The sequence below is a fragment of the Streptopelia decaocto genome, assembly GCF_964273445.1.
Source record: "Streptopelia decaocto genome assembly, chromosome: 1".
Taxonomy (NCBI): domain Eukaryota; kingdom Metazoa; phylum Chordata; class Aves; order Columbiformes; family Columbidae; genus Streptopelia; species Streptopelia decaocto.
The window spans coordinates 193156328-193215360 of NC_138663.1; the positions used below are offsets into that span (position 1 = coordinate 193156328).

The window sequence follows — 59033 nt, forward strand, 5'->3', positions numbered from 1 at the left end:
CAGGAGGTCACATTTCCCCTCGTGTGGACACATGTAATGTGGTTCCTCAGGACACACTTCAGTGAGAGACCCCTGAGAAATTTCCCCCTTGCCCTCCAGCATGCCTGCAGGGTGCCCTCAGGACACCTCGTCCCTTCTGCACCACAAACCCATGGTCATGAAGAAGGACCCACCGATGTCCCTGAAGGATTTCATCAGCATGCTCCAGACATGCCTACGTGTGCTTGGGCACGACCTGGCAGCTCACAAAATGCCTCCTTTTCTGATGGAGCTGGCTGGATAATTGTCTGTCCTTCTGGGTATGTCTGTCTCCCAAGACAGACCCAGACTTGTGTTTCCTTTAGACTGCAGGGTTCAATTGCACGTCTCTCCTTCAATCCCACATCTCAGTCAATCCCACATCTCTCATTCAATCCCACGTCCCCATCAATCCCACAGCTCTCCTTCCCAAGGCTGGCTGCCAGACGTCGAGGTAGGGGAGGAAGAAGAGACACTCCTAACTCCTGTGGTACACTGCACACAAGGACAGAGAGCATGTAAGACAGGTTCTGATTCAGCTGGTGGTTAAGATTGGCAGCTAGGAAAGTGTAACACTTTCTAAGTCATATTTGCAGCCTTTTATTCAGTGTTTAATATAAAATGCATAATCAGTCCTGGGACCAGAAACTCCAGATCCTCTTTCCCTTTCCCAGCTGAGTCCTCTCATCCTTAGGGAAATTTTTCCCACAAATTATCTCGCTGTCTCCCTGTGTCCTTTTGTCCTGCTGACTTCTGTTCTCCTCTGCCCAGCTGAATAAATTCTGTGGGAGAGGTGGAGTCCAACAGCCAACCTTCAGCCTGGTGATAATGGCATTGTGGGGGGAGTAGGAGACAGAGGTTTGAATCCTCTCAGGTCAAAAAAGAGTAAAAATCTCCAAATCTTGATGGAGTTTGGGAAAAGTTAAGGATGTTTCTACATTAGCATTTTAACTGGAGAGGGGAACACATTGCTGAAGGGAATCCCTTGATCATCTCCACTCTGGTGTTTTGGTTCACACGGCAGAATCAGCCTGGGTCTCACTGGGACTGAGCAAAACTGGAACACCCTGTCCTGGAGCACAGCCCCTGTGCCCCAGCTGCCCCAGCAGGCAGGCCACAGGGACCGGCCCAGAGCAAACCCTATTGACATGTATCTGGCATGACTGCTGGATCCTTGGCATCAGCTGTTTCTACAGCCTGCTCTTGCTGGGCTGCAGTAGTTGCTGAGGTCTGTAGCTGTAGCCTCTGTCTGTAAATATCATATTGGAATGTTGTGTGCTGTAATACGGTGTAATGTGTTATAAGGTAATGCAATGTAGACATAGCCAAAAGTTATTCTATAAGTTAAGCAGGCATGAAAAAAGAGAAGATCTTTGATGCAGGATTCTGCATTTTACATTAAATAATCAGCACCAGCAGCTGCTCTCAGAAGAAAGCAAGCTGCTCAGCTTTTTGTGGGAAAAGCTGTGGGAGTGTCTTCCATGCCAAAGGAGCGGCTTCTGGACTCCAAATCCAAAGGGATGGTCTAACCTCAGGAGAGAGAGGTGAGAGCACACCCCATCAACACAGCTCACAAGCCCTCCCTGGCTGCCCTGGGGTGTGGAACAGAAATGTAATGCTTACCAGAAAGTCCTGGATTTCAGAAATCTGGCCTGTAGGTTTTAGGGCTTATTGGAGAGTATTGAGGCAACATTTCCCATATATTCCTTCACTCTCTGGGATCTCAAAGGGAGCACAAGTTGTTTTATTCCTGAAGCCGGTCTGTGACTGCAACTCTGTCATAACACTTATCAAATGAGCAAAACAAAAAAAGAAAAATTAATTTAGCTGGTTTTAGTGATCTTGCTGTGATTTTTACATCAGCAGGCAGTGCCATTGCACTAGTGGGTAGTGCTGGAAGTGTACTGAGTGCTATAGAAAATAAAAAATATAGGCAAATCCAATTAAGCAGACCAACTAGAGATGTGCATAGCTAAAAGGACATGACCGATCTTGTTTTTTATGCCAACATTTGGTGTCTCTGAAGTTATAGACATGCATGTGCATTTTGCTGATTTACAGGCAAAATTCCTGTTCCCAGGATGTACAATAGGCTACATGACAACGCAACATGTCTTGACACAAGGAAGAGTGACCTCACCTGAGATTGCGGGTTGCGATTTGGAAATAGTGTTTCAACAGCAATTGCAATCCCTGATGGAACTGGAAACTCGGCACATTCTGATCTTGCCTGGAATTTCCTGGTAGCTTCACATAAATGCTATCGATCAGAATAATTTCTAGTAGATTATATCTCTTTTGAAATAATAGAAACTACTGCAAATGATTTACGATCACCCTAGCCTGACACTCTACCTGTAACAATAAAATACCTAGCAGTGAAATATCTTGTGGGATTTAGGCCTGATTATTTTACATATTTTCCGCAAGCTAGACATGTACAGAGTTGCTATAAGGTTGTTTGAATCCCATTTTTCTGTTGCCCAAACAAAGCTCTTTGTACGACTCAGGCCATCAGCCAGACTGCGTGGTGCAAACACCCGCAGAGCCACTGCATTCCCCTGCCAGTCCAAAGAGGTGAGTCCTATGGTGAATGTCTCCTGGTAGTGCCTGGTCCCATTTGGTTTTGAACCCCACAGCCTGTCGGTCACCAAGACCTGAAATGTGCCTCTCCATTTCCTCTGAAAGCCCAGCCTATGTGGGAAACGGCCTTTTCCTGCTTTTCACTCTTGCAAAAAGGCAGGCAGCACTATGAGGCAGAACAGCCCAACGCTCAGGTCTCCCATGCTGCCTTGACAAGCAAAGACATCCCAGTCCTTCACAGTGCTGTACCGGGAAGGGGCTGCACACAGCTGAGAAATCGAGCTGTTGTCGGCAGAGGGACTGCGAGCTCGGGGCTGCCACTGGGGTCAGACAGAGCAGCATGGGATGAAAGTGAGTCTGCCAAAAGGGCTGGGAGTTACTCTGGGGCTCTCTTGGAGGACATCCTGGCACAGCTGTGGACAGCCTGTGTGACACATCAGAGTATGTGCGACCCATCGGAGTGTGTGTGACTCTGCTGTGGAGCAGGGACACCAGAGGGTGCAGGACAGAGCTGTGGGCAAACGCATCCGTGGGCTGAGCCAAGAGAGGGGTCTGGTGAGCAAGTCCCAGCTAATGCAGCACCACATGCACTCAGAGTGTGGGGTTTGGGCATTGCCCCCTGAGGGTGCCCCAAATCCCTCCAACCTCTCTTTCTCCTTTTATGTAGTCAGATAAGAAAGTAATAGATTTACTCATTCGGAAGTCAGTTAATAGGGGAACCACTTAGCAGTAGGCACATTTTGATGCTGAGAAAGGATCTCAAGAGGGAGCACAACCTGTCAAAAATGTATTTCTTAACAAAAGAAATTATCTACTGACCCATTAAAATACACCAGCAAGCCACCAAGTACTTGCTTAGCTGGAACACTTGACTTTTAGCAGTAAGTACTGAGAGTATATGAGTAATGGAAACATTGCAAAAGACAGTGGTTTTCTTGGCCACCCTCCTTTCCCTGCCTGCAGCAAATCCCTTTATGGTGTACTTGAATAAAACAGAGAGCAGAGGCAGAAACATTCCTGACCCAAGGGGGTTCATTTTTCCTTCTCTTGGGTGCTGGTTGAAAGGGATATTTCTTGTCTCTGCTGGAGTCTGCGTAAACCTGAAAGCATACATTGCTTACGAACGATCTCAGTGGCATTTCTGAGGAGGTGCTGTGTGGCTCTTTGTCATTTCTTGGCATGATGGGTCTGTTTCTTCTGTGTCTATAAGATCCCTCCCCACAAATCTCTGCAATTGCTGAGACTTCTGAAATTATCAGTATGATGACAAGAAAGGTGGAGAGACATTGGTACCTAGAATATTAATTTCCCTGGGGCTCTGCCTCCCTTTGGAGCCATAAATCAAGGACTCCTTCCTTATATTAATTTAACAGCAATTACTGCTCTAGTCCTGAATTATATGGTCCCTTTGGCTTTATCCAAGTCCAGCTGATTCAGTCTAAGGTGTAGACTTGATAACCTCCTCAGCTGCTTTCCCTGGTTCTGTGCAGCTCAAAGGCACCTGCAGCTGCACAGAAATCCTGTAGATATCTTTCAGGGAACATCCTGGCGGTTCACAGTTTATCTTTTCCTTTCAAATCACCCAATAAAGCTGTCTCACTAAAGAGCCTGGAAGTCATCTTTCACTGTCTGACTCAGGGCAAGGGAACAGCCTTCTTTCTTTCTGGGGCTGTTCTGCACACCAGGGACTTCTTGGTCCTCAACAAAAAGAATTGCAGAAGTGAGACAAGTTCTCAGTTTTTCCAGCCTGTGGCAGCTGCTGACAACAAGACTGGGGAGAGTGACAGGGCTGAAGGACACTGTCCTTCAGGCAAGGAAAAAAGGCTATTAGGAAAGTCAGGATGTAAAGTTTTTAAGGATGTCAGGGAGAGCCTAAAATAGCAGACAGAAAATTCAGACTACTGGCAGAAGAGTTCCATGGATTTCATCACCAGCATCCTTTGTACCCCATGTTCAACAAGTTCTCCACCTCTTATTGCTCAAAGCCAGGGAAGAGCCAACATCATTATCCCTTTCTAACCTGCTAGAGACAAGGGCTATGAAATTCGATGAATAGAAAGCAACAACCACTTCACCTTTCCCACAGCTGTTCACAATTATTTATACTGTCATAAATTACTGATTCTTAATGAACTGTTGGTTCAGTCCCTAGCTGCTATCTCAAATTGTAGACCAAATTTATCAGTGAGAGTCACAAATCATAAGCACTGATCATTATCTAGCCCTTAAATATTAAAAGTCCATCTATTTATACTGAACATTTGTTTGTCACCTGTAGAAATGCAGCAGAAGAACATAGCAAAACTAGAAAAGTTTGAGCATGAAAAGGGTCACACTTACTGGCCTATTAATATTTTAGTCAACCGCAGAAGAATTGCTTCAGTAAAAAGTTGTAGGTTGGTTGGTTTGTTTGTTTGTTTGGGGTTCTGTTTGTTTGATGCCAGCAAGGTATCTAATATTTCCTCTGGTTTTATTTATGTGTTTATCAGGTTTTACATATCAAACACGCTACCTGAGACTTGTGCTACTAGCCTGGGGTTTGCATATGCCATAGAACTTGGAAGAGTCCTTCCAAGCAGCAATACTGTGCTGTAGTTCAGTCCCACCTCCCCCAGACCCAAGGGAAGCAGGACCTGGCTTTGACACGGAGCTGCCCTCGGCTCAACAGTGTTTTTGTGTATTTTGCTATTTGGTTTTGTGTCTGGTTGTTTCAGGTCAGCAGAATCATCCCGGCAAGCCAGCTGCACTGCCCACTCTGCTGGTAACATTTCCCTCCTAGGTACAACGTAGCGCATAGATCATCACTGGTTTCTTTTCAAGTTTGTGCAACGCCAATGAGTAGACATTTAATGCTGTTTGGTTTCCAGCATAGACACTGATGAATTATATCTGTCACTCAAAAAACACTATTCACAAAGAGAGGGAGTGGATCTGGGCAGATACTGCTACCTCACCTATTTTGTGTTTTTGAAGTGCGCGTGGCTTGTGATTTCAGGGTGCAAACTGTTACTTTACGTGGCAGGCTTCTGTGGACCTTCTCAGTACAGGTATAATCTGGGAATATACCTTTTTTCATTATATACTCAGTGGCCCTTGGGCAAACAGGTCTTCCTGAAACCTACTTCAGCTTCCTTTATTATTTCCTGTACAATGCACAGCCTCACAGTCTTGCATAATTTCTGTTGACTTTCCAACTCCACATTGTTGCCCATTGACTAACAGCAGTCAAGCTCGAGCATGCAGCTGCCTGCTTAATTTTCTGTCATGATAAGAGCTCTCCTGATGTTGTCTCTGCACAGGGGCACTAGTGCCAGCTTTGCATGTAGTTTTGTGTGCTTCAGTGCCCAAGAACTCTGCAGATGCTGCAGATTTTCCCCACTTAGCATCACCATCTTACCCTGTGACACTGTGCTCTTTTTTAATCTGCTCTACTTAATATAGATGGCCACCAAAAATCAGCAGATTTTGAGCATTCTCCAGATTATGTGCATAATCTCTTTGCAGAGTGCTAGATCATCTTCACCCCTCAGTGGCGATGGAGCCCTTGTTTTTGAATACCCACAAATACAGAAGTGCTGGGCTTTGACATGTGAAGAAGCCATCTGATGGGATGATTGACAGGCGCTGTTTGACAAATAGTTGAATTGCCAGGAAAAAAGTCTAAAATTGAGGAATGCAGAAAAACTAGGGGATGAAGAAAGAAACAGTGGGCATTTGAGAATTTGACTTGGCCTAATTTCCCAGGACATTGCCCAGATGCATCCCATAGAATTTCACAAGCCTGTTCCCAGGGTCACTGCTTCAGTGAGCAGCACTGGACTTGGGGATGCCACCTAAAGGGCCCAGGGGTTGCAGCTGACTGAGACCACCACATGGACACATGATCTCCAGGCCACCACTGTAATCCACCACAGATCTGTTGGTGCAACGTGTTGGTGTGGGCTTGACTGCAGCTTCTGGATGGAATGCTCCTTTGTAATAGCAACTACTTTTTTTTTTTTTAATATAACAGCATCTGATTTTAACTTCATTCCCTTAGTTCCTCATGACTGTACCTTCCCAAACCCAGTTCAACTCCTTTATCTCTGATTAGCTTAGCAAGAGGAAATGTTTCCCATTATATATTTGCATGCAATAAATGACTTTGTTAATATGATGCACACATAGGTGCAACCAGGTCATTACTGAATCATCCTATTCTTGTTTTCAGTCTCTTTCAGGACTTGCACTTGAGACCTCAGCAAACTCTGCTGGATTAGTCACGTAGTCAGTGATTTGAATATTGACAAAGGGAACAGTGAATGTACTTTATTCGGATTGGATTAAAACAATGCAACATGTGAATCCAGCCCACTTTCCTCAGAGGAGTCATACATAATTCTCAGATGCTGTCCACTCTCACCTCCATCCCCTTTGAGCTCCTGTCACTGAACACAATGACTCAGCAGAAATTTTAATTCCAAGGCTCCCCTCCCATGTCTTCCCCTTCCCTCTGTGGGGTGTATAGGATCAGTCCTCCCACTGTTGGCATCCAGCCTCTCTTCAGGCTTCACTGGCACTATCTTTTGTACTTTGCAGCCTTCATGGCTGCTTCATCAGTACTGCCTTTGGCAATTTTCTCTCCCCAGGCTCCAGCATTGCCACTCATTGCCTCTCATTGGCTTCTTCCCATTCTTATCTGTGAATAAGTAAACTAATGTGGGTTTCTTCTATGCTGTGTGTGCTCAAAGAGATACAGAAGAACAAAACATCCTCAGATAAGCATCAAAGATTAAAGTGTTCTTGGCAAACCTGAGAAAATATTCCCAAATCCTACTAGTGCATTTACAGACATGTAATATGCATGACAAAGGGTGGGAATTAGTCAAAAGAAAGGTCTGCCCCTAGCTCTGGCCTGTACCTGACATCCCTCTCCTTTGGGGAGAGATTATTTCTGAGGGACAGTGGAAAGCACCTTCCCAGAAGCTGTCATGACCCTCCTTTATAAACCCTCCTCTGCCTGTCTGTGCCTGGCCCTATGGTGCATCTTCATGACAGAGCTGTTGGTAAAATGGGACCCTCTCTGTGAAAAGATACCATGCCAGCTCTCTCATATGAGATTCTGCTACTCTCTCCCAAAACATTTTTTTGAGCAACAGGTAGAAAATACGGGTTTTACCCACCAACTCCGATCTATCTGTGAAAGGGTGTGAGCTTTTGTGCACCAGTAGAGCCAGGTTCTGTGGAGCTTGGGAGAATGGAGACCCATTTGCTGCAAGGCCAGCCTGGGCGAGCGAGTGGGGCCAGACGGGTGTCCCTGGGAGGGAATGGGCAGCAGCCCTGGGAAGGTGTCTCTGGAGCTGCAGGACTTGGACAAAGGATCTGGGAAGTTGAGGGAACCATACCAATCTGTTTGAGTTGGGGAGAAAAGGCAAACAGCCACTAACAAAATAAATTCTGGTTGCCACAGGGGGGTGAAACAAGGGAGCGAGAAGACACTGACACTTCAAAGTGTCACACTATTGTCTTTGTTGATTATTTTTTTTATAGCTGGATGAAATTGTGAAACCTGTTTAATCTCCTTGCCATTCTGCACAGCCAAGAATTCACCTACAGAAAAGACAGGGCCCACGCTATTTTGTGGAGTAACTTTGGAGAATAATTTTGAGGAACAGTCCGGTAGAAGACCAGTCTAACTAACAGAAGTAAACTAGGTGCTGTGTCCCTCTCCAGAAGCCTCCTGAATTGTTTGAGCTGGGCAGCGAACATAAAAAAAAGGTTGATGTCTTCTGCACTGGCTTATTTTTTTCAGTGGTCTTAAGCTTTGTCTGACAAAGAAGCTTTTGGAGAATGTAAAGAATATGGGATCAATGCCTATGGCCAGAGAAGAGTGAACTGCACCAACCAAGATCTTTGCATCCCTTACATTCAGTTGGGTTTTAAAAGCACATTGAGTGCTGTTTTCACTCTAAGACCAGCCTTGTGTGCTCTCACCTTCCTCCTACAGCAATTAACCACAGTGGTATTTTTATCAAATTAACTTTTTACTGCAAGAAAGCTGAAAGATGAGGAAGTAGCAAATAAAGTATTTATATCAAACAATAGAAGTTGTTCTTTGTAAATAAAATATTCCTTGAAAATGACACACGAACCCATTTTTCTGTGTGGGGAGGGAGAAGGCAGAGTGTACTGAACATGGGGGCTGTGTAAGCTTTAAGAATTCTGTGTTGTGTGGGAGACATGGAAGCTACAGCTTTACGGATTTGAGCTCCTAAGACCACATATTTGTATTAGCCAGACCTTGCCAACAATGCTTCAGGCACTGCTCTCTAAATGCAAATGCTTATTTTTTAATGACTGGGAGGGCAATTAAAGTGAATATAAAAATAATGGCTGGGTACCTATTTCAGACACTAATATGCGTGTAAAGATATCAAAGGAGACAAAATTATTTGCTCAAAGGCTAAACAAATATGGTATTTTTTGTCTCAGTATGACTAAAACAAGCATTTGAAAAGTAAATGCAGAGACAAACTGGTTACACATGCTGAGTCAAACTGGGAAGGTGCCTTTATTGCTGATGTTAGTGCAAAAATGTCAGGTGTAACACGTTTAGCTCAGCCTAAAAGAAATTAAAACTGTTTCCAAAGTGCAATCTGAGCCTATAGCTGCATTTCCAGTTGATTAACAGCAGTTGTGCATGACAAGTAGCAAGTAAGCTGCTAGGTGTTGAAAGAGCCTCATTCTAAGCAAAAATTATGAATAAGGAGGTTGCTACACATATGAATTAGCAAAAATCAAAATGCTTGTGAATAGCGCGTTATAAAAGTGATACTTTGAAGTAGTCAAAACTACACCCGACCATGAGGAATAGCAGAAGATTTTATCCAGTGTAACTAGATAATAAAATGGCAGCATAGTGTCTGCTAGGGCAAACTAATAGAGTGAGAAAATTAACCCAAAGTACACCCATTCAAGTATATGGGCATATATGTACCCAGGAAAGAATCTTGGAGTGACTATGAAAAAGCCAACTCATTGCTTTGAGGTCTCTGAAAAAAATGAAAACAAGTAAATAGGAATGACTAGAAAATGATGGAGAATGCAACAGAAGGCATTGCTTCGTGCATATATAAACTGTGCAGGTACTTGGACAGCTCTTGCAAAAAAAGACACAAAAAGTTGTGATGAGGGTAGTAAAGCCATATAACAGTTTCTGCATGGCACAGATTCAGCAAATTAGGCCTTTCAGCGCAGAATAAAAATAATTGAGCAATGTGGCAGAAGTTTATGCATTTATGGAGGAGATGAACAGGAAAAGACAATTAGCTATTGCTCCCAATGGTGAGGACTCAGGAATGTCCCACAAAATTATATAAGAGCAGTTTTTCAGTAAATTAAATGTGGTGTTGTTTGTTTGTTTGTTTGTTTTCACCAAACTTAATTAAGCTATTGAGTTAATTACTCCAGGATCTTATGGAGTTTGGGATATGTATGGGATAAATATTAAATATCTATATAATCTAGATACAGGTGATGTCAAGCATGGTTAGACAAAGCAGAGAATGAAGCAGGGGCTATTAAAAGTATAGATGCAGACAGAACCTCTGGAGGTGTCTGGAGGATGTTGAATTAACAGATGCCAAACCAGTTTTTTGAAAGCTGTAAAACATTACTGGAAGATGATGCCAAGATTTCTGCTGTCTTGAAATAAGCTAAAACCTGTTTCTGCATTGAGAAAGTAACAACAGTATTTATTTTCCTATTTTTCACAGTATCACAGTATGTTTGGGATTGGAAGGGACCTCAAAAGAGGAGGTTCCTGCTGGAGCAGGAACGCCTAGGTGAGGTCGCACAGGAACATGCCCAGGTGGGTTTTGAATGTCTCCAGAGAAGGAGACTCCACAACCCCCCTGGGCAGCCTGTTCCAGTGTCTGTCACCCTCACTGAGAAGAAGTTTCTTCTCAAATTTAAGTGGAACCTCTTGTGTTCCAGCTTGATCCCATTACCCCTTGTCCTATCATTGTTTGCCACCGAGAAGAGTCTGACTCCATCCTCATGGCACTCACCCTTTTTATATTTATAAACATTAATGAGGTCACCCCTCAGTCTCCTCTTCTCCAAACTAAAGAGACCCAGCTCCCTCAGCCTTTCCTCATAAGGGAGATGCTCCACTCCCTTAATCATCTTTGTTGCCCTATGCTGGACCCTCTCCAGCAGTTCCCTGTCCTTCTTGAACTGAGGGGAAGCTTTTTTTTTATGAAGCTTTTATTTTCACATTACTTCACAATCCACACAAACCAATGTTTTGAACATATACACACACTTTGTAACATTCACCACCTTCAATGCTACCAGAATAACCCTTCCTTGCAGCTGAACCCTTACAGACGCCAGAGTTGTTAATACTTGGCTCTTGCACCTACTGCCAACTAGCCAGGTGTGAAGCAAAGCAAGAAGCAGGCACCCTCGGTTTGTGCACTGTTAGAATTCCTTGCCAAGAGTCCCCTTTCCTTCCCAAATAAAGCACTACATACTTCCTCACACATACAAGCAAGCAAACAAAAATGAAGGAAAGTAAAGGTAGCACTCAGCTTTACCATAGGGTTTTTGGTCATAAATGAAAACTGCTGTGGCAGTACTGAGCAACACGAGCTGTGGATTTCTTTCAAGCATTTACGTTTACTACTATCAAACTTGGGTATTTTATAAAACATAGTTGATTTTTTCAGACATTTCTTTTTAGATTATTTAAAGATCTTAGATATCTGATTTCATTTGCTAAACCTCTGAAACCAAAACCACATTTGCTTTGCCAATTTTCAGATAAACACGCAAGTTCTAGTTCATTGTACTTGTTATCTATACAAATTGGTAGATCAAGCTTAAGTTTTATTTAAATCCCTACTGATTACAGCATTTCTACTTCCAGACATATCTCATAAAACCAAGCTCAGGACTAAGTGCAATATACAGGAGACATCTTTACTTCAATGTATGGAAAGAAACACATCATTTTTCAGCTGTACTTCATATACTTTGAAAAGTTTTTATTATTTCACAAGTCATATGGGAAGCATTTCACCACCTTTTAGCTTTCCTACACACCCTCTTTTACATAGCGTTCTTTTCTGGTAGGATTTTTGGTCACAGCGTTTTAAAAAGCAAAGACTCTTTACTGTGTTGCAATGAAGCATCATTTAATAGAAGTCATTCTTGATTGGATGTTTTGGGTGAAGTGCAGACTGTGTGAGCCTACCAGCAATACCTGGTATACTTCACAATCTAAGGGTAAGTGCTGCAGTGCTGGTCCAACTAATTCACACCTGACTGGCCATGGCCTCCATCCTCAGAAACTTTCCTTGAATATGAGATTTAAAGGATGTTAGAACTAGAAGAGGCCTTTTAATTTTTTTTTTTTTTTTAATTGTCAACAGAGCTCAAGCTCCAGAAAAATAACACCTGGTGACTTTTCACATGGGAAGTAACTCTGATTCACTCTCTATACTTTCTACTAGATCATTTTATCTCACAAAAAACAACTTTAGCCCCCTCCTTTGAGCAGTAGCAGTGAAATCAAGGTTGTGCACACTAGTAAGAGTGCCAGAAAGGTTTCTTACAGCTGTAAGAATGCCCACAATATTTCAAAACGGAAAACAACTGTCTTCTATCCTGCCCTTAGTTATCTGCTGCCAGCACTATCTCTACATCTGGCTACCAAGATCATTCAATCGTTAGTATCAAACTAAAAGTTAGTTTATCTGCTCCTTGTCTTCCAAACTGAAGCCACCTAAGGTCTCAGAGGTTTTTTTCTCCAGCCTTGTCTCACGCTACTGAAAACCTCTGGGAGCTGCATTTTGTCTGACCGTTGACCGAATTGGCCCACGGTGACGATTGCCTCGAGCACAGGGGTAGTTTTGGAGGGACCCACAGGACTGGATTTCCCCCAGGTACGTGTTTTGTACTGACGCTTGGGAATCCACCGCGGCGCGGGGCCGCACTTGCAGGTTACCGAGCCTGCCCTGCCCGATGCCCGTCCCGTGGCAGCGCTCTGGGCAAGGACGTCCCGGACGAACCGGAGGGCGCTGCCTCCCGGGGCAGCGGGGGCTTTGGAGCCCCGCTCCGTCCGCAGCAGCTCACGCCCCGCCGACACAGCGGAGCGGAGCCCAGCGCCGGCGGCCCCGGCTCAGCCCCTCGGTGGGGACGGACTCCCCAGCTCCGCCCCGGGTCCCCGCCGCCGCCTCCGCGGGCAGCCGGAGGAGCCCGGCGCGATCAGAGGAGGGCGGGGGGCGGGTTAAAAGCGGCGGCAGGTGAATGGGGAGGGACCTTGAGCTCTGGGGCGGCGAGGCTGGGACCGGCTCCTCCGCAGGCACCGCCGGACCCGGGAGCGGAGCGGAGCAGCGCAGCGAGGAGCAGAGCAGCGCGGCACGCCGTGCAGGTCGCGTTCCGGGTACCCCGCCGAGCCGTGCCAGGTGAGCGGCCTGAGCGGCTCCCGTGTGCTGGGGCGGTGGGACCGGCGTTAGGCTGTGCGCCTCCCGAGCGGGTCGGGATCGGGGAAGCGTGGTGGAAGGAAGCCCCGGGCTGGGAGCGTCGCCGGCGGGGTTGGGATCGGGGCAGCCGCAGGTAGCGGAGCGGGGCGCTGCGGGGCCGGAGTCGTCACGCCGTGGCCCTGTCCTTCGGTTGCCTGTCGGCGATGCAGCCGTGCTTGGGCTGGGACTGGCCGTCCTCAGCCCTGAGACTGGCCGAGGCTGCGGGGCTGAGGGTCGGGACGGGCGGCAGCCGGAGCGCCTCTGCAGCGCAGCCCCCTCCGGGGGGAGTCGTCGGGCCTCAAAGCCAAAACGGTGTCTGCTGACAGGAACCGATTGCAATCGGCCGTGGCGTTTCCCGCGGCAAAAGGCTCGCTGCGGGCTCCGTGTCCGCCCCACGGTCTTACCTCCCGACAGCTCAGCGGGAGCGAAGCTGTTTGCGGAGGGAGGGGTGGGCTGGGAGCTGCCTCAAAGCGTCCGGCTTGAAACCGCAAAGCGGGGATTTCGAGCGGTTCCCAATGCCTTGGTTCGCAGGGTGCGTGTCCCAGTAGGTTCACTCTGTGCCCACAGCCAATTTCAGTGTTTCTGTGATGGCAGATGAGCAGGGAGAAACGTGCTTTTTTGTGTTTGTTGTGGTTTGTTTTTTTCTCCCCCAAAAAACTTGCAGCACTGGTTCAAAACTCCTTTGTGAGCCCACACTCGGAGCCCAGGCTGTTCCTCCGACCAGGATAGACACTACAAATGTCTTCCTTCAGTCTTTATTAGCCCCTTGTGGAGGTTTCACTGACTTTATTTTAATGGCTATGCAACAGATATGAAGAAATTCTTAACAGAAAGGGTCCGGTATCTCGTCATAGCCTAGAGTTAAGGTCACAGGAAAAATTTGCATAGAATGCTGCCAGTTTCAGTAGAGACAAAGCATGAGAAGTCTAAGGAATTCCAGCCATCTTCTCAAAGCTGGGTGGTTTTTTTTTGGTTTTTTGGGGCTGTTTTTTTTGGCTTACCCGATTTCCCCTTTCTTCATCACAGTAAATCTGACCTCTCCCTCTTGCCTCAAGGCTTGTCTGTACAAGCTAGGCCCTTGTACCAAGGGTCTCTGTTGGGGCACGTTAGTGCTTTAGTTGTGTTGTAACTACACCAGGGTAGAGAAGTTATTATGATTTTTTTTTTTTTTAATCTGTTGTGTGAGAATTCTCAGATTTTGAGAACTTTGACCAGTGTGGTGTTGCAAGGTTCCGTACTCCCCCCACAGCACGCAGCCTGCACCAAGAGGAGATGGAGCTCTTATCCCCAGGCCAGTGGCTCTCCCATGCAGCAAAGTTGAGCCCCAGCCTTGAGAGATGATGGACCAGCAATGCAAGTTCCCACCTCTGGTTTCAAAGTGTTTTTTCCAATTCAGTGTTAGTTTCTAAATGGCTGCGATCAGTGAAAGCTGAGCCCTGAGACTGAATTCTGACTTCAGCAAAACTTATGTTTAACTTTCAAATGGGCAAAGAATGTGGATTTTCATTTTCAAGAGCAGGAGGAAAAAAGGAAAGCTGAAAGGGAGCTTCTCTGATGTTGCACCTCCTATTTATTCTGCTGGGTGTGATAGCATCTAGACAATCAACACACTCTTTAGCTGAGGGCTTTTTCCTCCCAGCTCTATGGCTCTGCTTGTCTCCTTTCTGGAAGAGACAGCAATGAATGTGGAAGGGCAGGCTCTGCAGTATCTTCTCCTTGGTTTGTGCTGTATATGCATACAGCCCTGACAGAGCTAGCTCAAGGCTTCTCAGCAGTGTGGGCAAAATCAAATGCTGTACTTCTGAGATGAAGGGCTTGCCAAGAAAGGGGCATGTCTGAGCTACAGCAGAAAGACTTGAAGGCTTGCTGGAGGCATCTAGGAGGAGTGAGGCAAAGAAAGCACCAACCCAGCCTTCTAGGGCTTGTGGCATTGGCAAACAAATCCTATGAAAACTAGGGAAGTCTCTACCATGTGTAGATGTGGCCTCAACTTGTGCAGTGATAATAATTTCTGTTGCTTTGGGAGATACACTTAGGGACAAAACACCGATGAGAGTCAACCACAGAAAGGGAAATATCTCAGGAAAGGGAAGGAAGGCATACAGGATGCACTGAGGAAATGTATTTGTAGATGTAACTTATTTCCTGCCCAAAGCCTTGTTGAGAAATGTGTTAAGCTATGCTTGTCCCATTATAAAAACACGGAAGGAGAGAGTTTAATAAGCTGTTTGAATCCGTAAACATATGGGTGACATTAATGAAAGTGACTTGCATTTGCCAAGGGCTCTTGAGTGAGTACTAGGAAGTCGTCTCATTTGCAGAAGGTCTAGAGCTGATTCTTCACCCTTTGAGAACTGACCATTTGGTGTGTTATGTCATCCTGCAGGTAAAAGGGCACAGAAAAGAAGATGGACTGGGGATCTCTGCAGAACGTTTTAGGAGGCGTAAATAAACACTCCACCAGCATCGGGAAGATATGGCTCACAGTCTTGTTCATCTTCCGTATCATGATCTTGGTTGTGGCTGCAGAGAGAGTCTGGGGGGATGAACAACAAGATTTTGTCTGCAACACACTTCAGCCTGGGTGCAGAAATGTTTGCTATGATCACTTTTTCCCAATCTCTCACATCAGACTCTGGGCCCTGCAGCTCATATTTGTTTCCACACCTGCGCTGCTGGTGGCCATGCACGTAGCTTACACCAGGCACGAGAAGAAAAGGCGGTTCAGAAACGGTGAGAAAATTGATATTGAAGAATTGAAAAATGAAAAGATTCACATTCGAGGTGCCCTGTGGTGGACATACACCAGCAGCATCTTCTTCCGGGTTGTCTTTGAAGCTGTCTTCATGTATGTATTCTATTACATGTATGATGGGTACCAGATGCCTCGCCTGGTGAAGTGTGATGCTTGGCCTTGCCCCAACACAGTGGATTGTTTTGTGTCTCGGCCCACTGAGAAAACCACATTTACTATTTTCATGCTTGCTGTGTCTGGGATCTGCATTACATTGAATCTGGCTGAGCTGTGTTACCTAGTGATGAAAATCTGCATGAAAGAATCCAAGAAAACACCAGTTTTAAAGTAATTAACTGGTTTCAGGATTTTCTAACTCCCCATTTCCCTCAAACTATCTTATGTGTCAGAAAAGAATCCGCGATATTTTCACACTCAAGGCAAAGGATAAAAAAGAAAGTTCATTCATGTTTTAGAGATGATAGCCTCCCTGGGAAGCTGCCACTGAGGCAGGTTTTAAAGATCATGAGCTAATTCAGTATTCCTGCATCTGCAAATAGAGAGAGCAGCCTTCTGGCAAAAGCTTTTCCAACACAGGGTCACTTTTCAAAAAGTGGGAGTGGAAAGGCCCAGAGAAGGCTCTAGTGCCCAAAGCAGAGCCAGGAATCACAAATGCACTGTGTTGTCCTCAGAGGCAAGTCAGTAATAAAGGGTTGCAGTCAAAAGTGGGGTGAAGGGTTTTTGCGGGGGAAGTTAAAGCTTGTGAAAGGGAAGAGAGGGAGGTGATTGTGTTTATAGCAGGTGTCTTATTCTCTCAAATATTCTGGAGAACAAGGAAATGGAATATGGGTACTCCATGGCAATGCACACTATCAGCTCTGCTGGGCACCAATAATGGCTTTTATTTTTTTGTCTCCTCACCTGCACCAAGGAGCGTCTCCTACAGGGTTGGGGGTGGTAAGTCTCAACTGCTTGTGAATATCATTAGGTCAGTGCTGCCTCCCTCCACTCACAGGGGCTGCAGCAGTGGGAGGAATGAAGTTTGTTTTTTCATTCTCTTGGTCAGGAGAAAAAAAGGATGGTCACCTTTGAGAAGGTGGGGGCAGAGTAACTGTCTTCCTTCTCTTGCTCTCCTCCAACACTTTGTGAAGAATCTCAATAAAGCAGATTTTATTTGACAGAGACTTTTACCACATGATTTTGCCTCCTTCAGCTTCGTACCTTTAAAGGTTTTTTTTCAGTAAAAGCCAAGAAAAATTGCCTTGTTTCATTCTGCTTGTTATCCGAAAGAAGTGCTTTGACACTTAACAGCATGATACGCAGTAAATTGCACCTACCAGTGCTCCTTCATCAGTCCCTTTTTTCTATCAAACCTGCACAGCTTTTCTTCAGGAAACCTCCCTATCTGAGGTACCTTTCAAGTGAGTCCATCAAACCACTCCCAGTCTCTCTGACATTCCACACTGAGGCTGAATCACCATTCCTCTTACAGTAGGTCTAGCTGGAATTACACATAGATTGCAGAGCTAAAATAGCAAAGGGACCTAATCAGAAACGAGGAGGAACTTGGTATTTTTTTTGAAGTTGGCATTGCTGAACTGTAAATTGTATATTACTAACATGAAGACCTAAGTGAGTCAGTGTGGTCTTGTCTCTCCAAAGTAGCCTCAAAACATGTTTTATGCCTCACAGGCAGCTGCACCAGCACATACCCTTACATACACAGTTTATCTCCCAAGTGCCTGCCCACTGAACCCACTTCTAGAAAACTGGCTATTTCCCCTCCTTAGCTTTAAGAACTGGCTTTTACCCAAAATGGATGGGTGCTATCTCAGCTTCTCTATTTGCATCCATCTCTTACTGCACATTTAAGTTTATCACTGCTGGAGTAAACAAAGCAACGTTAAGATGTGTGACCCCTCATGTGCACTGGAAGTGGAGCAGGAACAGGCTTCCATTGCTTGTGAGCTACATCAAGTGTTACCACTTGACTGCAGATGGAAAGCTGTCATCTAAGAGGGGACCAAGAAAAACAAAAACACCATCCTCAGAAGCATGAACAAAAAGATGAAAAGTCATTAATACTGAGCTGAATTGGAAACTTGGACTGTGAAAACATCCTTAATTCAGCTCTAAAGAACAAAGCTTGGCACATATCAGGTTTGTGCTTGGTAAAGTTCCTGCATTGTTCTGTGTACAAGTATGAATAGAACAAACTATCTACACTCCCAGTGCTCTAGTATTACATTTCTTTTGTAACAACAGGATTTTTTTTTTTCTGAAATTATAAATAAAGCACTCATGTGGTGTCTGTTTTCTGTATTACTTGTATGTGCCGTGTATTACCTAATGCGTCTAATGAGAATCTGTCTACCATAGTGGAAAAACATATGTACCAACACTACATTTAATGACTACTGTAAGGATTTTAGACTTCTGCTGCAGGTTGTTTTTTCATTTGGTTATGTTCCTGTTACCCTGCAGTCTTCATGAACTAGAAGTGGAAGGTCACTTATGTGACCCCTACTAGAAATCAAATGTGCTGCCTAGGCCAGCCTTGTTCTAGCAGAACTGCAGCCAGAAAAAGTTGGTGATAAATAATTCAACCATCTCCATAGGAAAGAAAGTTTGTTTTTCCAGCCTGGTTTTGAGTTTAACTGGAACTTGGAATGAGATACACCAAAACTGGTAACACTAACACTAGGAGGTTATCTTCAACTATCAGTTTGGCAATCAGATCATTACACAGGGAAAAAAAATATAGAAATAGGGAAAGTGTCTGGAAGGGGCCAAAAGGGAGTTTTTATCCAGAACTGCAGCATCAGGTGATAATAGCTCTCCCAGGACATATTTACTAAGATTTCTGTGTATATTAAATTTTACTAAATAGCTGCTTTGTAGGGAAAAAAAGTTCAGATACTTCATAGGAACATAGGAAGTGCACCTATTGACCTACAAATGGATTTCCTACAGATTAAAATCTAATGCTGTGCTGGAATTGTGTGTGTTCTTTCCTGAAACACACTAGAAGTATCTACATTTTTGGCACTTAGAATCATTTTGGTTGGAAGAGCCCCTCAAGATCATAGAATCCAACTGTTAACCTAACACTGGCACTAAACCATCTCCCTGAGAATATCATCTATGCATCTTTTAAACACCCCCAGGGATGGTGACTCAACCACTTCCCTGAGCAGCCTGTTTCAGTGCTTCACAACCCTTTCTATGAAGAAATCTTCCGTAATATCCAATCTAAACCTCCCCTGGCACAACTTGAGGCCATTCCCTTGTGTCCTATCACTTGCTACTTGGAAGAAGAGACCAACACCCTCCATGCTACAACCTTCTGTCAGATAGTTGTAGACAGTGATAAGGTCTCCCCTCAGCCTCCTTTTCTCCAGGCTGAACAGCCCCAGTTCCCTCAGCTGTTCCTTGTAAGATTTGTGCTCCAGACCTCTCACCAGCTTTGTTGCCCTTCTCTGAACTCTCTCCAGCACCTCAATGTCTTTCCTGTAGTGAGGGGCCCAAAACTGAAAACAGGATTCGAGGTGCAGCCTCACCAGTGCTGAGTACAAGGGGACGATCGCTGCCCTGGTCCTGCTGGCCACACTATTCCTGATACAAGCCAGGATGCTGTTGGCCTTCTTGGCTACCTGGGCACACTGCTGGCTCATGTTCATCCAGCTGTCAATCAACACCCCCAGATCCTTTTCCACCAGGCACTTTCCAGCCACTCTTCCCGAGCCTGTAGCGCTGCCTGGGGTTATTGTGACCCAAGTGCAGGACCTGGCTCTTGGCCTTGTTGAGCCTCATACAATTGGCCTCAGTCCAACAATCCAGCCAGTCCAGATCCCTCTGTATGGCCTTCCTACCCTCCAGCAGATCAACACTCCCACCCAACTTGGTGTCATCTGCAAACTTACCAAGGGTGCACTCAATCCCCTCCTCCAGATCATTGATAGAGAGATTAAACAGAACCGGCCACAACACTGAACCCAGGGGAACACCACTTGTGACTGGCCGCCAATTGGATTTGACTCCATTCACCACAACTCTTTGGACTCGGCCATCCAGCCAGTTCTTTATCCAGCAAAGAATACACCCGTCCAAGCCATGAGCTGCCAGTTTCTCCAGGAGAATGCTGTGGGACAGTGTCAAAGGCTTTACTGAAGTCCAGGTAGACAACGTCCATAACCTTTTCCTCATCCACTAAGCAGGTCACCTTGTCATAGAAGGGGATCAGGTTATTCAAGCAGGACCTGCCTTTCATAGACCCACGGTGACTGGGCCTGATTCCTGGTTGTCCTGTATGCTGTGTGATGGCATTCAGGAGGATCTGTTCCATAACCTTCCCCTGCACCAAGGTCACACTGACAGGCCTGTATGGCCTTGGTTCCTAGACTCTTGTCAGAAAGATGATTGCCAAGAGTGTTGAATACTGAAGTAGCAAATCTGAAGTGACTGTAAAGAGGCTGATTCCTCACTGTCCACTGTCCAGTGTCACCATGATATAAAGTGTGAAATAACATAGTATTGGAACTGGGAAGTGTAGGAGTGAGACTGGCTAGAATTATTCCTCGATTGAAATCACCAGTAGAAATCATAACTGACTTCATCAAGTTAAACTGTCTTTCAAAACCTTGAAATCAAAACTACAAACATGTTTGCCAGAAAAGGGGATGGAGGGAGAGGAAGCAAACTTCACTATTAACTCATAGACCCAGCTAGAGAAAAACCTCTAACTCCCATGTGAGAATGACTGATTTAAAAGGAAATCTGAAGTATAAATCCACATTTATGATTTCTGGATATAGAAATACCTTTATTAAAGGTTTTCTTAGATTAAAAAAAAATAATAAAAATCCTTCAGATGTTTTACAGTTATCATGAGCCAATGTACTGCGTTAATTCCTATCTGACAGAAAGAATAAAAAAGACAAATTATATGGTTCATACAGAGAAGAACACTCCTCTACCATGGAGGTTCAATTCATGCAACATGGTTAAAAGTTGCTTTATTTGATAAAAAGTGTAACAAGCAACAGCTAAGAGCACTTTACTACAAACTGAACTTGATGAAAATGAATCTCTTTTTTTCTGTAAGTGTAATTCCTTTCCCTGTAACTTAGGCTAATGTGTTTTAACAGGCAATCAAATCACACTCAAAGAATTGCATTATATTTTGTGGTCACCTTTTCTGATATTCAGGACAGCCACTACCCTGGGTGTTAATTACAGGTTTCTTTGGATTTTCACCATCTTATTATCTATAGAGTAATTTGAACCTGTTTGTAGACAGTGGCGAGAGTAATGGTAACTATCTGAAGTTTAATGAGCTAAGACTAATGGTTATGATCTTCTAGATAATTCAGGTACACATACTTTTTTCGCATCTGACCAATCCAGCTTTTCATTGTTATTTTCTTTCACAGAATGTATTTATCTTCTGTAAAGTGGGCCCAGCTCCGACCTGGGTATTTTTTCTCTAAGTCTTCCTAGCCTCCAAAAAAAATCTTTATAACCTTGGTTTGGAACTGTATTAAGCTTTAATCAGCAGGGCTAGCTGAGGAAACAAGTTACATCTCTGACTTAACACCTTTGACAATATAGCTTGCCCCTGCCATGGCTGGTCCCTCAGTACTACCATAGAATTCAGCCTCAGAATTGGCCACATAATTGCACTTCTCATTTTTTTCTGTCCATTAAGTCACTGTCACTAATTCAATGACTATTTGTCGTGGTTTCTCTTTTCTTTCCCTGTACCAGCCACCAATAACTCTGTCAAGGTTTAATTGCAAGGTGACAATAAACTGTGGCAGATGCTCTCTGTTAATCCCCCCTCCACCCTCCCCGAATAGGAAAAAAAAGTGATAAGAAGGATAAGGAAGAGAGACTTCAAGTTGGAAAGGTTTTTAAGGCTTTACTAATGCTACTAATAAATAGAGAAAATATACAAAATATACAAACTCAATCTTGATTATCCCGGGGTAGCAGCATTGCTCGATATGGAGTTGGCGTGACTCCAGTGGCTGCAGGGCAGGCACCTGGAAGTTCTGTGTGGGACTTCACAGTAAACCAGAACTGGATTCAGGGATTCAGGGACTGGAACCAGGCCTCAGATTTGCAGGCACACAGGCAGGGTCCTCTTCAGATGCCAGCTATGGTCGAAGACAGCGAAACCCTCGTGATCTCCCTCATTTATGGGGTGTATGACGTGGATGGGATGGAATACTCAGTTGGTCAGTTTTAGTCACCTGTTCTGTTTGCCCCTCCTTGCAAATATGGCCCTCTCAATTATGGAATGTTACCAAAATTCTTAGTTGTTATAGCAATAAATCTAAACACGAGCTTCTTCAGCATTCCATTGGTCATTCTTATCAGTTTCGGAGCAGTGTCCAAAAAACATGCAGTTACTTAGAAGAACTTAGCTGAAAGGAAAAATTCACTAAAAGAGAACTGGTCTTGTTTTTAACAAAACCAGGACACTACTTTACATCTGCCTGCTCTATGCTCTATCTGTTGTATCTGAATAAGCCATCTACTAAAAAACTGATAGAGAACTTACACAGTTGAGCTATGAATCACAGGTTGTGGATGAATGTTTTGAGCAGCAGTGCATATTCTGCATGCTGCTAAGAACCAGCATTTCACTCATAGCCCAGCACACTACCCAGGATAATAAATACTCTGTATGTGAACGCAGTCACACTGGTCTGAAGCAGGTGGCATTTTTCAGTGGACAAACTGTGCTGGGCAGGTTGACTTGCTCAGGCAAGGTGTATCTTTTCTGTTGTTGTCTTGGCAATCATGGTAATACAGACTTGTCAGATGGAAAAGACAATAGCAGTCCTAAAACTGTTTAAGTCAGGATAATGAAAGTTGGTTTTAAAGTGTTTTGCAGGTCATTTTCTACTGGGGTTCAATATTTAAGACAACACATAGAAATCCCTCCCACATCCCTAAGTGATCCACACATTAGCAGGAATGCTGCACCTTCTTTTGATGGGGTAACTGGAAAACTTGCTATCTGTTTGGTATCCAACTATCAGCACTTCTTTTGTCACAAGACTTCCTTCACTTGATTTGAAAGTATTATAGCAGTCCTAGTACACAGAGTTAACCCTGAATTTCATTGTTTCTGAGTTTCCTCAACTGAAAGATAAAGGTGACAAGTGTGTCATGTCTGCAGGGAGCAGAACTGTTTAATTAAGTATTGTTTGTTAAGATCATTGCAACAGCTACCAGAAAAAAAAAAATTGTAATTATTGTGTGGTAAAGATTTCAAAGCTATTATATGTTGCATCATTAGTGTAATGTCTGCTTACAGTTAGCCATGTCCCTGCCTCAGGGATTGCATCCTTTCCGAAGACTGTTTAATATACAGTTTAAATAGCTGCCACAATCTTTCCAGCACAAATACACAAAACAATCTTTACACTTACCCACACACATATGCACATAGACACAGAGGAACAAACTGACTAAACCATTATCTCACTTTTATCTGATAGAACCCTGAGACATTGCAACATGGATTTGTCAGGAATAATTTCTGCCTATGCCATGATAAAAGCTTTTGTGTGTAACAGTAAAATACCTATTAATGACTCATTGTCAGAGTGTAAGGATCCACCAAATGGGATGCACCTGGGAGGAGCTGCAGGTACATGGGAAGATAGGCTTAGAATTCAATAAGATCTCTATCACCAGGAGAAATGGTGGTTTGAGAAGTGAGCAAGGACTAAATGCTACTATTGTGAAACACTAAGCACTTGCAGAACTCTAGGATGGACACCTGTTCTAAACAAAGAATAGTTTTGTAGATAAGAGCTGGAGTTTGTAGCAGATCATCAGTGGAACATGAGTCAATAACATTGTTGACTTGGAAAAGTATCATACTGGTATGAATTAAAGGTTTGTCAAAAATGGGATGTTTGAAATAGTGTTTCCGCTCTTCTTAGCACCTGGAAGTCCTTATCTGGACCCCATTTTTGGGCACCATCTGCCCAAAAAGCCCATTTATCAGTTGGAGAAATCCAGGAGTCAGGAATAAAATGCAACCAAATGTCTAAAAAAGGACCTGTGTCGAAAGACTGAAAGAAGTGAGTTGGCCTGGAAAATTCTGAGGAAAGACAGAACAGCACCTTCAAATATGTAAAAGATTGTGGCAAAGAAGATAAAGATGTAGCTTTTTACATCCACTTGCAATAGGATAAGAAATAATAGGCTTATGTTGCAAGGAGATGTAGGCTAGTTACCATAAAACCTCTCTGTGAAGAGGGCTGGAGCATTGAGTTGGATGACAGACTGGATTCCATCACTGAAGACTGTTAAACATCAACTCAGCCCAGCATCTGTTTAGGATGGTCTAGGCATAGGACTCTGCTCTAGGACAGAGGAAACTTCTGAAATCTCTGAAGAAGGGAACCCCAAATGAAAGAGTCAGTTGTACAGGTTCCTTTTGCTGAGCCAAAGCTCAGCTGCTGAATCAAAAACTTTTTCATATAAATTCAAGTCTACTTGTTAGTGCAGGCTCTATCCAGCATGATCTCTGTCAGCACGGTTCCTTTGTGCTTTTAACAATTGTAATAATACACTATTGTACTATAATAAATTCTACCTGACAAAGCATATGAGATGGCACTGTGAATAAATAAAATAGTAATTCATATAGATGAAGTTGGTGATGGTATTTACTTTTTTGTTCTCCTCAGCACACTGGATAAAAAGCTCCTCTGCCTTGGTTTTGGGTCTCACAAAACCGGCATTCCTCCCAACAGGAGGAAGACCGAAACCCAGATCAATTTTCAGGTTTGCTGACCAGTTAACTATGTATCCAAACATTGGTGGAGTTCACTGAAGCCTGCTCTGCTTCCAGAAGAAGTTTCACAGCAACTGCATGTTATTTTGTGTTACTGGTTTCTTTAATTTCAAAGGCAGACCATCATGTTGTGCAGCAGTTTGAATTTTGTGGAGAAATATTCCTATACATGAGCTTGTTTTTCCATTTCCAAGCAAGGTATCCATTGCTGTTCCTTTCTGTGGAAGGTAGCCAGTATTTGAGGCCATTACAATTTCATCATGAATGCCAGCAAGACTTATTCCTGGTAAAACATACCATATTTGCTCTTATCCTGAATACAATGTAAAAGAACATCCTTGTTTAGGAGCTTTGGTTGTGGTTTGGCACTGTGAACTGCTCACTGGTAGCACTAGTTTAAGGCGTTAACACTGATGTCATTCCTTCATGCTCATTCTTATCCTGCCTGTGTCTCTCTCCAACCTCACTCAACACAGTGCCTCCACTCCAGGACCTCTACTGTACCAGCACAGTTGTTTGCACAGCTGTGCGCAGCACTGCATTGGCTGACTGGTTTTGCTGATGAAAAACACGTTTTGCTTTGCTGGATTGTTTTTCAGCTGGATCAGTTCCTTGATCTGGCTTACGGGGTGGCCACATCAACTTTTCTGCTGATGTGACTGTGGAGCAGTAGGCCATGGTGTTGGGCAAGAAGAGCTGCAGGGAGCGAGTGGAAGGGGTGGAGGGAATGGCAACATGTTAAGTTGTATTTGCTGCTACACACACTGTAATTTCAAACCACAGCCTCTGGCTGTATTTCCATAAGTGGCTGCTACTAGAAAGACAAAGTCTTACCGCCTTTCCCTCTTTCACTGCTGTGCCCTTCCCTGCTCCCCACTCCTCTCTGCATGTCTTGTGTCTCTCTGTTCTGATTCTTCCTCCTAAAAGATGCCTGGCTTGTACAGTTATCACTCTTCCTCTGATACTTCTCATATGGAGCTTTTGCTTCCATGAGGATGGTGTGAAGGCATCTCACTGCTACATATCCCAGAGCAGGCTGATTTTTTTGTTTTACTAGGAGACTTCTCACAGTTTCCAAAGACCTTTTGAAAGGAAACCTGTTCTGGTGGGTAAAACGCCAGCCTAGGATGTCAACGCCATTCTCAGAACCATATAACCTAGAACGAGTCACTGAGTTTTCCCGTGCCTCCATTCCTACAAACTAGTAGTCACAATAACGCTTCCTACAAACTAGAAATAAGAATAATTCTTCCTGTCACCAGTTCTTACTTGTTAATATGCTGTGTTCTCTGACGTGCTTGTCAGTAGCGTCTAACAGAACACTAATCACTAGTTGTGACAATAATAATAATTACTGTATGAGATTCAACTGCTACTTCAGTCTTTTTATTACAATTTTATTTATTAGCTAATGAGTCCTAAAGTATTTTGATTAATCCATGTAGAAAACAACTAGCGGAGAAAATATTTTAATCTTTGCTTCAAACTCTGCCTCCTGAGGTAGCAGTATCTTTTCTCAGCATTTAAATATCTTTAGTGCCATCTTCTGTAGAGCAGCGGTACGTCAAGCTCAATTCTCTTGATTGACAAACCACGCAGGGCCACGGCAAGCTGAAACCAAGGCATTTGTAGCTCTTTTGTTAGGCTGACCACATGCACAGAACTGTTACCAGCACTGTCGAGCCAAGTAACACTTTGACGTGGCTTGTTTACAGCTAACGACATGTACGGCAGTTTAGGGGTCCTTCCACTAAGCTGTGTTTGGATGCACAGTTGTGATAAGAGTGATCCTCTTGTGTATTTCAAAATAGATGCTTAAATTCAAAATAACATGGGGTAAATCACTGTTTTGGATTAATACTGATCTGAAAATGGTCCATTTTTCTCGCTGAGCTCAGGTTCAGACTAAGATCAAGATATATCCTTAACTTATGAGACCCTATAATTTCATAAAGCTTGGTGTCTGGTTTTTATCTTTTTCTTTGTACCTTGCCATGCAAACCTGATTCTTCTGGTCTTAAAAATACCTGCCTATTTTGTCTACACACTTCTTGAATTCAGTTTGTTTATGCGCCAGCGAAATCAAACACTGCTAAACATCTATGTGTGGAACAGGGTTTGTCACCAGTGTGGAGGCTTGGATGGAAGACAGAAAATGATACTGAAGATGATAATTAAAGGAAGGCTTAAAATGATGTAAATATGGATTTTAACGTAAAAATTTATGTCGCCTTAAGCTTTATGTTGCTTGTCTAGTGTTAATGACAATGGAGGGAACCCTTAAAACATAATAAGGATGTGGGGATTTTGAGAACACTACAGTGGCATCTGGCCACCGGCAGTGCTGTGCACCTTTAAAGACAGAATCATAGAATCGTTCGGGTTGGAAGAGACCCTCAAGACCATCAAGTCCAACCATAACCTCACCTAACTCTAGTACATCTTTTAAACACCTCCAGGGATGGTGACTCCACCACTTCCCTGGGCAGCCTGTTCCACTGCTTCCCAAATGACAGTGACAGTGAGGAAGCTGTCAGGATGGCTCTTCCATAGGAATCCCTCTGTCAGGATGTCCATATGAAGAGACACTTTTTAACACTATAGTTTAAATCTGAACATATCTTCCTTCTGAATAAATTCCTCAGGGAGACAAGTCTTACTTTTTCTATTTTCCCCTAACTTAGCTTTAGATCCTCCTATTCTAGTATGTGACTAACAAGTAGCTCTCCATACCTTCTCAACACGCTTTCATGCTTGTGCTTTCACCTGTATGTAATTGGTCCTTTATTTTTAAAGCTGCTCACTTCAATTTTCCCTCAGGGATTTTGTATCCTTGACTGTCTCACTTTCTACAAACATCCCAGAGGGTTTTGTCAACAGCCCAAACCTCTTCTTGTAAGAACCCAGAAGGGCTATTGAAAAGGAAATTGCTAGCTGATGATTGTGGTCCCATGGTAGGCAGGTGCTGCTTCAGATTATCCTTGTTTGAAATTTATTGAATTCTATCTTAAAAACCTTCTGTGGCAATACCGAAAGGCTACTCTAGAACCTCACTGCTCTCCTGACTCAGAATATTTTTCTTGCAAACAGGTGTCAAGGTCAGTTTATACAGATGGTGTGAAATGTCACCCAGAGGCTGAAAAAGCAAACATGGAAACACCTAGTGCTTCATGATATTAGACCATTTGGACAGATGTTTGTAAATGAGAGATGTTTCTCTACCTCTCGTGACCTGATGAGCTGGGGGAATTCACTACATGAAGGAAGTTATAACGTCAGGAGTTACTGGGACTGCTGGGTTTCCTTCCCGTGCCCTAACATGGTCCCTCATGTCCCACTGCTTCAGGATCCACACTGCAGTACTACTACACTGACAATCCTGGCACCACTGTGTTTTGAATATATCACCCATCTCTGAATAAAAACATTTGTCCTTGTGCCACCACTAGTGCTTAGGCCAACAGAGATCTTCCTCCCTAGCGTTTTCAGCTGAAAAATTTCTAGGGAGCAACCAAGCGCTGCAAGGATACAAGAACATGCGGATGGTCTGTTTTGGTTTGCCACCAGTCCTCTGCTACACACAGCTCACCAAAGCATCTCAACATTTTTCTTGGGTGGTATTTTTAGTAAACAGAGCAACAGAGAACCTTGGGAATGACCTGAGGTGGTTAAGTTTTCAGCTCTCTGACTGTAGAGTAGCTATCAACAGAAACTCATGTTATTGCTGAAGAGTCACTGAGTTACCCTGCTTGTTTAAGTGATTCTGTCTAATATTTTCCTTTCTCAGGACAACACTAAAAACACACAAAAAAACCTTTAACCAAAATGTTGGTGATATTAATATTTTTGAGTACCAATGATGAAAATATCGAGAGCCATCTTAAATCATAATTTTGAAAATAGTTGCAACTGATCTGTTTTTCGGGTGGTCTGTGCACAACAGCTTGACAGCTCATCTTGACTGAGCAGTGTCTGTGGGGAAAAAAGCTTTTCCAAAAGATCATCCATAATGTCTTCTTTTCCTAACATAGGCTCAGTCTCAGCTATAAGCTCTCAAACTTTGAAGACACAAGCTTGTCATTTATAAAATTTGACGAGTGTCTTGACAAGCTCCAAGGAGTTGATGCAATGCTTTGAAAACCAAAGGGACCTGTCTGCACTGAGGGGCGGTAGCCTGTGCCCGTGAAGCACCCCGGGTCGTGAGGCTGACAGCTCTTTGGGATTCTTCCGGTGAAGAACGTTTGGTTGCTTTTTGTTTGTTTTTTGGTTTTGTTTTTAAATTTGGCTTTAAGACGTAGGAAAAAGCGGGATTCTCCGCTCTAAGATTCTCTGCTTTAGGATTCCCAGCCGGTGGGGCAGCCGCGCCGAACCGCGCACTGCAGCCAACCGCCCCCGCCCGGCCGTTACACGCCTGTCAACGGCCGCCACTGGGCGGCGCTGCTGCGCCCCGCGAGGGAGCGGGAGCGGGACTCGGGGCTGCGCGGCGGGACGCGCGTTCCCCGGGCGGCAGCCCCGCGCTGGGCGGGGTGCCCGTTCCGCCGCCGCCAAGATGCGGCACACCGTGCCCGGCGGCCGTGCCTCGGATACCGAGCGCGTCCCGGGCGGCCGGGACCGCTGTTTCTGACGGGGAGCAGCAGGCGGGGGCGGCGGGGCCGTGCAGGTGGCGGCTCGCGCCGCGCTGCCTTCGAGCGGAGCGGGCGGGAACCCCAGCGGGCAGGGCTTTCTTAATCCTTTATCCTCTCAGAGGAAGAAACTGTTTACAATTTCTCAGGAAATCCCACCCTGGACCGCGAAGGAGGACGGATTGTCTGCACAGTGAGAACGTTTCAAAAGCCAGGGAGAGAACGGCAAGCGCCCCGTCCGCTCCCCTCGGAGCTCCCCAGGGCGCCGGCCCGCCCCGCAGCCCCTGGGCAAGTGGCTGCATGTGGAGCCGGCGGCTCAGCCCGCTGTGGGAGGCGGGCAAGGGGAGGGGAGAGAGGGAGGGATGGGGGCCCGGTGCCTGCAGGGGGGCTGTCCGAGCTGCCCTGCCGCAGGCGGGCTGTGGCAGCCGCCCAGGGGCGCGTTGCCAGCCGAGGTAGCAGGTAGGGCACCGGGCACCGGCCTCCCGGCGCTCCCGCCCCGCGCTCCCCTCCGCCGCCTCTTTCCATAGCCCGGGCAAAGGTTGGGGGCTGCTCTTCCCCTCAGTTAGATGAGCTATGCGCCAACACGGTCGCGACTCTTCTGAACGAGTTAAGCTTTTGCTACTTAAAATAGCCTTGCTCCTGCAAAGCGTAAGTAGAGCGACCCAGGGCTGCGCCGCTCGGCAGGCGGCCCCGGGGTCCGCAGCCCGCGGAGGGGGCTCTGCCGGAGGGGACGTGGCCGCGGGCGGACGCGGGAGGCGGGGGCTTGCCCGGGGCCTCTGCCCTGAGCGCTGCCTTCGGCGCTGGGCGCCAGGGAAGGGCAGGGCGAGGCAGAGCTCCGCGCATCCTGCTGAGGAGGACTAGTAGGAAGGGCCCCACTGCTCCAAATGCTTCTGTGAGGGACCCTGGTGTGAGTATCCTCTGTTCAGCCCCAGAGAGGGAACCATCTGCAGGCAGCGGTGCTTGCAGATGGGACAGATAACTGAGCCTGGTGTGGCAGGGAGAATTGTCCAAACCTCACAAAATACCTCAGAAAATGCAGTGGAGGGGGAAGCACCACATGTCGTTTGGGATTGTTGTGGCCCTTGCCCACCCAAGTGTGCATGTGTAGGGACATGTAGTTTCTTCCTTAAAGGTTACCACTAACATTTGAACATTGATGTGCATTTCAAGCCAGTTTCATTCTGGGAGTAAAGTTAAATCCTAAATATAAAGCTGAGCCAGAATTGCTTTCACCTGTGTAAGTGGTGCCACACAGAATGATGGAGTTGACAAGTGTAACCCAGGGTGGTTCTGGTGTTTTCTCGAGGTGAGCTATGAGTTACCTGGCCCTTACGAACGCTTTCTCCCAACAGGCGGGGAAATGGTTATGTAACCTCCCTGCATTGACCAAGGTTTTACCTCTGGTCACATCTTTGGTCTGAAAGTTACCAAGAACATGTCACTCATTTGTTCACTTAGGACTCACAAGGGATGTAAAGTATTTAAGATGAATAAATATCCTTTGGAATTATTTGGAAGATATTTATAGCTTGATTAGGCAAAAGTTTGCCTATGTTATAAGCAAGAAAAGTTTCCTATGTTTGTTTTTTTGTTGTGGTGGTTTTGTTTCTTGTTGTTTGTTTGTTTGTTTGTTTGTTTCCCTGTAGGCAAAAAGAGTATCAGAAAAGTGTTTGAGTTCATCACTGGATCACTGAAGGAATCACAGAAGCCTTAGATTTTATTAGGAATCCTGAGTGTGTGCTAAGTCTTTAAGACACTGGTGTAGATATGAAGAAGAAATTGAACTGAGTAGCCAGAGCTACTAGAGTTTCCATTTAAGGGAAATTTAAAGGCAAAAGGGGATATCCTACTGACACATTTTAGAATTAAACTAGAAAGAGTTTTAAATAGTTCCCATAAGACAAAAATGTACTATAAGAAGTCCGAGCAGGGTTTATAGCACCATCTCCTTGTAGTTACTGTAAGTTGCCTGAAGTCCCCTCAGGCTGATACCTGTTGGGGTAACTGCTTCTCTGTAGTGAAAAGGGTGGGGGATCTTTGAACACCAGAAGGGCTTGTCTTTCCTTTGTATCCCTGCAGCTGGGGGGCGGGACACTCCTTACGGTGCAGTTTTTAGATCTGTGTGGCTGTTTGTATGTGGGCACCTGACAGATCTGTCTCATTCATGCTTCACTCACTTGGGATGTAGAGACTGTTGCCCTCATGTTTGACAGCTATTCCGTAGTCCCCTGGTAGTTCCACACCCTTCACACTTTCCAGAGTTTTACTGGTAAGTCACTGTCTTTTAATTCCAATGTTGAGCTCTAAGATGGCATTTGAGTATTCTGGGGGAAGAAAGGGGTTACGTTTTGTTCCTGTTTTTCTCATGCAAGCAGCAAATCAGAGCAAAGGTTTGTTATGCCAGGGAACAGAGGATTTTAACAAGTGGAAGTGTAGCTCTCCTCCTGGGCTCAGCCCTGCGCTCTTTGCACTTTTCCATTACTCAGGCCAAACTTTCACTCAGAGTTTGATGCAAGTCAAGAAGAAGTCGAGAAGTTTTGCCGTGGATTTAAGGAAAAGGCTCCATAGCAGCAAAGTAAGTTTAAGGTACTAACAAGATCATCTAAGGGCTTAATTTTTAGCAAGTATTTAAAATACAATGAAGAAAATTACAGCTGTGTCAGAAAGGATGGCACTGTGAGCAAGAAGATATTTTTCAAGTCTTTATTTAAACAAGTTTATAAAGCGAATTATGAAACTTCAACCATTGTGTTTCATGTATATGTACATGGCCAAATACCATTAAGTTTCAATTGAAATTATAGGGGCTCATTCTGTCCCTCCAGATCTGCCAGTTTGTATGGAATTACATGGTCATGCTGCAGATTTTGTGTGGGGTGACTACTTTTATTGGATTTAAATTAGCAGAGTTAAAAACCTGAGAGCAATGGAGATGCCTAATTGTTTAGTGTAAAAACAAAGGAAATATTGCAAGTTTTCTTTTTTTAACAGCATTTTAAAAATCATACTGGTTTATAAAATCTGGGTAATTTGGAAGATAAAATCCTAAATCCCAAGATCCTAGACTGTGACAAGAAGTGAAAGAAAATGTGGACTGCATTTAAGAAATCTTATTCAGACAAGGACATGTTAGGTTTCTAAACAATTGTCGAAGGACATTTTTTAGATATACCAGTCTAATAAAATCATAAATATACCAGGTGTCATAATCAGTTAATGTATGTAACATAGCTGTGTAGTTATTTATCTGAATGTATGTATTCATATGTGTATATAAATAAATATATACATGTATGAGTAACATGAGAAATAAAGCTCTTGTATGTTTCTATGAAAATATTAAAAATTAAAATATTGTATTTTGCACACTTGATACATGGTGATGAACCTCTTTGGTGATGTCATCAGGAACAGAAATAATAACTAGCAAGTTTATAGATGCCAGATGAGGATGATTTATCCTCTGTAGAGGGATATGTATGACATCACAGCTTTAAAAATTTATTCTCTTTCTGTCTCGTTCTCTTTGTCACACACACACCACCCACAAAGTGTATTTGTGCATGTACTAATCGTAATAATTAATGGCACAACATCGATTCTTAAACAATGCTATGCCAGTTTTTATGAACTGCCCATTTTTCAATATTTGTTTCAGAGGAATTATTTTCTAAGTGATGCAAACAATATATGACTCCCAGTTCTTAGAAAATGATCCCAAGTTTCATGAAGTCCTTGCTTTCATACTATTGAATTAGATTTCTTTCTGAGACATTCTCTGCTATTTGCTAGTGGATATTTCTGCATCAATGTCATGAAATACAGATAAAGATGTTTCATTTCTTAATCTGCATTTTTTCCAAGCACAGAAAGAAAAAATGTCTTCCTTCACAATCCATATGTAAGATTAGGGCATAACAATTGCCTAGCTCTCTATTTCAGTAGCGCTGGAAATGGTACTGTGCAGCTGAAGTTCATGTAACACTACAAAAGCAAGCTTGGAATTGTTCTCAGCTAAAATACTGAGTTGTCGCTGTTCAAATTTAGATTTAGGTATTTTATTCTTGAACTTAATTATGACAACTTAAATATTTTCTGAGCTCTGTGAGCCCTCTGGTTGATGTGATTTTTGGATGAGTTACATTGGCTTAAGAAGTATTGACTTTGAAGAAAAATATGGGACCTGGATTTCTGAGAACCCTTTAGCCAGCGGAGATACGGATCTTTGCATTGCTCTTGGGAATTATGTCCTTCCCATATTTATGTATTATGCTTAATTTTTCTTTGTGTATAGGAAGAACTTTCAGACTCAGATAAACATAAATAAATATTTTCATTAATGTAAGGATTAGGATAGCTTTTTGAAGTGTATCCTTTGAGAATTGTATCATGTCATGTCTTTCGTGTCCTGATTTATCTCAGCCTGGGCATTGCTGGCCTGTAGTAAAAAGAAAAAAACATCTTCAATGACACTAGTAAATGGAGAATGACTGAGAATAAATTAGACGGTATGATTTGTAAGATTTCCTTTACTTTTTAGATTTTGCTTTGATTTGTTTTTTTCTTCCACTAATCAGTAGATAATTCTTCAGAAAAGCAAAAAAAAATCCTACTTTCATTGTAGTCAGCATTGCCTGTTGATCTCAGTAAGAAATACACTACCGTGTGCCCATAGGTGAAAAAAAAAATTCTGTAATACCATATGACAGTGCAGGGGTTATAATTTTTCATGAAAGCAGATCGACTTAATTTTTTTAAACAATAGAAGGTAGCATCTGTCTTCTTGAAGAACAGTGTATGGTCTCTTATGCTGTTGGAAGCAAGGGTAATGGCAGCTGTACTGAAAAATGAACCATAATTAATGCGTTAAAGAAGATTTAATGTGCTAACTTTTACTGATTAATACATTTTCTATTACAAATATTAGTAACAAAAAACAGATCGTGACTCTGACTGCTTATTATCTGAGCTGCCTATTTTACTTGATCTGGATAGAAAACAAGGAGTGTGACAGAGAGAACTCAACTGAGAGACAAAGAATAGTGCAAAAGTTAGCAGACATGAAATACTGGATTTAGTGTTATGCTAAACTTCTTTAATCCATCAAATATCACATTATTCATTCTGCTGTTCCGACATAACAATCTTGACTACTCAAAATGAGAACATTCCCAAACAACAGCTTAATTCTATCCAAAGATGGAACTAAACCAAGTATATCCTCAAATGCTTTTGAGTAAGAAAGATACAAAATAACTTCATTATTGCCTGAAAAATTAATACTTCTCAAGGTTAAAATTACTTCACCATCCAAAATATGTAAACCTCATAGAATTAAGATTGAGGATGAAATTTTTAAATCATATAAACATATTAAATTAGGATTATAAAAATAAAGTGTTCTAAAAAATAATATTGTTTGGGGTTACTATTTTAAGGGGGGAAAAATACACTCCTTAAAAAAATCATAATATATTTCAAGGAAATGATTAAAAATTGTTTAGGACCAGGGTCATCACTACACAAAGTCAGTATTTCATTGTTAATATTGTCATTTGCAGTTTGTCATGCTATCCTGGAAAAAGAATTCAGTTATATTAAAGGGAAAGTGGTTTTGTAAAATATTGAAGATATGGGTTTTTTAGGGGTAATTTTTGTTGAATTAACTTTGTGGGGATAAAAAGTGAATCAGTATTCTAGGATTTACAAAAGTGCACAATACTTGTGGGCGTGTTGTTGCTTTTTGTGTGAAAGCATGTTAATCAGCAGCTACAGGTATTTAATTGCCTCATAGTAAAATCAAGCTATAAAAAACCTACCTGAAATAACTTTGATTTCTTTAATTACCTTAACTAAAAGCCCGAAAGAAGTTCAGTATGGACTTTGGAAATGCTTCCTCTGGAAAAACAGTTACATCATTGTTGGAAATCACAGTAGATATTGTACCAAGAACAATATATTTTCTCAGTGTAATTTCCCACCTGTAATGATGAACACCTTTTCATACTGGGAACTGTGAGACATGCATGTATCTGGACAAGAAGTATAAAAATAGAAAGACTAAAGTGCAATTCAGTTATAAAATATTCTGAGATTTTTAAATGAGAGGATAATCGGTCTTTTCTGATAGTGTTTTTGTAATGCGGATTGTTATATCTGAATGATAATTGTGATCTAAGTATTTCTGAAAGTATCAAAGTTATTGGAAAGTAAAGTTTTGTATTTTGTTTCAGCTGGAGGTTGACATGTAAAGTATAGAAGTGTATTCATTAGAAGAATGAAATATACTTTTTACACATATTCTGATAGTCTTACATATCTTCCAATTAGGAGCAGGCCAAGGATAACAAGTGACATCAGCACGTAATAGCTTGTTTCTCAACTGAACTTTAAGCCTTTCCAAATCAGAAGCTGTGTCACTACCTAGATGGGAAGCCCATCATTCATGAATTGGTGGAAACTACTGAGAATATCTACTAGTTGCTTGCCATAGAAATAAAGTCATAGGACATAATTTTATTTTTCCAATATAATCTCTGTGCACCGTTGCTGAAGTGCCTTTGAGTGTTTTGGGTTTTTTAAAAAATAAGGTTGCAGTACATGTGGCTCAATAACAGCAGCTGGCAGGACCATAGGGGAAACGGCGTAGAAACATCTCAGAATTTCTATTTCCTCCCAATATTTCAAGTTATTAAAATAATTATTTCCTTTTAGAAATAAGCCAACTCCAACATGAATAGGCGTTGAGAACATGCTTGTTGTTGACATACATATTCTAAAATTAAAACTGAAAATTCCGTAGGTTTAAAGTAATTATTTTTCTGTGTTTGTACAGTATGAAAATAGCAGAGACCTGGGACATTACTAACCTCCTGAATGCTGGAGTAAATAAGTCCTGATAACAATAAAATTATTAGAGTTAGGCAAACTTTTTGTCACACGCTTATACAAGTGCAGTCACATTAATAGCAGGAATATTCAGTTGAACTGAACTGATTTCCATCTGTTCTTTTCTAAAAATAGGCAAGAACAGTTAGAGGCATCTCAGGTGGGGGAAACAGAGAAATCATGGTTTTAAAATATTTAAATCTTGTAGGCCTTCTGGTTATGAATCTTTCTTGCCTGTCATTGTGTATAGACACAAACCTGTATCAGCTAGGTGAAAGCACTAACCATCCCACTTCTGTGCTCACCAAACCCCCTGGCCGCACCGTCACAGGGTTAGGGAGTTCTTCACATAGGTGTGCAATATTCTGTAATGGGAAGTGCACTCAAGAAATGTTATTTGTTGAGCATCAGTCTGTTCTGCCCTGGCATTGTGTAATGATAAGATTTTAAAACATTGCTCTAATTGCTCTAATGTTCTTATTGTAGGTTAGAAATCTGAAACAATGGGTGACTGGAGCTTTCTGGGGAGACTGTTAGAGAATGCGCAGGAGCACTCCACGGTTATTGGCAAGGTTTGGCTGACAGTACTGTTTATCTTCAGGATACTGGTGCTGGGGGCAGCTGCTGAGGAGGTCTGGGGAGACGAGCAGTCAGACTTTACCTGCAATACTCAGCAACCTGGTTGCGAAAATGTTTGCTATGACAAAGCCTTCCCCATTTCTCACATCCGATTCTGGGTGCTGCAGATCATTTTTGTCTCTACTCCAACCCTCATCTACTTGGGCCATGTGCTGCATATTGTACGCATGGAGGAAAAGAGGAAAGAGAAAGAAGAGCTGAAGAAGAAAGGAAATGTCAAAGACAGCAACTATCCAGGAGCAGGAGCATCTGGCAGTGGTGGTGGAGGAGGCAGCAATAACATGAAGGATCCTATTGGCAAAAAGGGGAAGGAGAAGCTGCCAATCCGTGATGAACGTGGTAGAATCCGTATGGGGGGTGCCCTGCTCCGTACATACGTCTTCAACATAATTTTCAAGACACTGCTTGAGGTGGGCTTCATTGTGGGCCAGTACTTCTTATATGGCTTTGAGCTAAAGCCAGTCTACCAGTGCAGCCGTGCACCTTGCCCACACACTGTGGACTGCTTCATCTCAAGGCCCACTGAGAAGACCATCTTCATCATCTTCATGTTGGTGGTGGCCTCTGTCTCTCTGCTGTTGAACATGCTTGAGATATATCACTTGGGGTGGAAGAAGCTTAAGCAGGGCATGACAAGCCGCTACAGCCTTGAGATGCCTGTTGCAACAATGACACCAGTCATGGTAACAGGGGAGTCCAAACCTGTTGCCTTGCCACCACCAGCACCACCCATGGTGGTCACAACAGCTGCACCCCCCCCTGTTCTGCCTGATACCCGCACTGTCACACCACTGCTGGCCCCAGTGACCATGGCACCATACTATGCTGCAGCTGCTCCAAGACCACGGCCCCCCTCCAACACGACCTCCATGACCAGCTACCCTGTTTCTCCACCGGTTCCTGAGGAGAGGCACCGTGCTGTGACTCCCACACCCATCTCCACTCCTGTCACCATTCCGACCCCCATCGCCACGCCCACGCCAGCCGTCATCAACTACTTCAACAGCAACAGCCATGCCCTGGCAGCCGAGCAGAACTGGGTCAACATGGCAGCTGAGCAGCAGGGGAAGGCGCCCTCCAGCTCGGCCGGGTCCTCTACCCCCAGCAGTGTCCGGCATCCCCTCCCTGAGCAGCAAGAGCCGCTGGAGCAGCTACTCCCACCGCCGGCTGCACCACCCATTGCTGCGGCCAACAGCCGCAGCAGCACCAGCCTGAGTGGGGCAAGTGGCAGTAAGTGGGGTGTGGAGGGTGAGGAGGAGCTGTTGGGGGAACAGCCCATCTCAGCTGCCTGCACCACTGTGGAGATGCATGAGCCGCCACTGCTTGTAGACACACGGCGCTTGAGCAGGGCCAGTAAGTCGAGCAGCTGCAGAGCCAGGTCAGACGACCTGGCCGTGTAGCGTGGTTACCTCTGCTCAGAGGAGCAGGTGATGGAAGGCAGAGCGGGCAGGGGAGTGCCCAGGGAGGCCGGGCCTGGCGTGGGTGGGAAGGCCTGGGTTTCAAACTTTGACGCTTGCTGTTTTCGCACTCTGTGAGTTGTAGTGGGGAAAAATATCAACATTTTCTAATAGGTCAGGGGTGGCCGAAGCACAGCCTGCGAGCCAGGGGACCAAATCCGCTTTCCTTCATGTCCATGGCAGATCTCCCAATGGCAGCCACAGGGGAGGCCTGCACAGGTTACAGGTGGTGATGGTAGCTGGTCATGTGCCTTGAGACTGACTTCCATCGGAGAAAAATGTTAATATCCCTAGTGCCCCTGTGCCTGGCCATCATCTCCCTGTTGCCCTTGCCTTACTTCCACCCTGTTTCACATAAGCTCTACATGAGCGGACACAATGACTTATTTTCTTCCTCTTAAATCTTACATGGCGCTATGGCAAACATCAGGGTGGCATATTGCCTCTTGGCACCTGTCATCTCTGCGGACCAACTTGCCATATTAAAGGTGACTCAGTCTCTTCCATATAACATGACTCAATGAAGCCCGTGTGCTCATGGCAAATCGCCAGTGTGGTCCTCGGCCAGGCAAAGTTTAGGTGACCCCTGTAATAGATTTTTGAGCTTCATCTTTCTTTATATTTTTTTTACTCTTGACCTGTTAGGAAGTGTTTGGTTTGACCTTCTATTCAGTGTTTGCCAATCATGATCACACCATGTTTTTAAGCCCACAAATGTGTTTGAGCATGTTTGATTATAATTTTAGATGACTTCTGAAATTGCTTAGAGGAGGACAGGAATTTAAAACACACCTCAGAAATTATTACACATTTCTCTTCAGAAGGCAAGGATTATTATTTCAATACATTGTGGCCCCATACGTTGCCCGTGGACAAACAATAGGATAAAGTACAGCTCTGCATTTTAGACTATTAGATATCAGCTTAAGTTTGTTGGAAAAATGCTTTTTAGAAGTAAACTTGAGTGCATATTTTTAAGTATTTGAACATTTTGAGAATAATTTTGATCTGTAGGTTTAAAGTTACGTGACTCTCTACTTAATCATTTTAGTTTGATCTTTGATCTTACAAGAAAATGTAAGGGGAAATAAAATTACTAATGGTAAAATTCCCCAAGGAATATTATTTCTTCTGGTCTTCTACCTTTTCCTTGAACAACAATCTGTAGTGTCTTACAGGTCAGTGAAAACAGATTTAGACGGTGTTTTGTTGCAGAAAGGTGGCCAAAATATTGGGGCAACATGCTGGGCTGAAGGGTCTGTTCTGATCCCACTGAAATCACTTGCAGAATTTCCATTCAATTTAACAAGGAGCAAGATTTGGGGACGGATCTTGCAGGTCTTATTCAAGCAAAGCTAACATTCACATGGAGTTTTGGGAGCCAGAAGGAATGTAGATTTGGGGCCTTAGATAAAGACATTAAATCCTGCTTTTGAAAATTGTGCGTTTCCCTTAAAAATGGGTGGAGGAAATTACTGGATAATTTTGATTAAGGTGCAGCTTTCCTTACAACTCTCTCTGTCCTTCATTCCTTTGTAATAAATACTCTCACAGACATTAGTCAGAATTTTGAATGCCTAGTAAAGCTCGGGAGAGTTTGGATACAAAGGAAATACAAGATTAGGCCCAACTTCTGTTCTAAGCAAAAGCCAAAAGAACTGAAGCTCGGAGTCAGTCCTGTTGCTGCTGTGAATTGAAAGTACTGTAGTTGGAGAAGAGCAGCCCAACACACTGGGATAACCCTTTGCATCCTCAAAGTATTTGGCCTGACAGTGCAGTCCTTACTCAGGCAAAGCAGGATTACCCTGTAGCAAGTAGTTACAATTGTGAGTTATCTCTGCTGTTACATGTTTTCCTGAATGTGTTTATTTTATTCAACAGTTTAAATATATTCCCACCACTCAAGATAAAAACATTTATTTTTAGTGCTTGCTGAGCAGAGATGGAGAGTTTCTCATAATCAAAAGCACTGTTCTGCAACACTTGGGCATGTTGTCTCATGACTTCCTTGACCTGCTTGTGCTGAACCAGGGCAGGAGGAGTCTTTCTGCTGCCACTGGTCTTGGGGCAGATGCTGCATTAAAAGTCAATGGACAGTGGTACAATAAAGGTATTTTCTATTAGGTGTTTAGCTTCAGGCATGCTCTCGTGAATTTTCTGTGTTATAAGCCATAAAAAACCCTTTCTGCAAGAAAATTAAAAGCTAAATTCTGCTTTCTGTTGTATCCATGCAACTATGTTGTACTTCAACTAAAGTTGATAAAGTTGCCTAGATGTAGACAGAGTTTAACACTCAACATTTTGAGATTTATAGTAGCAGTTTTGTAAGTTTTGCTAAGTGCCAAGTAATTATATTGCTGAAATAATCCAATAGGCATCTCTGTATTTTACTACATCAAAATTCATGGGCTAAATTTTCTTTTATGCTTCTGAAGAATGAAATCAAAGTCTTTCTGGAGTGTATTTATATAAACCAGACCACCTGGATTATGTGCTTTTTTATAGCAATGCCTGAGAGCAAAACTGACTTGTTTGATGGAGGTCTGAATCTTGCAGCCCTTACTTTAGTACAGCCCTCACAGAGTGTGTCCTGCAGGACTGGAATAATGTTGTATATAAAAAAATATCGGAGATAGGTTTAGCTTAGGATCAGCTGATACCTGGTCTGCCCTTCTCAAGTTAATGATGTGCAGAGAGTTCAGGTGCTTTTGTGGAATATATGGTATTTTCAGGCAGAGTAACTACTGGAAAGCTATAAAAGATCATTTTTCCTGTTAGGTGAAGCTTAAGCAGAGAAATGTAATTCTCCTGCAACCCCTAAGATAAATTTGACAGAGCATCCTAGCAGTACTGGTCTGAGAAAGCAAAGCTACAACTCCCAAGTTGTGCTTTTAAGATGAACTTAGGATGCATCACATAACAGTGATTGGTTACCTACCATTTCATTTGGAGTTCAGTAATTGTTTCTTCATTTAAGCCCAGGTAACTGTTTTGGCAGAACTCCCCCTTAGTGCTTACAACTGCTTTTAGTTGCCACATCACGGCTGGAATCAGATTTGTTGAAAAAAAATTATTGGTGTGGCTGATTTTGAGTACTTCAGTCTTTACTCATGGATGATCACTGAATTCACCATGCTAGGAGTAAAGTATAACTATGCACACTTCCATAGTTGTAGAAAATATGTACAAACACCAACTCACTTGCACAACAGTCTGTTGGCAAAAATAATCTGCTAATTTCTGAGTTGTTTACTCTTTCACATCAATTAATTCCAAAGAGGGAACTGGTAGCAAGTGATAATTTGATGTAGTGTGGTCATATGGCTGTTCAAGGCACAATCCTGGAAGATCTTAGACACACAGCTAACATGATGCCAGTAGGTCAGTTACTGCAAAAGTGGAAGTCAGAAAAGAATCATGCCTGATATTAAGCAGACTGAAAAAAGACCCTGAAACACTCAGTTTTGCTCTCGGAGTAGAATGATTGTGGGATAATAGTTTTCTCTCTTATTTGAAGTTTAAAAGAATGCTAAGGTAAACTATGGAAAAGAAGGGGAGAAAACTGGAACAAGATACTCTTGGAACAAGTTATCAGGTGTATGATGTGCTACTCTTTTTGCAATAAGTCTGCTCACTGGTACTAGTTGACCCTGTTTGGAGCACAGGAGGTTGGGATAGATAAATGCCTTCCAGAGGTCCCTTCCAACTGCAATGGTTGTATGAAACATATTTTCCAAATCACTGATGTGGCCTTAAATTTTGACAAATGAAGACAACCTCCTGGAACCTTCCCTTTATTAAAGTGGAATATTTTATCTATGAAAATCAATTTCTTGTTTTTCCATAGACAGAAAAGTACTCCTTGAATTTGTTGGTCTGTGCTGGCACTGAAAATCATTGCTTCTTGAAAATAGGTAGCATGCACTGGAAAAGCAGATGTGCTCTTTTCTGGTAATTTGGAAGCCCGTTGTGTGAGAAGTGGTTCCAGGGATTGATTTGACTCAGTATATTTGTCATTCATGAAGGTGCTTGGAGCTAATTAAATGTCTGACATTTTGCAGCTCTTGAGATTATTTTCTGGTATGAGTACCTGAGTGTAGGATCAGTAAAATAATTAAGGCAAGCTTTGAAAATCAGATCAGTACTTAGGTCCTTTTTTTGGTTAGACATGTATCCGCTTCCTCAGCTCCTACGAACTGTTGTATCCCACTGAGTTCGCGTGGGTGACAGGAGTCTGCTGAAGCTGAGCATTGAGCCCCCAGATCTTTTTGTTTACTACAGACACTAACACTGTGAATTTGAACAGGCTGGGTTTGTTCTTTTTTTTTTTTTTTTTTTTTTTTTTTTTTAATTTCAAATGGTTTTGTTCAATTTACTTCGATTTTTCTTGTGAAAAGTGTGCTCTTCTAATTTTGATTTTCTGAAGTTTACATTCAGTTTTTGATTTCAGATTGCACATTTAGATGAAATAAACTGTTTTCTAAGTTTACATTTGTATAAGAAGTAAAAGAATGACTCTGCCAATTTGTTAAACCTAAGAGAGAAATGTCTTACTAGAACACACAAACTCTTCAGGCATAAGGCAGTACCATTAAAGAGGATTTAACCTGACCACTCATCTACAGTACCAGTTTTCTCTGTGTATTTAAAGTATGGGAGCTGGATATATAGGGAGCACGCTATGGAAGGAGATACTTTCCATCATGAACTCAATTATTACCAAATAAACTAAGGTTCATTATTATTGATATGCTTTCTTGTGTGTTTAGAGGTTCAATGACAAAAATTAGCTGTGACATATGTCCTTTAAGAGCTAAATTTACAGCCTGGTTTAAAATTCCAAACAAAATACTCGTGGAGAAACACTGCACTGTTGCACTGTAGAAGATTTTACAAAAGATAAATGTTTTGCTTTCTAGCCAAAAATATGGTTCTGAGCCTGCAAATACAATTTCACGCAAGTTATTTTTACTCTTGCAAATGACCATTAAAGGTAATGGGACTATTTGCATAAGCAAAAAAACCACCAATGTGAAAAAGAAGTTGTAGATTTGTATTTTAAGTGTGTTATAAGATGCCAATCAAATTCCAGAAGTTTCAGTCCTCTAAGAGTTATGCCAGATATGTGAACATTTTTAAGGTGGAGAATATATTCCTATTCCCATTGACACTGTTTCTCACAGTTAAAGGGTTGTAAAGCATGAGAAAGCTTACTCAGAGCTTTCTTTTTGCTTAGCGGATGTTTGTCTTTTACATGATAGAGCTTTCTGAGCCGTCAGGAACTTGTAGTAACAATAAAAACAATGAACAGTTAAAAGTGCTGTCTTCAAAGAAGTGCCTTGTGTATTAAATTCTGTAAGAAACAAATTGATGTGAATGTTGATTTACCTCATGTTTACAAAATCGTGACTAAATAAACTTTTTGTATCACAGCATTGTCTCTTTTAGATTAAATTTTCGTGGTTGTGTAGGTGGTCTTCTAAAATACTAACACGACGGAACAGTTAATGAAAGTCACTTAGCCCTCTCCCTTTATTCACTTGTGCTGCTGGTTCCCTTCTTCCTATGGAGCGCTCACTGAATTGCATCTGTTGGAAAACTGGATGTTGAAACCCGTCTCTGTGCAGAATTCCCCCGTGGCTTCAAAGGAAGGTGACAATCCAGAAGATGGGTGTGATCAAGACCCACTGCAGCAGGTGCAAGGGCTGAAATTCTGAATCCCTTGAAATCAGCAGGTTTTACCTCTCTCTGCCTTCTGCTGAATACAGGTTGCACCCCTGGCTCTTATTTTACATGTGAGTCACTCTTCACCTCATGCTGTGCAGTGTCGTGTTAATAGTGACTTGATCTTTCCCCCAGTGCTGACTCAGTAATTTGATTTACCCATCTAGCTGATGTGTCTAATGCGACTGCTACCTGTAAATGCATGAGGGATTGTAGTGCAGGGAAGATGTGTCCTTACTGGGGATAGATAATGCGGAGTTCCGCATTTGAAATTTGCTGGTTTGCCCCTTATAGGCAAAGTTCACAGTTTAGCATGCGGAAGTGTAACCCAGTTGTGTATTGAAAATGTACAATGTACTAATGGCGAGTTAGTCTTAAGTATTGTGTGGTCCTGTGGAGAGGTCAGCTCCAAGTTTCCACAAAGTTCAACTTGTGAAAAGCAGGAATGTGAGCAATACTAAGTGACTTTTGTAGAGGTCTTAAGTATGGAGGTTTTGTAAAACTTTATGTCATATGCTGCACTTACGTGGACCTGGTGGGACAGGATAGTTTCTCTCCTGTAGTACCTAGTGTTTGTCTCTCTTGTGTTAGTACAGTCAAGTGTATTTTTTTGGTGTCCCCTGTGCTCAGGCAATGCTGTTTCTGCTTTACATGATGTATCCATACGGCAAACCAGATTATTCTTTGAAGACTGGGCAGGAAAAAGCAAGCTGACGGGAGTATAATATAGATAGTACTAAGATGATGCTTAGCAGTAGTAAGGAAGAAAGTGAATAAAGTGATACAGTAATACCGGTTATGTTGCTAAAGATAACTCACTTGCCTCTGAGCAAGAGCACATTTTACTACCAATACATGTGGCCAGAATATATTGCATACTTTCTAGTCAGATACGTGTTTCATTGCAAACTTGCGCAATCTTCTCACTTGAAGAAGGGACAGTCAGAGTTCTCCCAGGAGAGCTGAGAGCATCAGCTGGTGCAGATGCAGCCAGGCTCTGGGCTCTCCCTGCCTCGGGACGCAGCTGTCACTTTGCATCCACTCTCTCCTACAGAATTTCTGGCTGGAGTATGAAAAATGGATGTTGCTGCTCTTGATTTCTGAAGGCCTGCGTGATGGAGTGAGTACTTTCTGCTGCCACATTGAGCAAGACAGCTTGATGTGAGCATGTGGAGGAGAGATTAAAGGTGTACCCCGCTCCTCCATAGCTGCACAGTGAGGATCAATGGGAAGAGGTGTACTGGGGGGGAGCTCTCTAACCGCCAGTAAACCTCTGCTGTACAGTTGTGTGGAAAGCCAAAAGAGGAGCATCTCGCACATTCCTGTACTGCTGCTGTTGTCCCCAGGGAACTGGCAGAGGAACAATCATCTGGGCTTTAGCAGGCATTTTCACTGTGACTGCACAGAGAATGAGAGTTATCTAACTTCAGCAGCGCTTTCCCATGCTGCAGGAACAGAAATTTAAGCAATACACATTGTGTGCCAAGGAAACAGATGTCAGATAGTCAGGCCTTAATAGGGCTGACATTTTGATCATTTTTGGCGACTGGATGTGTATCAGGTCTAACTGTCTTTTTGTTTGTTTTCGGCCAAAAATAGAACAAGCAGATGCTTATCCAAAAATCCCAAAACTGAAGAGAGAGCCTTCTCATAAAGGCGGCCTAGGAAGGATGTGTTATTCTTGGAGTGTTGTAGTCCAGGAAAACAGGGTGTTTGAGGAAATACACATTTTAGCACTTAACAGGTATGTGAAAGAATTTATTATGCCAGAATTGAGTATGGTTACTGCATTATTAGAACAGTTGGATTGCACCAGCTGCATTTCATTGCATGGTGGGGTTACTTTGTTTGTTTGGTTTGGTGATTTTATTTTGATTTCTTTTTAATTTTTAGAAATAAATTAGTGGAACTCAGTAACAAAATTTGTCCTTCATGGGCAGTTACCTCTTTTTCTCACAGTAGGTGATCTGTTCATCTTCGTGTCACCAGCAGTAGTACAGGGTCTATCAGAACTATTTTTAGTATCCTGAGGATCTTTGATATGTGAGCTTATGCCATGCCTTGTTTTTAAGGGTGACCCTCAGCACTTAGGGCAGTGGCTACAGATGTGGTTAAGGAGCGGGGATGAGCAGGCTGATGCCACCGTCATGAACAGCTGCCCAGGCTCATGGTGTGTGCATCACTAACACAGCCAGCTCTAACCTGTGTGTGGTGGGTGCATTTTGTCTGCCAGACTTCTGTCATTTTAGAGGTTGTCTCCTGAGCGAAACAAAACCCGAACCAAACCAAAACACAAACGACAACAACAATAAAACCCAACCCGAATCAAGAAAACCCCACTACAACCAAATTAATATCTGCAATTCTTCATCGTCATTATTTGTCCCATGAAAGCATGATAAAATATGTTAAAATGTCCAGACCTTTGCATGTCTAAGTAGTGTGAGAGATGGCTTTTTAAATAATTCCTCTGCTATCTAGAGAATAGTTTTGAAAATACAAAGGGCTTGATGAGTTCAGACTCTCAAAAAGACAATACATTTTTCAGTGGGATACATTTTTCCCAGATTTGCACAAGATTCACCAAATTCAGTGCATAAATAAAGTGAAATAAAACCTTCCTTTCCACATGAGAGTATGGGTTGTATCTTTATACTCCTCAGTTAAATGAAAACTAAAAAGGAGGAGCAAACAGTTATCAGCTATTGTATATCTCACTTGCCAGTATGAGAAGATTAAACTTCCTAAAGATTTTGGCTTTAGGGAATGTTGTGATCTTCTGAGCAGAGACTAAGGGATAATTATGGTTGAACTATCCAGCCCCACAGAAAAAACTATTGTTTGCTTTGCATGGCTTATGTAGTGGGGTTTGTTATGTAAATTCTGCAAAAAGTGCAGAAGTAAGCAGCTGAGGATGGTTTGCCTAAGCAAACTCATTCATGTTTGGATTACGGATACTCCGAGGGGAAGGTACCTCTTCATTGTGAGCAGTCTAAGAAGAGAAAAGGCAGCATCTTTGAGTTAAGAGTAATTACATTTCTTTCCATTTCTCTCTTGAGGTATTTAATGCCGAATTTTGCCAGGTCTCTAAACCAGAGGTAGCTTTCAAACCCTCATGCACCATCCCTCCTTTCTGTGTCTGCTCTGTAAGAGGGATTTAAATTTCTCCTTTTCTTTAAGTCATGAAGTTGCTTCTGTCTTTCAGACTGCCAGTACATCCTTCAGGGCATGGTACATGCCTCTGAATAGTCCTGTGACTGAAATTTGAATATAGTAAAAGCAACAAAATCAGACAACAGAATGAACAATCAGGACTGACAGCATCAGTTCTACATTTAAGTATGACTGAAGTCTGGTCATAAATAGCTGTCACAATGGTGAATGTGATTTGTCCTGATTTATTTGACCATGAAACTCTACTCATCACTATCCGAAGTAGCAGAAGTGTTCACACATGGTTTGTTCAAACAAAACAGTGATTTTTTTGTAAAGCACCCCAACTATTTTCTTGAGAAGAGCGTCACCGTTGGCATGACCTGGACAGAACTGAGAACAACCTGCAGCAGAGCCAGCCTGGCTGGGGTACCAGGAGCATACATGGCTGGCTTTTCAGCATCCTGGAATCTTTTGAACTCCCTGCTCAATTAAATTAACATAGCAATTTAAGTGCTTTGAGAACAGTGCTTTGAGAACAAAATTGTTGGCCAAGAGTGTACAAAGCAATGCCCACATTGACATTTGCTGGGAGTGCAGCTGTACTAGTGACTGCAGTGGTTTGGGATTTCGCAGCAGCAAGGAGGATGCAGTCTGCGCCAGCCTCTTGCTGTGGCCTGCACGAGAATCATGAGTCTAACTTTTGGGATATATTTTTAAAAACTCTGGTGTTCCTTGTTTACACATGAGTGAACCCTTTTTTCAGCGTACCTGTGGCTGTAGGCAGAGTTCCAAGTGCCGCCCCTGGGCTGCCTCCATGCCATTCTCCTCACAGCAAGTAAAGTCCTTCAGAGTGGCTCAGCAGCACGGGCTGCTCCAAATTCATCCAAGCTAAATGTGGCTTAATTAAGGTTCAGAACTTAATTAAGACTAAGAAGAAATTATTGTCCTCCTGTGTAAGATAAAACCACAAAATGTGCCTCAGTGACTCTTGCATTGTCCATCTTTTTGTGTCACTTCCCCACGATGGGAACCCAAATGCCTGGAGGTCCCAGGCGGCACAGTTCTGTGCAGTGTGCTGCAACTGCAGCTTCTGGCCACAGCACACACATTTCTTCAAAGGAAAAGTGTCTAATTGGTCCCAACAACACTAGAAATTCCATAGAATTTTGATTTTCTAGGATTAAAAAATAACAAGCAAGGTTTTTGCCCAGTCGTCATGCTGTTTTTATCAAGTAAGATCAAAAAGAGTCCCTGTTTGTCATTCATGTGTTTACAGAACAACTGAAATAGCAAGCAAATCTTTCCAAGCCTGTAAAAAATCATGTACCAAGACGGCTGTTCCTGTAGAAATAGTGGTTTGCTCGAACAAATGTATTTTGAACCGGGAAAAGCCTTTTTTTTTCACTGCACACAACTCAGGGAGTTTTCTTTCATTTGGAGCTGAAGTTTCTGGCTTAAGTGGAAGGAGACAAGCTGGAGACAAAATTGATGATGAGAAGGCAACTGGAGACAAACTTTTGTTCATATTTTAGAGCTACAGATCTAGAGACTAGAGATGAACCCAGTAAATGGCCATTTTTGATTTTTATTTATTCTTTTTTTCCTTTAAAAGAAAAGCCTGGGATGTAAAGAAAGAATCACTAATAGCTGAATTTTCACCACTGTCCTCAACAGGAAGTGAATTGTTAGTGAGGAACAGAACAACCTGTGTGCTCATTGCTGACAATCAGTTTCCCTCACCTGGCTTTGTTCTGCCATCTGTTGCTTTTTAAAAGCTTCTTTCTCTTGCAGAAATGTTAGAGGCCTTAGAAAAAAATGCTTTCAGGAAGGGGACTGTCCCTGCCTCTCTTGTCCTGGTCTGTGAAATAAGAGCTCATAACTGAAAAATGATGGTTGAGCTAAGGACAGCTGACATTCAGAATTTCTATTTTCCAAGGGATCCTGAGATTTCAAACCAGAGTGCAATATATCTTCACATTTTGCGTTAGAAAAACATCTAGATGATCATTTTGGAAGCAATGTGTCATTCTGGAATGTAGTTATTTTTTTTCTATATTATTTTAAAAGTATCTTGCAACACATGAAGGGTAGTTGTGCCTCATGCCGCACCAAGCCAAACAAAGCAGAGGTGGTGATGGTGAGGTGATTTCTGAGCTCTTCCCTTCAGGCACCTGAATTCCATGTCTAGTTGTGTTCTAGACACCGAGCTGTTATTTCAAATCCTACTCCTTCATCCTTGAGCTAAAAGCTTTCATACCCAGAGTGCTGAAGTGCAGGTGATCCAGATGGGAAAATAATCCCATTGCTGCCCCGTGAAATGGAGAGAGTATGGACAGTTTGCCATCCCATGCAGTGGAAAAGGTTAAACGTACTTGCTTAGATGTTGAAATCTGTTAGAGCTAAAACCATGACCTAACTTTCTAACAAAGTTTTGTGTATTGCTCTGAATTCCTTTTCCCTACAGTTGCTATAGCAAGTCATGCATGGCACTGAAATGTGTGTTAGAAGTTTTTTGGTGTATAGGAGAAGTGCAGTGATCTGCATGTAATTTGGGCAGCTGTCTTTATTTTCAGCTGAAAGAATTCTCTCAGTTGCAACAACGTAAATCCAGTATAACTCCACCACACTGGTGTAACACAGATAAGACTTTCTTTGTGTTTAAATGACTACAGTGAGCAAGATGAATTGCAGAAAGAATAGTTCTTTTTTAAAGAAAGATCTGCAAGTTTAGTACATAATGGGCCAAATTAATCTCGCTGTAAGTGCACTCATTTCAGTGGTGTTGCAGCAGGAATGAATTTAGCCTGAAGCAACTTTACAATAACTCGTATATAGACATGCACAACTAAATGTGTTACACTTTAAACAAACTCAGCATTGTCTGGAGCACAGTTCATCTGCTGAGCCTCTGAAGCTGGGAACTGGCCATTGTGTGCTGAGCTTGTTTAGATAGTACCATTTTTCTTCAATTGGCTACATCCGCGGTATTTTAGTGATAGCAGAAATGTTCCTCCTAGCTATGAAGTGACATTATAGCTGTCAGATATGATTTTTATTCTGGGACGTGTATGCCTTAACTCTTTTGTGCACTTTGAAATTTAATTATAACCACATACAGAGAAATAGTTTACTTGTTTCACCGATTCTGAAATGTTTTGGTTTAACTCTTTAAATGAGTTACCTCTTTAATTCAAAAGGGGTTGAAGTGCTTTTACAGAAGAACCCTCAAAAGTAACAGGAGTCAAAGGCTATGAAAAGTAACTAAAATCAGATCCAGAAAAAAATAACTCAGCTTTAGATAAGTTAATGTAACTTTTTTTTTTTTTTTTCTGGTTTCAGACTTGATTTCTGTACAGTTTTCAGTTATAACCAGCCATTGCTACACCACTGAGCCTCTCAGCCTACAGTGAGTGCAATTCTTTTGGAAACCATCGTCTGTTCAGAGTCCACCAGAGGAACACAAGGGCTGCCTATTTTAGGAAATCACTATCTGTTCGAGCTTCACAAATGCGTTTTGCTTCTTCGTGCTTTCTGTGTAAGGAGAGGAGATGAAAAGTGTCATGGATTCATAGAAATTCGGGTTGAAGGGGACCTCCAATGATCTCTAATCCAACCTCCCACTTGAAGTGGGACTATCCCGAAAACTAGATATGGTCAGCCAGGGCTCTGTCTAGCCAAGTCGCAAATACCTCCGAGGATGGTGATCCCACAAGCACTATCCTCTGGGGATTTCCTGGTGTCCACTCTGAAAGTCCCGAACAACAGCCCCTGGTTGTCGTCACTTTTCACACCATCTGTCATGACCAAGAAGAGTTTGGCTTTCTTGTGTTTGTAACTCCCTTACAAGTAGATTTAGACTCCTATTACATCTCTGAGGGTCCAGGCCCCTGACCATCTTGACCAACCATTGCTGGACCCTCTCCAGTTTTTCCACATCCCTCTTGAACTGAGGGCCATGAAACTGGACACAGTGCTCCAGGTCTGGCCTCACTGGCGCTGAGTAAAATCAAGCAACGTGTCCTCACTTTCCTCCTTGAGCAGATGATTCCCAGGACAGCTGCAGCATGACAATGAGCACTCAGAGAGGTGTGTGGTTACCTCTGCTGGGGCAGGAGTCACAGGTAGGTTTGAAGTAACCCTTTTTGAAATAACCCTTTTAAAAAGCTTCATCAGCAAGAAGAGATCGAACACGAATGAACCCTGAAGAGAGTAAACTGAAAGCATTGTGTATTATATTCTGGAAGAACTAATCAAGAAATATTTCTGTGTGAGACGGGGTTTTTATAGATGTTTGGTTTCATGACTGGGGCCAGGTTTGAAACTATTTGAGCTGTTCCTCACAAGAATATTTGCACTTAGAAGAATATTGTCCTCTACATTGTGCACTGTCTTTTTTTCTTGCATTGTCTGTTGAATGTCCTGTATCCCCTCTTGTGTTTACTAGCTGTGTGTGGTGGCCAAATACCCAGTTGTCACCTCATCTGATACAGGGATCCAGCTCTGGCTGAAGAGCTGACTATCACAATGTGAGGTCAAGTCCAGGCCTGGAAATTCTGCTTTTGGCTTGACGGGGTGGGGTGGGGGACAGGAGAGGTAGCTGAAGAGGTTTCAGCAGGCCAAAGGTCATTTCCATTTTTTCTTAGTTGGCCACTCTAGGGAGAGCGAGGGCACGCTTATCGCTTTGGATATTTATAGGGTTTCCTGCAGTAACATGGTCTATAAATAACTAGGGATCTAGATCAGGACAGCTTTCAATAATAGAGAGAAAGGAAGATTAGCCTTTCTCACAGTTTAAAAAGCTGCTTCTTGTGGTGCTTTGCCTACCACTAGAGCTTCAGCCACAGTGTCTGTGGTTCAGCAGAGCTGTCCAGGCAACTTGCTCACACACACCCTTTTTTTTTTTTTAAATACAATTAACTTTCAGGTCCTTTTCAGCACCCTGAGACAATCTTGCCCAAGGAGCAGTCTCATCTTTGCAATGTCAAGCAGTATTGTCTTGCAATGTCCAACCCTGCTTGCAGCAAGGTTAATGCCCCCCCGCCCCAAGCTTACGTGCTTTTGGCACATCTGCACCTTGGCAGACTTTCTCCTCTACGGCTGCTGTGACAGCCTGGAGTTCAGGCAGGAATGAAAGCACTGATGATTCTTGAGGCCTCCTGGCAATATTCTCTCAAGCATTTGGAGGCTGGCTGGACAGTGTCTGGAGTTTGCTTAAGGGCATTGGTACTTTGAGAATCCTCTCTTCAGTGGAAAGGACCCGGCTGGCAGGGACAGAGGCAATATGCCGTAGAGCTTGGAGGACCTCTGTTAGGGACTGCAATTTCTAGTCAGGTAGAAATCCATTAAGGAATCCAGCCAGGAGATCTCTTGCTGTCCATGGATCCTGAGAAGCTCTGATATTGCTGGCTACAGGGGTCAGAGTTGGTTGGTTGTTCACCTAAGGAAAAGTCAGATCATTCTGGAGACTGTTTTTATGCACTGGTGTTTTTGTTTTGTTTTGGTTTTGTTTGTTCGGGTTTTTTGGTTTTGTCTTGTTTTGTTTGGGGTTTTGGTGGGTTTTTTTGGTGTTTGTTTATTTTGGTTTTGTGTGTGGGGTTTTTTTCGGGGCAGGGGGGGAGGGGCTGTTGTTTATTTAGTGTGTGTGTGCTGTGTGTTTGCTTGTTATCCTGGGTGCTGGCTCTGGGTGCTGACACTGGTGATCCAGGTAACAAGGCTGTTGGGAACACCGTGTCCTCAAGCTGTAAGGAGAGCAAGAGATCCTGGGGTGACAGGCATTGTGACTGGCGTGGCAGAACATTGCCTCTGCATTGCTTGTCCTTTTTCCTTCAGTGTCTTTACTCCTTGGCATCCTGGAGTGAGATGTAAAACCCTGTCCCCATCTCAACCAGTTACTTGCCAGCGGTGTGGCTGAGGGACCTCTTACCTCTCACAGTGGGGGCAGGTCAGTGCCCTGCAGGGACTGTGTCCATGGTGGGACTTGGGTAAATGCCAGCAGAAGTAGGGAGGCTCTGTTGCAGAGAGTGCACGATCTGGTGGCAGTGATCAGGACACATGTTTTGAACAGCATGGCCAAAGAGTGATGGCCTACTCCTGATCCTGTGCTTGGTGCTGCGTTGGTTTCTGCTGACGCTGCTGCTGGAGGGGCCCTGGAAACCAGGTGCCGGAGGTTGGTGTTTTGGTGCCACTGGTGTCTGCAGTAACTTTCTGCTCAATACCAGGCCTTTGTGAAAAACAAAGTGAAGGGCAAAGAGGTGATGTTTGAATCACTGTGCTGAGTATTAGGGAGGAAAACTGCCTAAGAGAGGGAGGATAGTGAAGGTTGGCTGGAACCAACTTCCAGAAGGGCTGGAGTCTGCTACTCTGGAGATAATAACCTCCTCGTGTTGTTGAACAATTATAGCCATTGCCCTTCAGTTCCAGAAGGACAGGGAACTGCTGGAGAGAATCCAGTGCAGGGCAAATGAAGATGATTAAGGGAGTGGAACATCTCCCTTATGAGGAAAGGCTGAGGGAGCTGGGTCTCTTTAGCTTGGAGGAGACTGAGGGGTGACCTTATTAATGTTTACAAATATATAAAGGGTGAGTGTCATGAGGATGGAGACAGGCTCTTCTTGGTGACAACCAATGGCAGGACAAGGGGTAATGGGTTCAAACTGGAACAAAAGAGGTTCCACTTAAATTTGAGAAGAAACTTCTTCTCAGTGAGGGTGCCAGAGCACTGGCACAGGCTGCCCAGGGAGGTTGTGGAGTCTCCTTCTCTGGAGACATTCAAAACCCGCCTGGACACCTTCCTGTGTAACCTCATCTGGGTGTTCCTGCTCCAGCGTGAGGATTGGACTGGATGATCTTTTGAGGTCCATTCCAATCCCAAACATTCTGTGATTGTGTGATGTTCGTACAAAGTACCTCATGTTGATAGAAAGTACCTCATCCCTAGATAGGGAATTTGTAGGTAGTCCTTGGAGCTCTGACAGAGGGAGCTATGATGATATAGATGTGGGATTTACCCAAGTGCTTAAGAATTCATTATTAAACGTAATGTTCAGAAAAAGGGAGCTTATTTCTCAGTCTTGGCCTCTAAATTTGTCAATTCTAAATTTAACCTGACCACTTGCTGTACAGCTGATCCTTATTTTTGTATTTGCACAAGAGCATTTTTAATGGCAATATTACTTGCTGCAGTGCAGAGGGGCTCTTACCGCTTTGTTTTTCCTAAAGCTTGACATTGTGTCAGGTGTTAAGATGTTAAAAAAATGCTCGTTTAAGAGAAGCAACCGGTACTCGGGCTGGAGTGCGGCTGGTGGGGAGCCCTCAGAGGATGACATCTGAGGAGGTTCCCAGCCCACACGGTCCCTCCAGAGGCAAAGGTCACTGCCTCCGGCCTGCCTGAGAACAGCTGAAAATGTCACACTGACAGATTATTTTAGAAACCTTGTCTAGGCTATTTTATTTGACTCTTGCTGTAATTCTGTGCATCTTTCTCCTCCCTTTCCTGTCCACACATGCTCTGCAGTCCCATCCATTTACAATTCCTCCCTCACCTCCTACTTTTCTACCTTCACCTTAACAGCACAGAGCTAGTCCCACATCCCCATCCTTCTCTGCTTGTGGTGGCAACCACCATAGCCATTCCCCTCTTTCTGTTCTTTCCACCTGACACTCATCCTCACCATTTTGTGATGTGTCCATCTCTTCCCTCCCTTCTCTTGGTTTATCTAGGATATTCATTTCACTCCTAAATGTGTCACTGCTAGATGCAACATTCCCTTGTGCTGCTCTTTATGACTCCTCATTCTTCCAGATACACATTTCGCCTTTCCATGAATCTTTTGGCTCTTTCCTCAAACTATTCTTTCATCAGACTTTCCCCGCCCCCACCAAAGGATCTTACCAGTCCCTGCAGAACATAACCTAACCTCCTCCGTGCCCCAGCTCACATTTCTTCTTCCCCTATTCAACAGCTGCCAGAGATGTAGTTTATCTTTTGCTTTCTCTGTTCTAGTAACTTCATTTGCCCAAATGATCCCCCATCCTCTCTTTGCTGAATTTCTTATTCTTCCTCACACCCACTCCATCTCAGCCCATGCTTCTTTCTTACTCCATTTGATCATCAACACTGAAATATAAGTTACTTACAAAATTGAGAGACCAGTTTCAATTAGGACCAGGTGCTACTCAGCTCTTTTCTTAAACTAGCCCTCATGTAAACGTGCTGACATATTGATTTAGCTTAACACTATTATGAACCTTCCTTTAGCATACTTTTCAGCAGAGTTTCATAGGTGATTTCTTGAGACCCACTTAAAATACAGCTTAAAATATGCGAAGCTGAAAGGTGCTTGAGCTGCACTCTATAAGGTCAGTCATGAAAAATGAAGCAGGCCCATATCTGTGAGATACACAGATAAACACACTTAATGAAGAGATCCAGACGTAGAAACCTGCTTGGTTCTGGGACAGCTTCCAAGGACAGAGGAGTCTGCCTGTATAAAAAAAATAAAGATCCTGACAGGTTGGTTGTGTCACGCAGGCATGGCAGTCTGAAAGGGTATTGTGCCTTCTTCATGGCTTAGAATTCTTTTTTTTCCTTGAATGAAATATTCCATCAAGCACTGAGTCCTTGAGTTGACTCTTAATCTGGTTCTAGTCCCCAGGTTATTTCGTTTAACACTCTTGGGCATCTCTGCATTTGCTGCAGTCAACAGTGTGGCCCCATCCACACACACCGGAATCTGCTCGCTTCAGGATGCTGACCTGCCCGTGGCAGAAGCCTCGTAGCACTGAGACCCTGTGCAACAGCGTCTCTGGCCGGATTTTGTGTGACCTGCATGATGAATCTTTCTGCATTTTCCCCCTGGAGTGGCCAATCATGGAGCAGGTCAGTGGGTGTCTTACTGCCTCCCTCGGCCAAAAAGTGCACATTTGCAGAACACATCTGTGTCTGACTTATAAATATTTTGTACTAGAAAAATAACAAATGAGTATCTGTGATATGCAAAGGAAACTTGCTTATGTTTAACCTTTTGCAGCTGCTGGCCAAGACTGATAACTTTTGGCTGCAGGGAGTCCCAGCCATGCTCCTCACCAGGGATGCTTCTCTTTGACGTTTCAGACAGAGTGCTTTGTTGTGAATCATCACCAGCACTTGGCTAGCTCACTGGTCTTTTGGCCAAGCTCTGTTTTTCAGGCTAAGATGCCTAATTTTTACATGTAAGAAACTAAGATAAACTTCTGCCTGTCAGCGTTAGAGCTGCAATTTGTTGGCGGTCCTAATGTATATGCTAAGCATAGATAACCCTGAAGAGGAGAGCTAAAGAGTTAAATCTAAAATGTAGAGTAGTCACCCAGCAACTATTTTCCCTTCTGTATACAATGCTGTGTTATCGTTGTGCCACTGATAGGGATGAATGACATGGTGAAGTGGGCTCGGGAAGCGCGGGCAGCTTCATGTCCCTTACTCCTGCAAGCTCGGCTGGTCTGTTAAGAAGAATAACTGGAAAGTACAGGACACCAAGCCAGAAAAGCACATCCTGAGTACCAAAAATCCAACTGATCTGTTGAATTAACGGAACATTTTTCTGTATTTCTGAGTTCATGTCAGAAAGGTGAGGAATTGTCTGCGTGAGTCAGCCTGGCATTTCAGAGGAAGGCTCGCTGGCCAGAGTCACCTTTTCTAAAAATGACCTCCTGCCAAGCCCAGATTCACACAGCAGGCAAGCTTTGGCACTCACTGCCTTCCTCATGAACTAAGTGTAGTAGCTCACTTTTATACTGACTCTCCAAAACAACCCTCCAGTATTTCAGTGCATTCTCTTTATGCTCAGTGTTAATGCAACAGCTATGAAAACTCACTTCTCTTAGCAATGCCTTTGCATTCACCTTTAGAAAGGCCTGTCACTGCTCAATACCTCCCCCTCCCCGTCTGCAAAAGGGGGCCATGACTTTCATCTGCTTTTAGAAGTGCTTTCACATCTGCAGATGAGAAGATTTATGTTGTACTGAGATGCTTTCAGGCACTGGAAAGGAGGCAAATTTTTAAGAACAGACTACTGTAATTTTTATAAGCTTTTGCTTATATGCAAATATACAACAATATTTAAAACTCAGCAAGCATAATTCAGCAAATAGTATATGATGGGCAAAATACAAGTCTTGTGGAAAACAATCTATGAAAAAATGTATGTATTTCTGATACTGCTGATTCTGTATATCACCTCATCCCTTACTACAGCTCTAAAAATCCCTGCCGTGTTTCTATAGCTTCACTAACTAACTAGGGACATTTCAAACTGTCCCATATAGTTCCATGACAATTACCATAGTCATCTGTCATTTGAATTATGTGCCAACAAGTCCCTAAGATACAAGCCAGAGTAATTTTAGAGGGAAGTCCCAAACTGAGGAAGAATTTTAAGACTTGCCACGAGCAATGGATGTTCAGTGTAACATGGAATGCACCAAAGCATGACTGATGGGGATGTAAACAGTGTCATGTGGGCAAATGAGCTGAGGCAAACTCTGTACATCTCCAGGCTCCTTTTGTCCATCTTGAGAAGGCTGTGTAACTGGTTAACTATTTTTTAATGAACTGGAAAACAATAAGAATCTTCCCACATTTTTAAATATTACATTTTGTGGGATCCTCCAAACAGTGAGATTTTATTTTTGAGGAAGCCCCATGTCTGTGGTTAAAACCAAGTGCAAAGTCTTTGTGAAACTGGGGCATCTAACAGAGGCAAAAGGAGTTTATGTTTGTGTCTCAGGAGGCTATTGCTGAAAGTCTATTGTGGGACCAAGACAACAAATTTTAAAACACCTTTCTACTAATTCTGTATTTCTAAGTTGTCTTTTAGATCCTACTAACTCTGCCCCCAAATCCTCCAGCGGAAAATATCTGCCTGTGGTTGGTTTCAGATGGCAGAGGCAGTCTGTTTTTGGAGGATCTCAGGAAGCGGAGAGCAAATGCTTTGGAGTAGGGTTGGACATGAACTAGACCTTGAACAGGATGGTGCTGGGACTGGCGGGACTGGGAGGAGCTGCTGGGCTGTGAACACGACTCCGTCCAGCCTGCAGCAACAGGAACGGTGCCCAGCTGTTCATCACCCCACTCCTGTGCAGATGTTGACACACTGAAAGCCACTGTCACAAGAGATGTCTTGCTGACAGTGCTAGCGATGAGGTCAAGCACAGAAAGGGCACCAGCACTCCATCCTTCACTCTTTCTCCTCTCTTATGCTGGCACTTGAGATCCCAGCTGGAAGTACTCTGGGCTAGTGTGGATGGAAGAGGGCACGTCTGATGTGTTGAAGAAGATGACTTCAGCATCATCAAACTGGAGATCCCTGTAGATGATAACTTTCAGCTTTGACAGAAAACTTGAGCAGAAATGGTTAACACAAAAAGAGAGCCGAAATGCTTTCAGCATCTTGTTGGGAAATTAATCTGGCGTTGAATTCAGATGGTAAACTATCATGTTTCCTTTGACGCTGTGCCACACAGAGGGGATTTGAGATCATTTATTCCAGAAAAAAACAGCAGTAGATGCTGCGCAGATATGACATTGGTGTGCTGCATCTACAGGCCAATGTTAAAAATAAGATACTAGAATACAAAGAGATGCTGAGGGATGCAAGGATGTATGATGCAAAGACTGACAGATGCAAAGATACTGAGAGATGCAGTGATGAGAGATGTAAAGACAGAACCAATGACAAGCTGGATGTCAGCACAGGAGATCTGGATGTTATGTTGTGGCTGCTGCCCAGAAAAGATGTTGCATTTAGCTTTATTTTGAGAGAAAATGAATAATTACTCAAGTGAGATAAAAAGTTGGATGCTCTAGCATTTTATCATTTACATATCTGGATCTCATTTAACATTATT

General features: G+C 43.2%; 2 protein-coding genes across 3 annotated transcripts; both read left to right on the plus strand.

Moving 5' to 3' along the window:
- Positions 1-12923: 12923 nt before the first annotated feature.
- LOC309446805 (gap junction beta-2 protein-like) lies at positions 12924-18133 on the plus strand. The gene is made up of 2 exons (XM_082066898.1): positions 12924-13052; positions 15496-18133. Exon 2 carries the CDS (start codon positions 15518-15520, stop codon positions 16193-16195), a length of 678 nt encoding a protein of 225 aa, XP_081923024.1. The 5' UTR covers positions 12924-13052; positions 15496-15517; the 3' UTR covers positions 16196-18133.
- An 11969-nt stretch (positions 18134-30102) lies between these two features.
- Positions 30103-38213, plus strand: GJA3 (gap junction protein alpha 3; the record flags this gene model as incomplete). Of its 2 annotated transcripts, XM_082051481.1 has the most annotated exons (3): positions 30103-30193; positions 31773-31861; positions 36661-38213. In XM_082051481.1, exon 3 carries the CDS (start codon positions 36678-36680, stop codon positions 38211-38213), a length of 1536 nt encoding a protein of 511 aa, XP_081907607.1. In that variant the 5' UTR covers positions 30103-30193; positions 31773-31861; positions 36661-36677. The 2 variants fall into 2 exon arrangements, with proteins under 2 accessions (XP_081907607.1, XP_081907608.1); XM_082051482.1 differs by lacking the exons at positions 30103-30193; positions 31773-31861 and adding an exon at positions 31862-31872.
- Between the last annotated feature and the right edge of the window lie 20820 nt (positions 38214-59033).

Bases quoted from the DNA above. Each gene is read 5' to 3' on its own strand.
- LOC309446805 (XM_082066898.1), top strand. From the start codon at position 15,518: ATGGACTGGGGATCTCTGCAGAACGTTTTAGGAGGCGTAAATAAACAC.